Raw genomic sequence first — 72,089 nt, forward strand, 5'->3', positions numbered from 1 at the left:
CTCATACTGACTGGTCACTGGAAGTTCAACATGGCACCTCATGGCAAAGAACTCTGAAAAAAAGAATTGTTGCTCTACATCAGTGCTTCTCAATTATTTTCTGTTACGCCCCCCCCTAGGAAGAAGTAAACATTTCGCGCCCCCCAACTCTCCGCTGCGACTGTAAATAGTATAATTTGTCTATAAAATTGTTATAAGTACACCTCTGCATAACATTGTATCCATTGTATTTGATACTGAACAAAATGAAATAAAATATATTCAATAAATAATACAGTCAAATTGATCAGCAACATTAACTCAGGAGCACAATATATGAAACATTTTGACCTATAAAACAAAAATGAATAAAACCATTTTTGCTGATAAAAAAATAAAATCAAAATGAGGAAGTCAGGATTAATGGCTACAATTAGCACGTTTTGCAGAGCACAGCTTTTCGAAGCAGGGTTTGAAGCATGATACTGCAACTCTCAGCTCCTGCTCAATGTTTAGCTGGGACCTGTACTTGGTCTTCAGTGCAGCAACAGCAGAGAAGCCAGTCTCACAAAGGTAAGATGTTGCAAAAGGAAGAAGAATGCCCATGGCCCTCTGCCCTAAGAGTGGATACTGCCTCTCTACACTCAGCCAGAATTCACTCAGTGTCTGTGATGTGGAGTCAGACGTCATATCAATGAACTCGTCCTTCTCTGCAGAGCTGAAACTAGTTGGAGTTGGTGCATTGAAAGGATCTCTCACCCAGTCATATTGGGAACTGTTTTCAGGAAAGTACTTTTATTTTTGCAGCCCTTGCGTCATCCAGCATGACAGAGACCATGTCTAATGCTGCAGGCAGTATCAGCTCCTCTGCTATGGAGTGGGGTTGTTGCACTGAGCAATTTGGTACGCCACCTTATATGATGCTAACAGTGCTCGCTGGTTTACTGAAGTAGCATTCACACAGCGGGACGATTGTTGGCAATATTCTGCACTTTTCGCTGAAAAAACTCAAGCGGCTTATCAGCGTGATTGTGGTGTAATGTCTCTAAGTGACGCCTTCATTTATTTGGCTTGATGTTGTCCGCTGCCAAAATTTTTAGACAGAGTAAACATACCGGCCTTTCCTCGTCTCCCACCATAGTCACAGTGAAGCCAAGCGCTACATACGCTTCATCATATCTCCTCGTCTCCCACCGTAGTCACAGTGAAGCCAAGCGCTACATACGCTTCCTCATATCTCCTCGTCTCCCACCGTAGTCACAGTGAAGCCAAGCGCTACATACGCTTCGTCATATTTCCTCGTCTTAGCTTTCGGGAGACTTACGTTTGTCTCATTATCTCCGTATCTCTCCGCCTTTCTTTTCATCTCTGTAAAATATTTTCCATGGTGTCTCTTAAGGGTTTGTTATCTGCACTTCATATCTCCTGCTGTGTGCTCTTGTTCGGCGCAACAAAAAAAAACTACTCCCTGCGGCAAAAAAAAGCCTGTTCCCCGGGGTCACACGCGCCCCCCCCCCTGGCATCGCTCCGAGCCCCCCCAGTGGGGTGCGCCCCACTATTTGAGAAGGACTACTCTACATAAAGATGGTCTGGGCTATAAGAAGATTGCCAAGACCCTGAAACTGAGCTGCAGCACAGTGGCCAAGACCATACAGCGGTTTAACTGGACAGGTTCCACTCAGAACAGGCCTTGCCATGGTTGAGTGCACGTGCTCAGAGTCATATCCAGAGGTTGTCTTTGGGAAATAGACATATGAGTGCTGCCAGCATTGCTGCAGAGGTTGAAGGGTTGGGGGGTCAGCCTGTCAGTGCTCAGACCATACGCCGTACACTGCATCAAATTGGTCTGCATGGCTGTCGTCCCAGAAGGAAGCCTCTATTAAAAATTATGCACAAGAAAGCCCACAAACAGTTTGCTGAAGACAAGCAGACTAAGGACATGGATTACTGGAACCATGTCCTGTGGTCTGATGAGACCAAGATAAACTTATTTGGTTCAGATGGTGTCAAGCGTGTGTGGCGGCAACCAGGTGAGGAGTACAAAGACAAGTGTGTCTTGCCTACAGTCAAGCATGGTGGTGGGAGTGTCATGGTCTGGGGCTGCATGAGTGCTGCCAGCACTGGGCAGCTACAGTTCATTGAGGGAACCATGAATGCCAACATGTACTGTGACATACTGAAGCAGAGCATGATCCCCTCCCTTCGGAGACTTCAGTATTCCAACATGATAATGACCCCAAACACACCTCCAAGACGACCACTGCCTTGCTAAAGAAGCTGAGGGTAAAGGTGATGGACTGGCCAAGCATGTCTCCAGACCTAAACCCTATTGAGCATCTGTGGGGCATCCTCAAACGGAAGGTGGAGGAGTGCAAGGTCTCTAACATCCACCAGCTCCGTGATGTCGTCATGGAGGAGTGGAAGAGGACTCCAGTGGCAACCTGTGAAGCTCTGGTGAGCTCCATGCCCAAGAGGGTTAAGGCAGTGCTGGAAAATGATGGTGGCCACACAAAATATTTACACTTTGGGCCCAATTTGGACATTTTCACTTAGGGGTGTACTCACTTTTGTTGCCAGCGGTTTAGACATTAATGGCTGTGTGTTGAGTTATTTTGAGGGGACAGCAAATTTACACTGTTATACAAGCTGTACACTCACTACTTTACATTGTAGCAAAGTGTCATTTCTTCAGTGTTGTCACATGGAAAGATACTCAAATATTTCCAGAAATGTGAGGGGTGTACTCACTTTTGTGATATACTGTATATTCAGAACATTGTAAATACTTATTTTCTGGACGTCGAAGCAATGTCTTATGCAGACGTTGAAAATAAGTCTTATATGGACGTTGAAAATAAGTCATATGCGGACGTTGAAAATAAGTCATATGCGGACGTTGAAAATAAGTCTTATGCAGACGTTGAAAATAAGTCTTATGCGGACGTTGAAAATAAGTCTTAATTTGATGTTGAAAATAAGTCTCATGCGGACGTTGAAAATAAGTCTTATGCGGACGTTGAAAATAAGTCTTAATTTGATGTTGAAAATAAGTCTCATGCGGACGTTGAAAATAAGTATTATGCGGACGTTGAAAATAAGTCTTATGCGGACGTTGAAAATAAGTCTTATGCGGACGTTGAAAATAAGTCTTATGCGGACGTTGAAAATAAGTCTTATGCAGACGTTGAAAATAAGTCTTAATTTGATGTTGAAAATAAGTCTCATGCGGACGTTGAAAATAAGTATTATGCGGACGTTGAAAATAAGTATTATGCGGACGTTGAAAAGATCCATTTTTTGGGTCATCGACTCTATGGAGAAATTTCAACTGCACATACATTCTCAATGAAGTAAGCATTATATCACAATAATATAGGAAAGAGGAGACAACTGAAGATTGCAACAGATTATGTATTATTGCCCCTATCTGTCACATTCAAAAGCTTTAGAACTGGCAGTAAGCCGACAGACCACTTTGAACAACAAAAACATTTACAGTAAAAGACGGTTAAAGATTTGTTTATTAACTTGCTACGATTGTGATATGTTGTTGTTGACCGACCTTAGTTGAATGCACTGACTGTCAGTCGCTCTGGATAAGAGTGTCTGCTGAATGACCTAAATGAAAAAACAAACACTCGCAAAGCATGCTGTGTATTATTCTAATGAGGTCTGACCCCAAACTAGTACATATTTGGCCAGTGTGGACCAGGTCCTAATCTAAATGAATCAAAGGCTATGTTTCACAAGTTTGAACATCACAAACAATTATCACAGTACTGTACAGTGCGGTACAGGACAGTAGAGTTTAATTCAGTATAGTACAGTACATTGCACTGTACTCTAAACTTGTGAAACATAGACGTCTATGAGTAGTTCAGATTTAGTCTGATCCGGACGAAAATGAAACTTCTGTAGACATTGACATGAAGGCTGGTTTGGGCTCCACCCCCCAAAAACAGACAGCTAGTCTGGGGGATATCTTTTGATCCAGTTTTCCTCCATTACTTCAGTGTTTTGGGAAAACATGCATGTCCTTTTTTTCTTTTAAAAGGTGGAAGTTTGTGTGAAAATAAAATAAATGGAGATATTTTCATAGTGCCAATATACAGGTAACTGCCCACCCCAAAAAACACTTGAGTAAATGTATATTATATATAAAAGTATATTGAAAGCAGGTGCTTCCATAGGTGTGGTTCTTGAGATAATTAAACAATTAACATCCCATAATGCTTAGGGTCATACATAAAAATGCCCAGCTGCTCATTATTTAGGCTACCGTAGCTAGAAGAAAAGATTTCAGTGACTTTGAAAGAGGGGTCCCAAAGGATCATAGCGGTTTAAAGTGTGTGTGTCTCAGTCAACAGATCTCAATTGATTCTGGAGCGGAAGCTGAGACAGTTTTTCACCACAATCAACAAAACACAAAATGATGGAGTCCCAGACACGTGACACTTTATGTTGGTGTTTCCTTTATTTTTGGCACTTACCTGTATTTTGTCTGCAACCAATGGTGGCAGATGTGAGTGGTAGTGGCAGTCTTGTAGTGGTGTCTTGCATGCATTTACTCTCATCATCTGTAGATGGCAGCATTGGTACAAGAATTCAAAGCTCCAGCACCTTTCGGCACATAACTGCACACTGGTAAATCAGTGTAAAAACCTGCCAGCTCATTTATAACACAGTTCAACCACCTCCATAAAACCAATCTCAACCCTGGTATGATGCTCTGATGCTCAGCCCAGCATTGCTCTGATATCTGATCCTCTCCATAGTTGTACCACAGCCCACTGAGCCCACGGAAACAGGGCTCACCTCCACTGAAAGGGAAGCCCTTCCTTCCATTCAAGTCCAATGAACTTGGCCAAAGAAAACACTGTGTGATTCTTCACATGTTCTCATGTTACTCTGCTAGTCTTGCTAAGTGCTAAGGGTAAATTACAGGTTATCCATTGTGAGAGAAAACAAAGTCCAGAGATGGTGGATTGCTCTGACAGGTGCCAGTGGGTTACTCTGTTGATCTTGTGTGAACAGTAAGAGTAGTGGTACGGAAATGACAATTTTAATTGGCCAAATCATATTGTGTTGAAAACAGTTAACCACTATTCCTTCACACACACAGCCTGGTTTATTCCATCAGCTGTCATCTGCTAACACGTTTTGGCATAAAGATAATGCATTTTGGTGCGAGTCATGCTCCACTGCAAGGTCGCGGCAGTACCAGACACCTTTATTTCCTCATCCATCATCTGCATGATCCAAGTGTGTGTGATTTACGTCTTAAACCAGGTCGCCACTAACCCAGACGCACCCCGATGCTCTTCACGTGGTTCCCTCAGCTAAATATACCCTGCGTGTCTCAGCTGGCTGTGTTTCAGTTGAGGTCACGATGGTTTGCCCACTTCACACTTGGTACTTGCCATATTTTGCCACTGACTCTTCATTTAGAGATCTGGATAAACAAAGAAAAAGCCACCAATGCCAGAACATTTAGCTGAATCTAATAGACCTGGCATGACAAGAACAAACCATTGATTTCATTATTTACGTCTGCATGTCTGACACGGGAATCATATTAATGATGTAACCGAGTTAATGTCACAAGAATGAAGGTATTGTGGCAGAGGGTGAGGTGAAATCCTTTGTCCCCCTGCTAAGCTCACCGTCACCTGTGTGACAGAGAGGTTTGTACAGGTGCCCTCTGCACCCCCCTCCTTCTTCCTCATCCGTTCCCTCCAAACTGACACTACTGAGGGAGAAGGGCAGGTACAGGCAAAGCCCACATCACTCACTCCTGAGTCTGTGAGACGATGGTGTGTACAAGTGTTACTAGGTGAGTGTGGTGTGTGAGTGGGCTCTTTAGGTGTGACGAGAGGCACCACAAATACCCTTCTTGCAACCCTCAACCCAGCCCCCCCTCCACCACTTCTGTCCCAAATGGAAGTCTTAATTTCAGCCTTTTCCTGAGAGGGAGTTAGTTGGTTGGTGTGTGAGTCACTGTGTTGACCTTGTGACAGAACCTCAGACAACAGCACTGCATCGTTGGTACCAAGTAGTGTGGCCTGATGACACTTCAGTCTGTGGCATCCTCAGTGTGCGCGTGTGTGATTCCTTACACCTGCAAGGTCAGGCATTTCATACCAAGCCACACAGCAGGTGAAGAACGACGTTCTACACAATCAAATCATCATCAGTGCACAACCCGTATTTCAATCTACTGCGTTACAGATAACTAAATACTGGCCACACGACTGAACAGCTTCTGTGAGGCCCCTCCCTGGGTCCATATGATTAATTCAACTCTGCACAGTCCCTGGGGGCCACATCTCCTGCATGGTTGTGCAATGTCTTTACGCAGCGTGGCCATTCCTCTTATCTGCTACCGTAATATTAGCTAATGGGAATATGATCTAATATATGCCATTAATGGCAAGCAGGAAGGGTCTCCGGGAATTCACAATGGAACCAAATGCACACACACCACAACCCCCAAACCACCCTCCCTCCCTCACAACCCCAAGCACAACACAGAATAAACCCCCAACTATCTCTCCCCACTGACCAAATGAATCTGAGGAAAACGTCAAAATGAGACCCGTTTATATCTACAGTGTATGACGCACCGCCAGGGGTAAGTGGGGTTTGGATATGCGTCCAGAACTTTGATATGCCAGATGTGAGTATATTTTATCTTTGTCCGTCAAATGATCCTCGCATTATAACGTGGATTTTCAAAGGTTAAACACTTCACTGACTGACTGCAGGTGTTGAGGTCAAATGAATGGAAACCCCAAACACTGTTTTCCTATGTTACTGTCAGTGGCTAATATGGTTTTATCCCCTCAAAGCATCCGACAGAGCCCATAGTCACTCAAAGTGTGAGGTGGAAACACCTCCCTGTGTGTTCTTCAATGGAAGCGTTATCTAGGCTTTATCGTGTGTGTGTATATGTGTGTGTGTGTGTGTGAGAGAGAGAGAGAGAGCCCCCAGGCCACTGGATTAGTCCTGTAACAACATGTTCTTGCATGCCCTCTAGTCCAGGATCTGTGTTGCCCTGGCAGAGGTTTCCATGTTGGTTTCAGGGCATAGTATCCGCATATACAGTACCAGTCAAAAGTTTGGACACACCTACTTATTCCAGGGTTTTTTCCTTATTTTTACATTGTAGAATAATAGTGAAGACATCAAAACTATGAAACAACACATATGGAATTATGTGGGTAACCATAAAAGTGTTAAACAAATCAAAATATATTTCATATTTGAGATTCTTCAAAGTAGCCACCCGTTGCCTTGATGACAGCTTTGCCCACTCTTGGCATTCTCTCAAACAGCTCCATGAGGTAGTCACTTGGAATGCATTTCAATTAACAGGTGTGCCTTGTTAAAAGTTAATTTGTGGAATTTCTTTCCTTCTTAATGTGTTTGACCCAATCAGTTGTGTTGTGACAAGATATGACTATCTTCTGTATACCACACCTATCTGGAAAGAGACCAAGTCCATATTATGGCAAGAACAGCTCAAATAGGAGGTGTGATGGGCTCTCATGAAGACCCAGAGTTAGCTCTGCTGCAGAGGATAAGTTCATTAGAGTTACCAGCCTCAGAAATTGCAGCCCAAATAAATGCTTCACAGAGTTCAAATAACAGACACATCTCAACATCAACTGTTCAGAGGAGACTGTGTGAATCAGGCCTTCGTGGTCGAATTGCTGCAAAGAAACCACTACTAAAGGACACCAATAAGAAGAAGATACTTTCTTGGGCCAAGAAACCCGAGCAATGGACATTAGACCGGTGGAAATCTGTCCTTTGTTCTGATCAGTCCAAATTTGAGATTTTTGGTTTCAACCGCAGTGTCTTTGTGAGACGCAGAGTAGGTGAACAGATGATCTCTGCATGTGTGGTTCCCACCATGAAGCATAGAGGAGGTGTGATGGTGTGAGGGTGCTTTGCTTGTGACACTGTCTGTGATTTTTTTTAGGATTCAAGACACACTTAACCAGCATGGCTACCACAGAATTCGCAAGCGACACGCCATCCCATCTGGTTAGTGGAACTATCATTTGTTTTTCAACAGGACAATGACCCAACACACCTCCAGGCTGTGTAAGGGCTATTTGACCAAGAAGAAGAGTGCTGCATCAGGTGACCACACTGGGCTGCTCACAGTGGAGGATAACTGCAACATCTGTGGCAAGGAAAACAACAGTCATAAATGGCCGTCACCCACACACAAATTGATTTTACAAACACATACCTCTACGCAGCGGGTCTGACACTTATCCCACATCCGCATGACGCCGTCATGGAGCCACTGGCAATCATATTTATTCCCGTCCGTCTGGATGCAGTAGAGGGCACTGTCGTGAGGCTCCTCCCACTCCATGACACACTTCCTGTTGGACAGGAGGATGTTTGTGAAAAAGTAGACATGTAGACACTTGAAATACTATGAATTGCAGGAGGTGAAATAGTCCAAAACGAAAGCGTTACAGCATTCATTAGGTTCAACTTACTTTGATGACCTAGGCGAGGACCACTACTTCACAGTGCGGAATGTGACTGGATTTTGGAGAGTGTACTTTGAAGAATTTTAAGAAGGCAAATGTGTGTGTGCATGTTTTGAGTAAGTTAGATTGTGTATGTTGGTATGTGTTTTGAGTAGGGTGTATGTTGTGAGGTTTGTGTGCGAGTTGTCTGGGGATGCTGAAACTTCATCTGTTGTTTACGGAAAGGCGCTGGGGTGTTGGGAGTGCTGGCTGGGTTTGCGGTGGGGAAGGAGGTGGTGGTAGGGGAAATATTTTAGGAGTTCTGCCAATGGAGATCGATCATCCATTAGAGCCTCATCAATAAGTGATGCACAGGGACCGGGTGCAGACAGCAGGGCAACAGAGGCGTCTGGAGTCAGTCTCACACACACACACACACACACACACACAGGCGTGCACACACACACAGGCACACACCGTTTCTTCGTCCTAATTTTAGCAATCCAATGAGCACGAGGTCAATTCACTGTCATTGGGTCCTAAAGTGTTGAGAGACACCAGATATATCCACATATAGCCCTGATTCGACCAGACTCAAAGGAGTGTCCCTGTCACCAGACCACTTTACCTGTCTTGGCAACTGAGGTTAAAGTCAAGCAGTAACTTACTATTGTGTGTCTCTGAGAGAGTTTTGGCTGTGTCGGTTTCTTGGAGTGTGTTTTTCTGGGACAATGTGAGTCAAGAGTGCATGAGGTAGACAAGGCCCATTGGGCTGACTTCTCTTTCTCTCTCGTTTCCCCCCTCTCTGCCAAACCTATAGCCGACATGGTGAGAATGCAGCAGAGTTTGTCACAGCCACGACACAAAAACAGACATCTCTACATAAAACTAAATAAAACAATACCACATCACATGAGAAAACTATTTGCCTTTACCCAATTCCCCCAAAAACGTATTATAAATATAAAGAAATAACCCCAAAAATATGATGAAACAACGTGATACACAAAACTTACATATTCAACAAGACCATGAGATGATAGATCAATCTGATAAAATATACAACAACACTACACAACATTAACCCATAACAAGAGACAGGTGCTTCACAACACCAAGACAACAGTGTATATCAGACAGAGAATGAACTGTGTGTGTGTGTTGCTGTCCGCTGGTCGGATACCCTCCAGGCATCTGCAAAACTCAAAGTCCTGCTTTCAGCGGGAACCCAACGTCCAGACACCCCGCGCCTCCTCACTGTCCCAGGGAGCCTCCTGGGGGTGCTGTGTGTGGTGTGAATTATTGATGTCTAAAGAGGGACCCCCATCCCAGCCCAACCCTCCACTCAACTCCCCAGAGCTAGCTGACAATCAGCTTTTATTTGTGTTACTTGACTGGACCCCTCCCCACAAAAACACCTCACACACATACACACACACCACCCAAATCAAATGGCTCCGTCTCCTATGATAGCAGGACCAGGTTTGTTGTGGAAACGCTCCGCATCAATACGGGCACCGCCCAGTGCGGACTGGATAGTAACATACTGCGCTCTTTCTCTTTGGAAGATGGAGGGGAGGCAAAATGACTAGACTGTGTTGCTAGTGCTCTTATGTGTGCTGTGCTGACTCATAGCACGTGTATTGAAGTGTATGATGTAGCCGTGATGTTAATTCTCATTTTGGCACGGCACAGAATGCTTCTTTGCAAATCATAATGCTTGAACAGTTTTATAATGTATATTGATGCATGTGCTATATTGGTGGAGGTACATTTTGCCATACAATATGAGCCACAGTACATTGACAATTTATACATACGTGAATACGAAGAAAAAAAAAAGTATTGATTGACAGTTTGCTTGATGGACGGACGGTGTACCTGGGGCTGAGGCGGAGGTCCCAAGAGCGGATATAGGCTTCGTAGCCACAGGTGAGCTGCTGGAAGGGCGACTCATATACTATATCCACCACACCTGCTTCCCTCTGGGACTCTGAACCTAGACAACACAGCAACTCACACCTGAGACAGTGAAAGGGAGGAGGGAGAAATAGAGAGAAAGTAGGAAAAAGAAGAAAGATGAAGAGAGAGACAGTTCAGTTCCTGCACCTAAGATCACAGACATGTTACATGTACACTCTTCCCTCTGTATCAATAAATAACCGCTGGCTACTTTACGTCGAATACAGGAGGTCCATAGTGCTTCTGTACATGAGGATGTACAATGTTCACTTACACCCATAAGCAACCACGAATAATCAATGGAGTCCCTACTAGGTATAACTTATCTTATCTCAAAGTGAGAGGAAGACAACACACTTTTGTCACCGGTCTAGGTCTTTCTTGGAGTTGATCCTTGATTCACCCCTAAGCTCTCTGTGTATATCTTCATATTCCCACAGACAGCCCTCTCTCTCCATCTCTATATTCCCAATCCCACCGGCTCCAGACCACCCAGAGGAGATCAAAGTCAACACCTCTCTATCTGGGAGAGGGCTCTGAGGCCGATTACAGGGATCCTCCCACGCTACGACACTGTGCGGGATGGAGGTGTGTGTGTGTGAGAGAGAGAGAGAGAGAGAGAGAGAGAGAGAGAAAATGGCGTGGTGTGTAAAAAATATATATTTGTGTGTATGGGTACACAAAGGACGTGTATGGGTGGGTGTGTGTATGAGCAGTACCATGCTCTTGTGATCACAGTCCTCTGTTGGCTGGCCCCTCAGCGGCTCTGATTATTGGAGAATAACTTGCCCTCCACAGTGCGGATTATTGCAGAATAACTGTCTCTTTGTTGCTGTTTAATTCCTCCATGACCGTGACTGTGTGCGAATCACAGACCTTTGATACCTGCTCCCTAGCAACCATTTAAAGGTGCCCGCTGGCCCTGGTGACCGCACTCCCTCCCCCTCCTCGCTCGTGCCCCCACTGCCCCAAACACCAGGGGCAGACTGGTAATCCGCCAGCCTCACCCCAGGGGGCCATCTTATTGGACGAGGGCTTTCCTCACGGGGCGTCTTATTGGATGAGAGCTTTCTCAGCCCTGGGGTCTAAGCCTGGCCAATGGGGAGTCTGTGATGAGGCTCTCTCTCTGGGCTATGTGTCTGTGTGGGGTACCGACCTCTCATTTTCTTTTTACTGCTAAAACCCAGGGCTTAATGCATGCCAGACAAAGAACACCTATACCACTCAAGCCACACGTGAATAATTGACTCATAACTCAAACGTGTCTTATAGAGAGCCCCCTATATCCCTCAACCCACAAGGATATAGGCCATTCAATTCATAGCCTGAATACAACGTCTCACAGACACAATTGAGCTGATTGCACTTGAAGGTCTTCGTGGCCCTCTGAAACGTCCGACACCAAGGTGAGATGATAAAAACCCGGATCCATGAAAGCGCTCTTCACATCTGCGTCAATATATTAAAGCCCGTAATAGCACTGCGTGACGGATGGCGAGCAGCAAAAAGGGATTCTCAAATTGTTAGGTCACCACTTTTATGAGCCTAGGAAAAGATTACAGGATGGAGCATAACCATATGTCAGAAGGACTGTATCTGCATGTGGGGCTGCCACTTGCCTTTGAGCTGCGGCTTGATTGTGTGATCTGACCATCTCATGTCTGGGTCCACACCGTCACATACCTGAGTCTGGCCCAAAGCATGCCTGAGTGGAAAGTCACATGGTTGAGTCGATAAAATAATACTGACGAGTCATTACCGTCACATAACAGAGTCGGGCCCATGAAGTGAGTGAGTGCCTTTTGTGTCCCTTTGATATACAGTACCAGTCAAAGGTTTGGACACACCTTCTCATTCAAGGGTTTTTCTTTATTGTTTGTATTTTATACATTGTTTAATAATAGTGAAGACATTAAAACTATGGAGAAAAAAAACACATATGGAATCATGTACAGTAGTAACCAAAAATTATTTATATTTTTGATTCTTCAAAGTAGCCATCCTTTGCCTTGGGACTCCCGAGTGGCGCAGCGGTGTAAGGCACTGCATCTCAGTGCAAGACGTGTCACTACAGTCCCTGGTTTGAATCCAGGCTGTATCACATCGGCACAATCGGCGCAGCGTCGTCAGGGTTTGGCCGGAGTAACCCGTCATTGTAAATAATATTTTTTTCTTAACTGACTTGCATAGTTAAATAAAGGTTTTAAAAAATGAAATGACAGCTTTGCACACTCTTGGCATTCTCTCAACCAGCTTCATGAGAAATGCTTTTCCAACCGTCTTGAAGGAGTTCCCACATATGCTGAGCATTTGTTGGCTGCTTTTCCTTCACTCTGCGGTCCAACTCATCCCAAACCATCTCAATTGGGTTGAGGTCGGATGATTGTGGATGCCAGGTCATCTGATGCAGCACTCAATCACTCTCCTTGATTAAATATCACTTACACAGCCTAGAGGTGTGTTTTGGGTCCTTGTCCTGTTGAAAAACAAATGATAGTCCCACTAAGAGCAAAACAGATGGGATAGCGTATTGCTGCAGAATGCTGTGGTAGCCATGCTGGTTAAGTGTGCCTTGAATTTTAAATAAATCACCAACAGCGTCAACAGCAAAGCACCTCCACAGCATCACACCTCCTCCATGCTTCATGGTGGAAACCACACATGCGGACATCATGCGTTCACCTACTCTGCGCCTCACAATAACACAAATCTCAAATTTGGACTCATCAGACAAAAAGACAGATTTCCACCAGTCTAATGTCCATTGCTCATGTTTATTGACCCAGGCAAGTCTCTTCTTCCTATTGGTGTCCTTTAGTACTGGTTTCTTTGCAGCAATTTGAACACAGAGGCCTTTGTAGCAGGCCACTGTGTTCTTGGGGAACTTCAATGCTGCAGTAATTTTTTGGTACCCTTCCCCAGATCTGTGCCTCGACACAATCCTGTCTCGGAGCTCTACGGACAATTTCTTTGACCTCATGGCTTGGTTGTTGCTCTGACATGCACGGTCAACTATGGGACCTTATATAGACAGGTGTGTGTCTTTCCAAATCATGTCCAATCAATTGAATTTACCACAGGTGGACTGCAATCAAGTTGTAAAAACATCTCAAGGATGATCAATGAAAACAGGATGCACCTGAGCTCAATTTCAAGTCTAATAGCAAAGGGTCTGAATACTTATGTAAATAAGGTATTTCTGTTTTTATTTTGAATAAATTTGCACCCAAAAAAAATTTAATCGCTTTGTCATTATGGGGTATTGTGTGTAGATTGATGAGGGACACTTTTTTAAAATCAATTTTAGAATAAGGCTGTAACGCAACTAAATGTAGAAAAGGGGAAGGGGTCTGATTATTTGTAATTACACTCCGGCCCCCCAACCATCCGCTCATCTAGTTGATGATCCCTGCCCTAGACCCACTACAATTTGCATACTGCCCCCAATAGATCCACGGACGACGCAATAGTCATTGCACTGCACACTGCTCTATCACACCTGGACAAGAGTAACACCAATGTGAGAATGCTGTTCACCAATGTAAGAATGCTGACTACACTCAGCCTTCAACCCCATAGTTCCCTCCAGGCTCATCACTAAGCTCAGGGCCCTTGGTCTGAACCCCTCCATGCCTAACTGGGTCCTAGACTTCCTGACGGGCTGACCCCAGGTGTTGAAGGTATGCACAGGGATCCTCAACAGGGGGGACCCACAGGGGTGCATGCTCAGCTCAGCCCCTCATATGTACTCCCTTTTCACCCATGACTGTGTGGCTCCGTAAGTCTCCAACTCAATCATCAAGTTTGCTGACGACACAACAGTGGTAGGCCTGATTACCAACAACGACGAGACAGCCTACAGGGAGGAGGACAGAGGCCTGGCGGAGGGGAGCAAGGAAAATACATTCTCCCTCAACGACAACAAAACAAAGGAGCTGATCGTGGACTACAGGAGACCGTAGAGAGAGCACGCCCCCATCCACATCAATGGGGCCTAAGTGGAGAAGGTTAAAAGCTTCAAGTTCCTCTGCGTGCACATCACTGAGCATTTGAAATGGTCCCTCCACAACGACACTGTGGTGAAGAAGGCGCAACAGCATCTCTTCAACCGAGAGCATTCTGTCAGGCTGCATCACCACCTGCTACAGCAACTACACCGCTTGCAACCGCAAGGCTCTCCAGAGGGTGGTGCGGTCAGCCCAATACATCACCGGGGGCACAATGCCTGCCCTCCAAGACATCTACAGCACCCGGTGCCACAGGAAGGCCAAGAAGATCATCAAGGACATCAGCCATCCGAGCCACAGCCAGTTCACCCTTCTACCATCTAGCAGGCGAAGACAGTACAGGGGCATCAAAGCAGGGACAGAAAATTGAAGATGGCTTCTATCTCCAGGTCATCAGACTGTTAACCAGTCATCACTGGCCGGCCTCCGCTCTGTACCCTTTCCTGCACCTTAGATACTGTCACTAGCCAGCTACCACCTGGTAATCTACCCTGCACCTTAGAGACTGATGCCCTAGCTACAGTGCCTTCAGAAATTATTCACACCCCTTGACATTTGCCACATTGTGTTGTGTTACAGCCTGAATTTGAGGCAGTACATTTGCTGAGGATACACATTGCACTCTTTGAGAGAGGTAATTAGCAAACCAGGCCAAAGACCCCTCAGAGACACCAATACTCCTTAGCTGACCCACAAGAATTGAATGGTCTACCTCAACAAGTTATTAATTACACTTTGGGTGATGTATCAATACACCAAGTCACTACAAAGACACAGGCATCCTTCCTAACTCAGTTGCCAGAGAGGTAGGAAACCACTCAGGGATTTCACCATGAGGCCAATGGTGACTTTAAATCAGTTACAGAGTTTAATGGTTGTGATAGGAGAAAACTGAGGATGGATCAACAATATTGTAGTTACCCCACAATACTAACCTAACTGGCAGAGTGCAAAGAAGGAAGCCTGTATAGAATAAAAAATATTCCAAAACATGCATCATGTTTGCAACAAGGCAATAAAGTAAAATTGCAAAAATGGGCAAAGCAATTCACTTTTTGTCCTGAATACAACATATTACGTTTGGGGCAAATCTAATACAACACAGTTACTGAGTACCACTCTACACATTTTCAAGCATAGTGGTGGCTACATCATATTATGGGTTGGCTTGTAAACATTAAGGATTGGGGAGTTTTTTTAGGATTAAAAATAAAATGTAATGGAGCTAAGCACAGGCAAAATCCTAGAGAAAAACCTGGTTCAGTCTGCTTTCCACCAGACTCTGGATGAAGAATTCACCTTCCCGCATCGCACCGACAGAAACAAACATCTCTCTGGTAAGAAAAAGGGTGGGGGGGGGGGTATGCCTTATGATTAACAAGTCGTGGTGTGGTCATAACAACATACACAAACTCAAGTTCTTTTGTTCACCTCACCTAGAATTCCTTACAATAAAATGCAGACCGCATTATCTACCAAGAGAATTCTCTTCGATTATAATCACAGCCATGTATATCCCCCCAACCAGACACCTCGACGGCCCTGAAAGAACTCTATGTAAATTGGAAACCACATATCCTGAGGCTGCATTTATTGTAGCTGGGGATTTTAACAAGGCTCATCTGAAAACAAGACTCCCTAAATTGTATCAGCTCATTGACTGCGCAACCCGGGTTGGAAAAATTCTCGATCATCGCGACGCATACAAAGCCCTCCCTCGCCCTCCTTTCGGCAAATCTGACCACAACTCCATTTTGTTGCTCCCAGCCTATAGACAGAAACTAAAACAGGAAACACCGGTGCTCAGGTCTGTTCAACGCTGGTCCGACCAATCTGATTCCACGCTTAAATATTGCTTCGATCACGTGGACTGGGATATGTTTCGAATAGCATCGGACAACAACATTGATGTACACGCTGATTCGGTGAGTGAGTTTTTAGCAAGAGCATCGGTGATGTTGTACCCACGGTGACAATTAAAACCTTCCCCAACCAGAAACCATGGATTGATGGCAGCATTTGCGCAAAACTGAAAGCGCGAACCACTTCTTTTAATCATGGCAAGGAGACCGAAAACATGACCGAATACAAACAGTGTAGCTATTCCCTCCGTCTTGGCAATCAAACAAGCTAAGCGTCAGTATAGAGACGAAGTAGAGTCACAATTCAACGGCTCAGACATGAGACGTATGTGCCAGGGTCTACAGACAATCACGGATTACAAAAATAAAACCAGCCCGGTCGTGGACACCGATGTCTTGCTCACAGACAAACTAAACAACTTCTTTGCTCGCTTTGAGGACAATACAGTGCCACTGACACAGCCGCTACCAAAACCTGTGGGCTCTAATTCACCGCAGCCAACGTGAGTAATACATTTAAACGTGTTAACCCTCGCAAGGCTGCCGGCCCAGATGGCATCCCTCACCGCGTCCTCAGAGCATGTGCAGACCAGCTGGCTGCTGTGTTTATGGACATATTCAATCAAGCCCTATCCCAATCTGCTGTTCCCACATGCTTCAAGATGGCCACCATTTTTCCTGTTCCCAAGAAAGCTAAGGTAACTGAGCTAAATGACTATCGCCCCATAGCACTCATTTCTGTCATCATGAAGGATCATATCACCTTCACCCTACCTGACACCCTAGACCCACTCCAATTTGCTTACCGCCCCGACAGGTCCACAGACGACGCAATCGCAATCACACTAGCCTCTAGTCCTGCTCACTATACCTTATCCAACCTATTAGTTCCACCACCCACACATGCAATGACATCTCCTGGTTTCAACGATGTTTCTAGAGACAATATCTCTCTCTTCATCACTCAATACCTAGGTTTACCTCCACTGTATTCACATCCTACCATACATTTGTCTGTACATTATACCTTGATGCTATTTTATCGCCCCCAGAAACCTCCTTTTACTCTATGTTCCAGACGTTCTAGACGACCAATTCTCATAGCTTTTAGCCGTACCCTTATTCTACTCCTCCTATGTTCCTCTGGCGATGTAGAGGTGAATCCAGGCCCTGCAGTGCCTAGCTCCACTCCTATTCCCCAGGCGCTCTCTTTTGACGACTTCTGTAACCGTAATAGCCTTGGTTTCATGCATGTTAACATTAGAAGCCTCCTCCCTAAGTTTGTTCTATTCACTGCTTTAGCACACTCTGCCAACCCGGATGTTCTAGCTGTGTCTGAATCCTGGTTTAGGAAGACCACCAAAAACTCAGACATTTTAATTCCAAACTACAACATTTTCAGACAAGATAGAACTGCCAAAGGGGGCGGTGTTGCAATCTACTGCAAAGATAGCCTGCAGAGTTCTGTCCTACTATCCAGGTCTGTACCCAAACAATTTGAACTTCTACTTTTAAAAATCCACCTCTCTAAAAACAAGTCTCTCACCGTTGCCGCCTGCTATAGACCACCCTCTGCCCCCAGCTGTGCTCTGGACACCATATGTGAACTGATTGCCCCCCATCTATCTTCAGAGTTCGTGCTGCTAGGCGACCTAAACTGGAACATGCTTAACACCCCAGCCATCCTACAATCTAAACTTGATGCCCTCAATCTCACACAAATAATCAATGAACCTACCAGGTACCTCCCCAAAACCTTAAACACGGGCACCCTCATAGATATCATCCTAACCAACTTCCCCTCTAAATACACCTCTGCTGTCTTCAACCAAGATCTCAGCGATCACTGCCTCATTGCCTGCATCCGTAATGGGTCAGCGGTCAAACGACCTCCACTCATCACTGTAAAACGCTCCCTGAAACACTTCTGCGAGCAGGCCTTTCTAATCGACCTGGCCGGGGTATCCTGGAAGGATATTGATCTCATCCCGTCAGTAGAGGATGCCTGGATATTTAAAAAAAATGCCTTCCTAACCATCTTAAATAAACATGCCCCATTTAAGAAATTTAGAACCAGGAACAGATATAGCCCTTGGTTCTCCCCAGACCTGACTGCCCTTAACCAACACAAAAACATCCTATGGCGTTCTGCATTAGCATCGAACAGCCCCCGTGATATGCAGCTGTTCAGGGAAGCTAGAAATCATTATACACAGGCAGTTAGAAAAGCCAAGGCTAGCTTTTTCAAGCAGAAATTTGCTTCCTGCAACACTAACTCAAAAAAGTTCTGGGACACTGTAAAGTCCATGGAGAATAAGAACACCTCCTCCCAGCTGCCCACTGCACTGAAGATAGGAAACACTGTCACCACTGATAAATCCACCATAATTGAGAATTTCAATAAGCATTTTTCTACGGCTGGCCATGCTTTCCACCTGGCTACTCCTACCCCGGACAACAGCACTGCACCCCCAACAGCAACTCGCCCAAGCCTTCCCCATTTCTCCTTCTCCCAAATCCATTCAGCTGATGTTCTGAAAGAGCTGCAAAATCTGGACCCCTACAAATCAGCCGGGCTAGACAATCTGGACCCTTTCTTTCTAAAATTATCTGCCGAAATTGTTGCCACCCCTATTACTAGCCTGTTCAACCTCTCTTTCGTGTCGTCTGAGATTCCCAAAGATTGGAAAGCAGCTGCGGTCATCCCCCTCTTCAAAGGGGGGGACACTCTTGACCCAAACTGCTACAGACCTATATCTATCCTACCGTGCCTTTCTAAGGTCTTCGAAAGCCAAGTCTACAAACAGATTACCGACCATTTCGAATCTCACCATACCTTCTCTGCTATGCAATCTGGTTTCAGAGCTGGTCATGGGTGCACCTCAGCCACGCTCAAGGTCCTAAACGATATCTTAACCGCCATCGATAAGAAACATTACTGTGCAGCCGTATTCATTGATCTGGCCAAGGCTTTCGACTCTGTCAATCACCATATCCTCATCGGCAGACTCGACAGCCTTGGTTTCTCAAATGATTGCCTCGCCTGGTTCACCAACTACTTCTCTGATAGAGTTCAGTGTGTCAAATCGGAGGGTCTGCTGTCCGGACCTCTGGCAGTCTCTATGGGGGTGCCACAGGGTTCAATTCTTGGACCGACTCTCTTCTCTGTATACATCAATGAGGTCGCTCTTGCTGCTGGTGAGTCCCTGATCCACCTCTACGCAGACGACACCATTCTGTATACTTCCGGCCCTTCTTTGGACACTGTGTTAACAACCCTCCAGGCAAGCTTCAATGCCATACAACTCTCCTTCCGTGGCCTCCAATTGCTCTTAAATACAAGTAAAACTAAATGCATGCTCTTCAACCGATCGCTACCTGCACCTACCCGCCTGTCCAACATCACTACTCTGGACGGCTCTGACTTAGAATACGTGGACAACTACAAATACTTAGGTGTCTGGTTAGACTGTAAACTCTCCTTCCAGACCCATATCAAACATCTCCAATCCAAAGTTAAATCTAGAATTGGCTTCCTATTTCGCAACAAAGCATCCTTCACTCATGCTGCCAAACATACCCTTGTAAAACTGACCATCCTACCAATCCTCGACTTTGGCGATGTCATTTACAAAATAGCCTCCAATACCCTACTCAACAAATTGGATGCAGTCTATCACAGTGCAATCCGTTTTATCACCAAAGCCCCATATACTACCCACCATTGCGACCTGTACGCTCTCGTTGGCTGGCCCTCGCTTCATACTCGTCGCCAAACCCACTGGCTCCATGTCATCTACAAGACCCTGCTAGGTAAAGTCCCCCCTTATCTCAGCTCGCTGGTCACCATAGCATCTCCCACCTGTAGCACACGCTCCAGCAGGTATATCTCTCTAGTCACCCCCAAAACCAATTCTTTCTTTGGCCGCCTCTCCTTCCAGTTCTCTGCTGCCAATGACTGGAACGAACTACAAAAATCTCTGAAACTGGAAACACTTATCTCCCTCACTAGCTTTAAGCACCAACTGTCAGAGCAGCTCACAGATTACTGCACCTGTACATAGCCCACCTATAATTTAGCCCAAACAACTACCTCTTTCCCAACTGTATTTAATTTTAATTTATTTATTTATTTTGCTCCTTTGCACCCCATTATTTTTTATTTCTACTTTGCACATTCTTCCATTGCAAAACTACCATTCCAGTATTTTACTTGCTATATTGTACTTACTTTGCCATCATGGCCTTTTTTGCCTCTACCTCCCTTCTCACCTCATTTGCTCACATTGTATATAGACTTGTTTATACTGCATTATTGACTGTATGTTTGTTTTTACTCCATGTGTAACTCTGTGTCGTTTTATCTGTCGAACTGCTTTGCTTTATCTTGGCCAGGTCGCAATTGTAAATGAGAACTTGTTCTCAACTTGCCTACCTGGTTAAATAAAGGTAAAATAAATAAATAAATAAAACACTGCACACTGCCCTTACCCATCTGGACAAGAGGAATACCTATGTAAGAATGCTGTTCATCGATTACAGCTCAGCATTTAACACCATAGTACCCTCCAACCTCGTCATTAAGCTTGAGACCCTGGGTCTCGACCTCGCCCTGTGCAACTGGGTCCTGGACTTTCTGACGGGGCGCCCCCAGGTGGTGAGGGTAGGAAACAACATCTCCACCCCGCTGATCATCAACACTGGGGCCCCACAAGGGTGCGTTCTCAGCCCTCTCCTGTACTCCTTGTTCACCCATGACTGCGTGGCCATGCACGCCTCCAACTCAATCATCAAGTTTGCAGATGACACTACAGTGCTAGGCTTGATTACCAACAACGACGAGACGGCCTACAGGGATGAGGTGAGGGCCCTCAGAGTGTGGTGTCAGGAAAACAACCTCACACTCAACAAAACAAAACAAAGGAGATGATCGTGGACTTCAGGAAACAGCAGAGGGAGCACCCCCCTGTCCACATCGACGGGACAGTAGTGGAGAAGGTGGAAAGTTTTAAGTTCCTCAGCGTACACATCACGGACAAACTAAAATGGTCCACCCACACAGACAGCGTGGTGAAGAAGGCGCAACAGCGCCTCTTTAACCTCAGGAGGCTGAAGAAATTTGGCTTGTCACCAAAAGCACTCACAACTTTTACAGATGCACAATCGAAAGCATCCTGTCGTGCTGTATCACCGCCTGGTACGGCAACTGCTCCACCCACAACCATAACGCTCTCCAGAGGGTAGTGAGGTCTGCTCAACGTATCACCGGGGGCAAACTACCTACCCTCCAGGACACCTACACTACCCGATGTCACAGGAAAGCAAAAAAGATCATCAAGGACAACAACCACCCGAGCCATTCCCTGTTCACCACGCTATCATCCAGAAGGCGAGGTCAGTACAGGTGCATCAAAGCTGGGACCGAGAGACTGAAAAACAGCTTCTATCTCAAGGTCATCAGACTGTTAAATAGCCATCACTAACATTGAGTGTCTGCTGCCAACATACCGACTCAAATCTCTAGCCACTTTAATAATTACAAATGGGATGTAATAAATGTATCACTAGTCACTTTAAAAACAATGCCACTTTATATCATGTTTACATACCCTACATTACTCATCTCATATGTATATATTGTACTCTATACCATCTACTGCATCTTGCCTATGCTGTTCGGCCATCGCTCATCCATATATTCATATTCATTCCTTTACACTTGTGTGTATAAGGTAGTTGTTGTGAAGTTGTTAGATTACTTGTTAAATATTACTGCATGGTCAGAACTAGAAGCACAAGCATTTCGCTACACTCACATTAAGATCTGCTAACAATATGTATGTGACCAATAAAATGTGATTTGATTTGACCTTTCAGCAGGACAATAACCTAAAACACAAGGTCAAATCTAAACTGGAGTTGCTTACCAAGAAGACAGTGAATGTTCCCGAGTGGCGAGTTACAGTTTTGACTTAAATCTATGGCAAGATCGGAAAATGGTTGTTTAGCAATGATCAACAACATATTTTGACAGAGCTTGAAGAATGTTGAAAAGAATAATGGGCAAATGTTGCACAATCCTGGTGTGGAAAGCTCTGAGACTTACCCAGAAAGACTCACAGCTGCCAAAGGTGCTTCTACAAGTATTGACTCAGGGGTGTGAATACTTATGTAAATTAGACATTTCTGTATTTAAATTTCAATACATTTGCTAAAATTGTGTCATTATGGGGTATTGTATGTAGATGGGTGACATTTGAATTTAGGCTGTAACTAAATTTGAAATAAGTCAAGGGGTATGAATACTTTCTGAAGTCATTGAGCACTGGTAACATTAATGTTTGCATAATGTTTATTGTTGTGAAATAGTTTATTTAGTTAGAAACGGATAAGGTTAGCATTCCTGCAACATTATTCCTGCAACTACACTGAACAAAAATATACACGCAATATGCAATCATTTCTACGATATTACTGAGTTACAGTTCATATAAGGAAATCAGTCAACGGAAATAAATGTATTAGGCCCTAATCTATGGATTTGACATGAGTGGGAATACAGATATGCATTTGTTTGTCACAGATACCTTAAAAAAGGAGGCGTGGCTCAGAAAACCATCTGGTGAGACCACCATTTGCCACATGCAGCGTGACTTATAGAGTTGATCAGGCTGTTGATCAAGCTGTGTTCAATGGATGTGCGAAGTTGCTGGTTATCGGCGGGATCTGGAACACGCTGTTGTACACATAGATCCAGAGCATCCCAAACATGCTCAATGGGTGAAATGTCTGGTGAGTATGTAGGCCATTGAAGAACTGGGACATTATCAGCTTCCAGGAATTGTGTACAGATCATGCTGAAACATGATGTGATGGCAACGGATGAATGGCACGACAATGGGACTCAGGATCTCGTCACGGTATCTCTATGCATTCAAATTGCCATCGATAAAATGCAATTGTGTTCATTGTCTGTAGCTTATACCTGCCCATACCATGACCCCAACGCCACCATGGGGCACAACGCCATACACGCTGTCTGCCATCTGCCCGGTACAGTTGAAACCGGGATTCATCCGTGAAGAGCACACTTCTCCAGCATGCCAGTGGCCATTGAAGGTGAGCATTTGCCCACTGAAGTCGATTATATATTCATTTAAGGAGATGCGTCGTGCTGCATGACGCAAATGGTGATCACACCAGATACTGACTGGTTTTCTGATCCACGCCCAACCTTTTTTTTAAGGTATCTGTGACCAACAGATGCATAGCTGTATTCCCAGTCATGTGAAATTCATAGGATAGGGCCTAATGACTTATTTCATTATATGAACTATAACGCAGTAAGATCTTTTGAATTGTTGCATGTTGAGTTTATATTTTTGTTCAGCGTAACTACTGCTGTACATACACTTCACATATTTATATCCTGCACTCTGACATTGCTGGTTCTGATATTTCTTAATATCTTGTTTTTTCTTATTTTTTTCTTTATTTTTTTGTTGAGATGATTTGTGTATTATTATTATAGTGTTAGCCATTTACTGCACTGCTGGAGGTAGGAACAAAAGCAGTTCGCTGCACCTGCTTTAAATTCTGCTCATCTGTGTGTATTGCGACAATTAAACTTTGATTTGATACCTATTAGATAGACAGGTTACAAATGTTTTAACAATTTGCATTCAATTGCCCTTCCCTGTTACACACAACAAGCTTCCATTTCCTCTGTCACAAAGAGATTTAGGGCTGATTTAAGATGAAATTGTCAACCATGTTACAGTCAACCCTGTTATTTGGCACGTAATAGGCACTTAGTAAAGTTTTACAAAAATGATTGAACCTCGAGATGGGAAATGTGTTTTTTTTAAGTTTGAATTTTTTCATGACAGAATGTTTAAATTAGGTGAAATCCTAAAAGGCATCGAATTGGTGTAACAACACATCTGAGTTTGTCCGAATGTAGCCTGTCACATTATTGAGTCTGTGAAATCACAAGGTGAGTCATTATAGCACGCCGCCACGGATGATGTCTAACATTTGGACTGGGTTTGGACACATGGGAGTTCAGAGATCAGTAAGGGACACTTGGGAGGCATGTAACCTGCAAAAGAGATCGCATGGGCAGTATACCCCAGAAAGACAGAGGGACGTGCTGCTCTCACACCAATGTTCTGTGACTATGACCCTACTCAAAACCTACAGAGCAGCTTGTGCTACTGACCTTGTTTTTTGAGTCAATCCAAAAAATGAAGCCCAACAGTGCAGTTATTTTGAGAGGTGAGTTGACTGTCCACCATAGGGGGGACTGACTGATTGTTATGAGACGGTAGTGACTGTCTGTAGTAGAGGGTCTCACACTTACTAGACTTTTCACAAAAATACCCTCGGCTACACATATTACTAGCTAGCGGGAGTTATCTGTGTATTGTCAGCTAATTTAATGTGTATGGACAACAAAATAAACCCTTTAATTGTCTGCACATACTTGTGAATTCTTCCATTATTAAAGAGTGTAATATGGTTTGGTTGCATTATTCAATAGTGTAATATGGTTTAGAAGAAAAGTTGGTTGGATTGTTAAATAGTTTGTGCATAATGGCTTGTGCTCACTTTGATATTTATGGACAATTTGAGCTACGGACCAAGAATGTAGCATTGCCAGACACAACGAAAGGTAAGGCAAAGATGTAATATGAATTGAAAAGTAGAAATCTCTTTTGCCACTCCTCAGACTCTCCTTCATTTTTCTTAGTGGGAATAGGGCCTGTATGGTCTCACTGCAGGAGTCAGGTTGGCTTTAGGGCCACACACACTCACACACATACACACACCCAGTGTGTGAAAGGAACCATTAATGAATTGACAGACTTTTAAAAGGGAGAAGCTAAGGGCATTCTCTCTTGGTGTCGGGGGACTATTGAAAAGCAGTATGGGTGGGGGGGGCTCTTGTAAGGTTAAGTCTGGAGTCTAAACTGGGCCTGGGGACGTCCGCGCTGGGAAACAGCCACTCCTCTGAAAGGACGTCAGACAGGTAGAGAAAGAGTCCTGCTGGGGTTTTCAAGCCCTAAAACAAACAGAGGGGACTCAGGGAGCCACGCAACCCGCTGCACGTCCACCTAATTTAGCCCCGGAGCTGGGAGAACCGTGGGGCACAGAACTGGGCAGGAATGTACGGGTGGAACAATAGCCACCTTTAAATGTCACACGCGTTCTCTCCAAAAACAATGCCCGTGCAATTTGTATGACAGACCGACCTCCCAACGCAGACATTTAACCCCCTCTTTTCAGAGCGGAATGCCAGGAATCAGCCAGGCGATTGTGGGGCTCCTTTGACGGGAATCTCGGAGGGATGGTTGGGATCCTTTGATGCTTTTTCCCTGTTTATCCATGAGAGAAGGCACCATGAAAAGTTGGGGTGCGCTCGGAAGCGCCACTTGTGTGGGATCCATCTGTATGGCTGATCATAGGCTTTGTGCCATTGAGATGAAAAAGACACAGAATTAATTGCAATGGGTGATAAAAGAAACGTGTTAAATTAAATTAAAATCAAAGCCACAATGGGTGACCGGTCAAGGTTCCTTTGCCCCAGGTTCCTTTGTTCCTTTGCCCCACTTCTAGTGGCAACACTAGACATATCAAGAAAGAGGAACTGATTCAAGAAAGAGGAACTGATTTTAATGAGACTGTTCTAGAATAAAGGCATGTATCTGTCATAAAAAGGTCCTGATTTCTTGAAAAACAAAGGGTACAATTCTTGATTTGTGAAACTAGAACAAATCAAACCTACCATTGTAATAGACAGAACAAATTGCTCCCTCTCTTCCTCCCCCGTTCTCACTCTCTCCTCTGTCCCCTTTCCTCTCACCTTTTTTCTCCCTCCTATCTTTCACCCTTTCCCTGCATCTATATTTCTTCACCCCTTTCCCTCTCTTAAAAAACTGTGGCAGCCCATGACTTGAGCATCAGTATATTTGAACTCAGTCACATCCTGTGCCACTATTTACCACCATCGGAAGACAAGTCATTCCTGGAATCAGCAGTATATTTTGGTTCCTTTCTTGTTCAGATCCTGATGCACCAGCTGCTTTACTGGCTATGTTTGGTGCTGCAGGTGTAACATTGTCTTAGTTATGATGTTTTCTCTCTGATGTGTCTACTGTCAAAGGGAGTGTGGTCACGCTAATGCACAGGGTTGGGGTGGGCTGATGCTGGTAGTCTTAGTTTGGGGTGGAGGAGGGGGGTGGATAGTTATGGTTGTGTGTCTGGAGAGGTTGAAGGTGTTTTGTATGTGTGGGAGGGGATTATCACGGTCTGGGGGGGGGGGGGGTTGCTGTGTGTGTGTGTGTGTGTGTGTGTGTGTGTGTGTGTGTGTGTGTGTGTGTGTGTGTGTGTGTGTGTGTGTGTGTGTGTGTGTGTGTGTGTGTGAAAGCATCTGAGATATGGGAAATAAAAGACAGTTGCAGATACACAAAGTGCCACCATAACCCTCACCCTGCCCTCTCCCAGACTGCTTTGTGTACCTCAGCTGATTACCAGACAGGAAGTAACAATGGGGGACACAGATCAGCCAGGCCACAGCCTGGTGCCAGTCATCACACTACAGTAAAAACATCATATTTTTCAGGACTGGGATCTTTACTCCTCCGCTGAGAGAAAAACACAAACCACAAAACAAAAGACCTGAATACTATACTACATGTATGTACTACACAAGGGCATGTTGTTCATGTTGTCTAGCAAGAACGAGCTCAGGTACACCTTGTAACCGTGTCAATATACAGTACCAATCAAGTTTGGACACACCTACTCATTCCAGAGTTTTTCTATAGTTTTACTATTTTCTACATTGTAGAATAATAGTGAATACATCAAATCCACAAAATAACACATACGGAATCATGTAGTAACCAAAAAAGTGTTAAAACCAATCCAAATATATTTGAGATTCTTCAAAGTAGCCACCCTTTACCGTGATGACAGCTTTGCACACTCTTGGCACACTCTCTTTGCACACTCTCTCAACCAGCTTCATGAGTTAGTCACCTGGAATGCATTTCATTATTTAAATTTGATTTAACCTTTATTTAACTTGGCAAGTCAGTTAAGAACAAATTCTTATTTACAATGGCGGCCTACAACGGCCAAAGGGACTGCAGTGACGCCTCTTGCACTGAGATGCTGCGCCACTCGGGAGCCCACAATTAACAGGTGTGCCTTGTTAAAAAATTAATTTGTGGAATTTCTTTCCTTCTTAATGCATTTGAGCCAATCAGTTGTGTTGTACAAGGTAGGGCTGGTATACAGAAGATAGCCCTGTTTGGTAAAAGACCAAGTCCATATTATGGCAAGACCAACTCAAATAAGCAAAAAGAAACGACAGTCCATCATTACTTTGAAAGTTTCTTCAAGTGCAGTTGCAAAAACCATCAAGCACTATGATGAAACTGGCTCTTCAGGAAGACCCAGAGTTACCTCTGCTGCAGAAGATATTGGAGTTAACTGCACCTCAGATTGCAGCCCAAATAAATGCTTCACTGAGTTCAACAGACACATCTCAACATCAATCGTTCAGAGGAGACTACGTGAATCAGGCCTTCATGGTGGAATTGCTGCAAAGAAACCACTACTAAAGGACACCAATAAGAAGAGACTTGCTTGGGCCAAGAAACACGCGCAATGGACCTTAGACTGGTGGAAATCTGTCCTTTGGTCTGATGAGTCCAAATTGGAGATTTTTGGTTCTAACTGCCGTGTCTTTGTGAGACGCCGAGTAGGTGAACGGATGATCTCCGTGCGTGTAGTTCCCACCGTGAAGCATGGAGGAGGAGGTCTGATGGTTTATTGTTTCAGTGGGGAAGAAAAAAATAGGAAAAACTAAAATACATGTGCTCCTTTGATTGGATTGACAGGTCGGAATTAGTGGCCTAGGTATGCATGGTGATGCATGGGAGGGACAGGGGTGAAAGGAGAGGAGAGGGGGGTGGAGGGGTGTAGTAGGGTCTGTGTAGAGGGTGGGGTGGATCCAAGGGGAGAGGGCCGGTAGGGGGGCTTCTGTTGGGCTCTGCCCAGGTCTCAGGCTTAGGGCCTCCTGCAGATTTGACTGACAGGGGGAGGTCCAACACCCTGGGGCACAACTACCATTTGATTATCTTTTTTCTTTCTTTTGTACAACTAATTAATTTACTATTTTTCCATTTTACTTCACAGTTTCAGAATCAACTGCTTTGGCATACAATGTCAAACTAAACGCGGCAGATCTCAAATTAAAAACAATGAGACAGAATAACCAGAGAGTAGGAGAGATGGACAGAGAAGTTGACAGATAACTGTGCTGATGCAATGTTAGGTGGTTTGGTTGGCGTTTCTTCCTCTTGACGGCTGGGTGGGTTGGCAACAAGCCCCCAGTGTCCGGTCTGGGGCGTGAAGTCACTAGCTCTGCTGGTCAGCTACTACGTACCTAGCGGTGGCAAAAGCCCTTGTCTGCCCTAGAAAGCCTATGTAAATTAAGATTGCCAGAACGGCCCCCCCTAAAACATGTAGATGACCGTTTTGGGCTCAAATGTTGTTTTTTATAATCGCTACTGTGAATTATTTTAAAGTTCACTACAAATAGTGATATTGAATTAAATAGTGATCCATTTCCGACTACTACATTTGTCGTCACACAGGACCACGTACTGACACAGACCAATCATGGGCCGGCAGGCTACAAGGAGGTTCGCGCCCTCATGCACAGATCTTTGCACGTGCACTTAAGGGGGTGTGGTGTGCTATCCAGATGACAGCGCAGAGTCAACGAGCCTGTCAAGTGGAGATGGAGGGGCTTGACCAATGTCTACGGGACTGACAGAGAATGACAGAGCAGAGAACAGAAGATGGACATGGAGATGGAGGATTGTCCTCACACTATGTTCGAAATATCAAATTGGTATGCAATTATAATTGAATAAGTAAATGATGTATCAATTCCAAAACTACATCGTATGTCCAAGATGATTTTTTATGATGACAAAATGGTGCAGTTGCACAAATGATAAAGATAGTCTATAATCATATAAAAATAGAGATAAAATAATATAGTCCACTTTTTTCTCATGGGGTAATCCAATCTAGCCTAGTTGTGATCGGTTGTTGTGTTTTCAGGTGGAACAATCATGGTCATATGATATCCAGACTAGATAAGGTACTCGCGCGCACTTCACTTTAGTTAATTTGAGTCTGATTTTACAAAGAGAGTGACCATGCCGGCATGTTCTGTATTTAACTGTACTAATCGTCACTCGAAAGAGTCTAATCTTCATTGACTCTCTCCGGCAGGATGAAAATGACTACATCGACCATGATCCTTTGCTAGTTAAGGCCACTTTCATCATGAACCTTAGCAATTTTTTGGTGCCGCTTAGCTCCATTCAGCAATATGGCGCGTTTCAAATTCAAATACTTCCGGCTTCATATGCCATCGGGAGTTTTCTTTAGGATGACGCCAGCGCTATCACTATCTGCTGGTTTTAATGTCTAATGGTTTGGCGTTGAGACAGGGGTGTAGCATGGGGGGGTACTGAGGCACAGGGGCAGCTGTCAGGCCCGTTAAGTGGAGAGGTCCGTTAGCGAAGCCCCTGTTAATTAGTGTTGGGTAAACTAATTTGGTCCAATCAGGTTGGCGGGCCCTCAGCGAGTATGACCTCTGACCCCTGGTGACACAGGATACAATAGGGTTAAGGTCACACTCGCTGGCTGGCCCTTATTACTCTCCATTACTCAGATTACTCACCACTCACTGGGCTCTGCTCTGCTGGGGCAGGAAGGGGGGGACAAACAGCACAGACTTACAATGAACCGGTTCTGTCCCTCCGAGCACTGCCCTGATGTAGGGTCAGACCACTCACTGATATTATAGCTGCTAAGGTCAAAGCCTCTCTCACCTGATGTGAGACAGGAGCCCCCTCCTTAAAACCCCTCAATCCCCAATCACCTCCCTGAGCTGCTACTACCACTCCATCCTGAAATCATCACATAGCCCGCCCCCATCTCTGTGGCCCCCAACCCTTCTCCCTTTCCTTCCCAGTCCACTCCTCATCATTAGGACATGCTGGGTCTCCGCTGCCGTTTGGGTAGACTCATCAGCTGGCTGCATTATCTAAGGACCTGTGTGGAGGGGTCACACAAACTAACTCAGCTCCTGCTGGGAACTCAGCCAAACTAATATACACACACACAATCACACGGTCAAGCATACACGCACATAATTACAAAAAAAATACACAGAGGCATGCACATGTGCACATTGCCACAAGCATGCATGCACTCGCACAGGCACACGCGTGTTCTCCTGCTGGGAGACGATCCCAACAGTACCAACAATGTTAGCTCCAAATCAACAAGCTGACTGCACAGGGCGCTCCACCCCTTCCTAAGACCACCGCAAAAGCTCCACTTGTGGTAACCCATCCCCATTCTTAGCCACAACATCACTTTCATTTTCCCTAGGAATCTATTCAAACAAATTAAACGTTATGAGAATTATTTCTCAGTTAATAGGGGATTCTCCGACCCCCCTCCCCGGAAATAAAAAAAAGTTGCCTATTTGAACCCACTTGGAGTCAAAATACAGGAAATCTAAATTAATTCTGAAAGTCAAACACATCAAAATGTAAACTTTGTGTCAAACACCATAAAGTCAATGTATGGACTTAGGGAGCAGCATTTCATCTATTCGCCCTCTGGTCTCTGGCTCAGTGACTCAGTGTTCTAATGACATGTCCATTCTACATCGCTGTGGGTTAGTGGTGTTCTTTGGTGTCAGGCTGCACATTCTAAGCCACCAGCGTGGCTTTAGCATTTGGCTTGCATCACAAGTCACTACAAAAGTATACCGTTTCCATGTGTATGACTTTCAGCTTACTACCTAAACCTTCTGAGAGATGGGCTACAAGGGAAACAGATGGACACAATTTATCCTTCGCAGTATTGTAGCTTATGGGCAAAATAAAAAAGTGAAGCTTCATGCAAAATAAATAAAGTTAAACGTATAGTTTAAAATGGTATGTGGCTATCTGACAGCAAAATAAAAGGTTACATTTGACCTGACTCCAATCCTTATTGCCAAAGATGTAAAGGACTGGCACCACTTCTGTGAAATTCCAAGAATCCCACACAAACCTATCACATGAAAAGGAATACTCCAAACAAAACTAGTAAGTCACCATTTATTTAAACTAAGCCCTAGCCAATTACAGAAGAATAGGCTAAATAGTAGAGACGAACACAGACCCATGCAGGCGCTGGGAATGTAGAGGCATGGCGATGGACTCCAGGGGCAATTTAGCTATGCCCCCTGCCCCCCTCCTCCTCCCTCCTCTAGCCAAAAGAGGTTGTTAATTTGTTGCGCTTGACCCCCGGCATTGTGCCCACTGTGTATCTAGTTTGTAAAAAAGTGCTTTTATCTGCTCTCTAAATATGTCTGAGCTCAAAGGGTTATGATGCTTTTATATCAGCCGGGAGGGGGACAATGGCAGGGGCTCGCCCTGATCCACCCCACACCCCCCTCTGCTCTCATACACACACACACACACTGTCCCCAAGCCCACCCCCCATACCCCCCTCTTGGCCCTTTTGGCTTCTGTTTGTGTCCCCTCTGTCTGAGGTCACCAGGACAGCACCAGGACATTCCACACCCAGCCCCTCTGCTCTGCTCAGCCAGCTGGAACGGAACAGAACAGCCCGCCACCATGTATTGAAAACACAAAACACCATCCAGTCTCGCTATAGTAACGGCTATCCTCTAACTAACAACAGCTCAACATTACATTTCAGATTATGCCGATTATGAGCAAAGTGGATTTCTATAATGGATTACAACAATAGACTATGCCATTTAGCAGAATCTTTTATCCAAAGTGACTTACAGTCATCGTACATATATTTTACACATGGGTGGTCCCGGGAATAGAACCCACTATCAAATAGAACAACACCTCACAGCAAAACTCCCCTATCTGACCTAAATAACTCGTATGCATATGTATCTGTACTGGTGTATGTATGTTTTTAACTGAAAGATGCTACTGAATGTAAATTAAATATATGAACATGGAAATGTAGTTATATGAACGTATTTGGATGGAGGCCTAAAGTAATGGGTCTCTCTTGTTTTTCTCAGTGTTGTGTCAGTAGAACCTGTTTAGTTTATGTTGTTCTTATTAAAAATGTGTGTAGTTCAGTCCTTGAGCTATTCTTGTCTATTGACATTCTGTTTTATGTCATGCTGCATGTTTTGTGTGGACCCCAGGAAGAGTAGCTGCTGCTTTGGGAACAGCTAATGGGGATCCTTATAAAATACGAAATGCTATCCGGGCGCTGCAGGTGCCAAGCTTTTTCCACATTTTGTTAGGTTACAGCCTTATTCTAAAATTGATTAAATTGTTGTTGTTTTCCTCATCAATCTACACACAATACCCCATAATGACAAAGCAAAAAAACGTTTGCACATTTATTTAAAAAATGAAAAATGGAAATATACATTTACATAAGTATTCAGACCCTCTACTCAGTACTTTGTTAAAGCACCTTTGGCAGTGATTACAGCCTTGAGTCTTCTATGGTATGATGCTACAAACTTGGCACACCAATATTTGGGGAGTATATCTCATTCTTCTCTGCAGATTCTCTCAAGCTCTGTCAGGTTGGATGGGGAGCGTCGCTGCACAGCTATTTTCAGGTCTCTCCCGAGATGTTCGATCGGGCTCTGGCTGGGCCACTCAAGGACATTCAGAGACTTGTCTCGAAGCCACTCCTGCGTTGTCTTGGCTGTGTGCTTAGGGTCGTTGTCCTGTTGGAAGGTGAACCTTCACCCCAGTCTGAGGTCTTGTGTGCTCTGGAGCAGGTTTTCATCAACGATCTCTCTATAGTTTGCTTCATTTATCTTTCCCTTGATCCTGACTAGTCTCCCAGTCCCTGTAGCTGAAAAACACCATGCTTCACCTTAGGGATGGTGCCAGGTTCCCTCCAGAAGTGATGCTTGGCATTCAGGCCAAAGAGCTCAATCTTGGTTTCATCAGACCAGAGAATCTTGTTTCTCATGGTTTGAGAGTCCTTTAGGTGCCTTTTGGGAAACTCCAAGCGGGCTGTCATATGACTTTTATTGAGGAGTGGCTTTCGTCTAGCCACTCTACCATAAAGGCCTGATTGGTGGAGTGCTGCAGAGATGGTTGTCCTTCTGGTAGGTTCTCCCATCTCCACATCGGGTCCATGGTCACCTCCCTGACCAGGGGCCTTCTCCCCCGATTGCTCATTCGGCCAGGCGGCCAGCTCTAGGAAGAGTCTTGGTGGTTCCAAACCATTTAAGAATGATGGAGGCCACTGTGTTCTTGGGGACCGTCAATGCTGCAGAAATGTTTTGGTACCCTTCCCCAGATCTGTGCCTCGACACAATCCTGTCTCGGAGCTCTACGGATAATTCCTTTGACCTCAAGGCTTGGTTTATGCTCTGACAAACCATTTCTGTGCACGGGGCATTGTCATGCTGAAACAGGAAAGGTCCTTCCCTAAACTGTTGCCACGAAGTTGGAAGCACAGAACCATCTAGAATGTCACTGTATGCTGTAGCGTTAAGATTTCCCTTCACTGGAACTAAGGGCCCTAGCCCGAACCATGAAAAACAGCCCCAGACCATTATTCCTCATCCACCAAACTTTACAGTTGGCACTATGGATTAGGACAGGTAGCATTCTCCTGGCATCCGCCAAACCCAGATTCGTCCGTTAGACTGCCAGATGGTGAAGCGTGATTCACATATATACAGTGTACCATCCCATGTTCACTGGGCAGTTGTATAAATGACCCAATGTATGCTATGATGTAGACCACAAGTAGTGTTGTATCCATTCTGTACATTGAACAGCAGGCCTTGTCTCTCAGGTAGAGCAAGTGAACACCAGGAACACCTGTATGAGGTGTTGTGTAATGAGAGGCCTGTGAGATGTGTGTTTGTGAGGTACGTATGAGTTGTGCGCATGGGTGTGTGTTTGAAGTAGCTTAGGAGTGTGTAAATTTGAGGTACCATATGTCTGTGGGTGTTAGGTGTGTATGTGAAATGTGAGTATGTGAGTTATGTACGTAAATGTGTGTGTGTGTGTGTGTGTGTGTGTGTGTGTGTGTGTGTGTGTGTGTGTGTGTGTGTGTGTGTGTGTGTGTGTGTGTGTGTGTAATGAGTGGTTCAGAGGAGCTGTGATTATTCTCGCCTCCTGCAGTGCGGGTCCTCCGGCTCTGTGGGCCCTAGAGAAAGCGCCCTGTATTTAGCGTGTGGGAACGCACATTCTGCCCCTTATCGCTGCATTGTTGCAGTCTCTCTCTTTTCTTCTCTTTTTTTAACTAATTGAATTCTTGACTCCTGAGCCACAGGCCCAGCCTGAGAGAGACAGAAGAGAAAGACATGAATTTCAGGCTTTTTCTTGCGGTTGAGTGGGGCAGAGCAGTGGGGGTGAAATTGGAGTGGGGGGGCTGGAGGGGGCGTCTCCCTGTACTTTGATACTAGAGGTCAGAGGTCAGCCTCCCTCCGTGGTGAGAAAGTGGCGAATCGGGGCGGTTTATCCAACAATCATTTTCTTTGGAAACTTTCAAAGGCATTGCCCCTGCAACATCTTTGTAGTTGTGCTTGAGGAATTCTAGACAAAACAAACCCCAAAAAAGCGCCCCTTTCTCACCTCTCCTCAGGGTAGCTTCTCCCTCCAGTGGCTTCCAGCCCCCTCTCCTTTACGAGTGGTCAGTGTAACCCCCCCTCCCTCCCCCACCCCCTAGTCTTCCCGACATACATTGTGTGCCTGCATTTTGGCGCTGAGAAATGGATTGATCTCATTGGCTCTTTGACACTGAGCATCAAACCCTAATTGGTCCTTTGAAGTAGTCTGTTATTGGCTATCCCTTGCTGCTCACCCTGTAACACATGCACACAGGTGATTCTCTGGGTGTGTGAGTGACAGCTTTTGTGGTGACTCTCTCATGAACACACAGTTATCTGATTAACTGATTAACACCAGAGTTCCAATCAATCAATTTATCAAATTGTATTTGTATGGCTGAAGTTTTTCAAATAAGCCTATATTTGTGACAAAGTGTCAGACTTAAACCCACAATGAAAGAGCCAAGGTGACAATGGCAAGAATTCCCTAGGAGGGACAAACCTAGCTTTCATTACATTGGTCCTAGACCATTTCCTTACTCTTCCTACAGAGCAACACAGCAGCAGTAAACAGCACCACAACTCAACGCAACAACCTATGGTAGGAAATCCAATCAGCTGTGACGCCATGCTCTCTCCCGTTGAATAGTGACCTGCCTCGGCAGCTCCAGCGCCCAAGACTCAACCTGTTCGTTCTTGTTGGCCCAAGCCTGTCTGCAGGAAACACCTCAGTCAACTATTAACCACCTGCCCCGCTTCCTTATAATTCAAAAGCACATCACCAAGAGTGGAAAGTGAGGGTGAGAAGGGGAAAGAGAGAGGAAAAGAGAGAGACAGAGAGCGAGAAGACCAGTAACTGAACCCATTTTCACCCTCAACCTCTATCACTAATACAGCAAGTCCTCATATCTAATGTGTAGTACGGGGTTGGGGAGTAGGTCTGTCCCTGATCATGTCAGAGTCAAAAAACCTCTTGGACATGGACCCAACAGAGCCCAGGCCTATTCCAGTAACCACGTGCCATATGAGGTGGGCCTCTGGACACATACAGTATCCCACAGCGTGGTGTGGAAAGATACACTTGATTGAGAAAAGCAATCTGAGAGAAAAGGCCAGGGCCAGATTTACTGCTGGGATCAATCTCGTCCAGCGCAGGCAGGGACAACACGGAGCCGCATCAGCCTTGGCATTTCACTGCGGCCACAATACACCTCTCTGTAATCCTCTAACAGACCTTGAGGTGATTTTCACTGTAAAACGAGAGAGAGGGAGATGGAAAACAAGGGACACCGAGAGAGGAAGATTACACAGAGAAAGGGGGAGCGGGGAGGACGAAGAGAGGGAGAGGGAAACATTTCAAAGCCCCCAGCCTGAACACTATGGTCAATATAAAAAAGAGCAGTGGCAGTGTAGCAGAGCGAAGGGATGACCATTGGGTAATAGCAGTATAGAAGTGGTACTATTGACAACAGAATATGGATATGACCATTGTTGGTTAGCATACACTCAATGACATGACAGCATAACAGATACTGTGGGAAAGCATCTCTAGAGGAGTAGTGAAGCTACAGTACGGTAGCATCGCTACAGCAAGGCATAGCCACGTTAGCAATAGTATGGCAACCCCCTGTCTCCTGCTGCCCCCCCTCTCTCTACTCATTAGATTTCTTCATTTTAGAAATGTATGTAACCTTTATTTAACTAGGCAAGTCAGTTAAGAACAAATAGTTATTTACAATGACGGCCTACCCCAGCCAACCCAAACCCAGGCGATGTTGGGCCAATTGTGCGCCGCTCTATGGGACTCCCAATCACGGCCGGTTGTGATACAGCCTGGAATCAAACCAGGGTCTGTAGTGACGTCTCTAGCACTGAGATGCAGTGCCTTAGACCGCTGCGTCACTCGGGAGCAGGGACAATTACATTGACAACACAAGGGGCTCCATCTCTCTCTCCCTACAACACCAAATCAAAAACATGGCACCACCACCCCGTCGCTTTCGACTGTCCTTTAAAACAACATTAAACCAACTTTAAATTCCATGGTTAAACCATGTCATGCAACACAGTTGGAAGAGTGGAAAGCTGTACAAAAAAATAGTTGTTTATCAGATTTATTTTGAGCCATGTCCTTAGTGACAAGACCTGTGTCATGCAATCACTTAAAATGTATTGGCGGTACCATCACATCACTGACTCTGGCTATGACATCTCTCTCCTTGTATCCCCCTAGCTCTAGGAGTGATCAGTTTGAAGGGGTAGGTGAGTTTATAGGTTTATCAGTGAGTTGACACCTTGATTCCAAGGGGCCTTTTAATTAACCAGGTCATTGGCCAGTGTGTGGAAGGAGCAGATCCATTATCAGGGGGCAGCAGGCTGAGGCACGGCTGCTATTTCAGCCAGCAAATTGGAGAATTAATGAAGTGGATAATCGCCCCGTACTCTCAGAGCTGACGTCCTGGCTGAGCAGACAAGGCCACCGGGGCTCAGCGTGAGTGTGTGTCAGTGTGAGAGTAATATATACTGAAGGAGTGTGTATGACAGAGCGAGCGAGTGAGTTCATATTGTCCATGACCCTGTCTGTGTGTCTCTAAAATAAAAGTGTGTTTGTGAAGTTGAGTTTCTGTACTGAATGAATGTATGGCTGAGGGGACAGGGGTCAATGAGCAGACACAGCCAGTCTCACTACAGTATCACAGTCTTCCAGGTCTACCCCATTTCTATTCCAGTCAATGAATGGAAATGGAATGCATGAATCTGAACAATCTACCCAGAAGATGATGGGTGTCTCTGATCGCCTGAATTGAACGGAGTTGACCCAGGGCCTGTTATCCGAGGGGAGCTGCTCTCTGTGATCGTGACTCATGGTGTTTCCACTCTGCTGCGGCTTTAAGGCCAGTTTGACGGATCAGCTGCCTGCCGGTCTGGGGCAAGTGGTGAAGCAGGGATACTGTTACAACCTTGTGCGTCTGTGTGTCATTAAGGGTGTCTGTTTCTCTCTCTCTCTCTGTGTGTGTGTGTGTGTGTGTGTGTGTGTGTGTGTGTGTGTGTGTGTGTGTGTGTGTGTGTGTGTGTGTGTGTGTGTGTGTGTGTGTGTGTGTGTGTGTGTGTGTGTGTGTGTGTGTGTGTGTGTGTGTGTGTGTGTGTGTGTGTGTGTGTGTGCGTGTGTGTGTGCGTGCGTATGTGTGTGCGCGAGCAACATTAAGTGTGTGGGTGTGTACATGGCTGAGCAATCAAAGGGCCTATGAAGGCAACCCCGCTTTGCCTTGATATCCTGTTTTTTCACCTTTCTCGATCCCTCTTTCACTGTTCCCCAGACCACCTGAGGGAAAGAAATATCGTCCTATGCAGTAAAAGAGGACAATGAACCCACTGCTAGGGTTCATCTAGCCCCAACCTCGACCATCACCTAAACCCAAATTGGTGGCTGACAATTGTTTACATAATAATGGCATTACCGAAGCCAGTGTTGTACTGGACCATGGGGCTTGTCCTGAGAGGGCAGGACTCTCATATATGATGTTAATGTAGCTGTCCGACTATGTTGGAACATTCTAGGCATGTACGTACCTCTATGTGGGACTAATAGCCACAGACCACACCTTGTCATTCATGGGGATAGTGCCTCTGGGGCAGTTGGAAGACAATGTCCAAATCTAAAAGAAAACGTTAGGAAAATACTAACATTAAAACCATTGTAAATGTGATAAAACCATAGTTGTCTGTGGTTGACAGTTAATATGCTAATATGCCACAGGGTGGAACACACAGAGTTTCTGATGGAAATTTATTCGCCCAGCTTGCATTTGACACACACTCTTGGGTTGCCACCCAATGGGACACTGCAGTAGAGCTCTGTCAGCCAGTATGGTTTTAAAGAAACTGACACATTATGTGCTAGCACACTAGTGTGTGTCTTACCCGGGCTGTTCTGTCTCTGGAGCCGCAGACCATCAGTCCTCCTATGCAGCCCGGGCAGTTCACCTCCTGCTTGTGACCTGAGTACTCTACAGAGAATCCATTCCTCCTGTGGTGCACCAGGATCTTACCATCTCTGTAAGAGACAGATAATAGTTCACCATAACAGACGTGAGTGTGCTTCTATGGCCGTGGGTCTGCAGTAGTGATGATGCTTCTATTTTCGTTAGTCTAAATATGTTCACAGCAGGAATGGCATATGAGTACTGAAGCAATATGCTGGACTGAACTTCAACCACTGATAATATTCCTTCCAGGAATTTGGGTCAAGGCGATTATTGCTTGTTTACCTTCCTCCACTAACGAGGTGCACACTCCGATGTCTGCAGCCTGAGACAGATACAGCACATCCCCATCGAGGCTGTATCCATGGCAACAAGCTGTGGGGGGGGGGGAACACACAATCGAAACATTTGTTTTTCTACACCTCACTTCAGACTTCACGGATTGAGGTGACACGATGACTAAAAGGAGATAATGATCCTCCCTTTAGTTGAAACCTTGTCAATTGCACAACCAGAAGGGAACACTTTTTAAAGTCATCTAAGGATGGACCGTAAGCCAACCATTGACTCTCTGGATAGGGCATAGCTGTACTCCTAATGAGCTTCTCAGCCCCAACATCGAGAACTATAAGCTATTCAGCAACCATTTTTCAATTACATTAACACCTAAATATCTAATACCATTTACTTGTACACAGCTTTATGAAAACAAACTAACAATAGCGCTACAGGAACTCATTGTAAATTATTTCTCCCTAACCCTTCACCTTGCCAATCCCTGTCGTGTGTTCATTGGGGCTAGAGATGAGATGGATTAGGATAACTACACTATGTCACCATGAGGCCAAAACTCACAAACAAACTCACTTAATCCTCCATTTGAGCGTGACTTCCTTTCTGCAGATCCCATGGCACCAGTTCTGAGATACCTTCACTATGTCCTTCAGCGGGATGTGGAGATACCTGTAACACGGACAGTGATGTGATAACACAATTATAACCCCCGAAGAATAACAAATAAACATAACCGCCGAACAGACGATGCTCACAAACAATTCCAACATTGCATGACATGAATATCACACGGCATAGTGGGACACCTCAAACAGAACCATATTGTTTATATGCATGTTGCAATTAGGATCTAGAGGGGATAAGAGCAGTTAGAAAGATAAAAGACTGGTCAGACCTCAACTCAACAACGTCATCCAGGTCTGGGTTCCCAAAAGCATCGTAGCAATAAGATCATCTTAATTCCATTTACACTAAATGGACGAAAGATTATCTTAGTGCCACAACGTTTTGGGGAAAACCCAGTCCAGAAAAGTAGCATATGTATTCACATGTGTTCAGGAGGCTGTGCCAGAGGGGGTGGATACGGGCTGGAGGAAACAGCCTGCTCCTCTCACAGAGCTGAGGGATGTGGTATCCTGTAGCTCTCAGCAGGAATGCCAAGTTCATTTACACTGGCGTTAGGCTGCATCTCAAAGGAGACCCATGGTTCGATTAGAGTGGCTGTCACTGTGGCACATGGAGCTGTGCTGGGGGGAAGAGGCAGTGATGCCAGGATGGCTCAGGTCCAATTCACAATGTTAGGTTCTCTAGACCAGTCAGTCAGACTCCACAGCAGCAAGTGGGAAGAAATAGGCTATTTCTTACAATGAATGTGTCATGAAATACAGTGTCGCCGTGTCAACGTAACTACAGTCATTGACCGAGTATTTTATTCTCAGCATTTTGTAGCAGCATGACTGTGCGCAATAAGGAATGTGTTATTATGCAGCTATAACTGATTTATAAACGCTGTAAGACATATCTATAGCATGTAACCACCAGGCTATCTGCATACATTTTTACAAAGAAACAGAAACGTATTCCTGGGGCACCATACTGAAGCATTGTAGCCCATGCACTACATGCTACAGTGTTGCATAATGTTGCATCAAGGAGGACAAGTGGTGTGACAGACTGTAGCAAGCCGGGAAAAGATGTAAACAACGCTTGGGAATTCATGATGCTTACTTATCATGAAACGACCACTGTAGCCTACTGTACGAATAACAAATGTATTTCTTACACATGCGCTTCTTGTCATGACATTCCAGTGTTTATGAACTCTTTCTCTATCTTCCTCCTTACTGCGTCCCGATTAGCAAAATGGTAAACAGTTTTGCAAACTTGAGAAAGGCGACTCAAAGACTTGTATTCCAAATTTGACATGATGTGGTAGAGCACATCATCTGGTAACTGGAATAAGAACATTTTAAGTTCTTATTGAAGAAGGTTTCACTTTTCCGTTTATGTGTTGCCCTGTATATTTCTCTATGAGGTGTATTGCCTCTTCTGTGGTAGTAAAAAAAATAGTTATAATAATAGCGGTAAACGGTATTCCGTGTTTTCAGAGCGCGTTCAATAGAGAAGACACAAGAAGCCATTCCAAAACAGTAACAGCAGAGCACGCGATGACGTCGTGCAACGTAGTGGCGTCATACACCTATAACCTGTTGCTCTGACAGGGTACATGTATAACGTAGCAGGCGTGAAAGAAACGCATGAAACTAGATCGCCTACCTACTGGTTTTGACGAGAAGGGGGGGAAATACTGTCGGGGAAGTTCTGTTCTGCATGTTCAACCAATCCAGTAAATGTTAATAAGGATGGAGTGTTGCCTTGTTAACGTCCAAAGGAAGTCCTGTCAAAGGCTCTTTCCATTTATCCTGAAAACAGGAACATCCGGCTGTTGGTGACATAGCAAAGGCTAGGGTATATGAAATTAAATGTCTCACTCGCCAATTATTATATTGCTTGTATTTGCAACAGTATAAGCAACAGTGACATGTATTGCTTTGCTATACTGTGGCATTTTGAGGTGTTGAAAACCTACACACACATTCCACAGTGCTCTATAGCTAACTGCTGTAACGTTTTGTTTTATTCTGCAGCTCTATTTACTAACTCTGAGTTTAATCTCGTCATTGCTTTGCCAGGTGGCCTCTTTGGCTGTTTCTCCTTGTCTTCACTGTTTTCTATTGGCTATTCTGGCATGGGCATGAGTTCCCCGGCAGCAGACATGCTCCGTGGCTTGTGGAATGCCCCTCAGTCCTTCTGAGGGGCTGAGGCATATTGACTGACCCAGTCTCTCTGATGTTTTTGTTGTGGGTTTTTTTTTTGTATGGAGAGCTTCTTGTCATTGCTGGCGGACCCCCATCTTGTCAGTATTTAAAGCTGTCATTGTCTGACATGTTTTTCTATTACAGCCACAATGGGCCCGTTTGATCAAGGGTTATATGGTATGTGATTGGCTGTTTGATCAGAGGTCATGGTGTGTGATTGGCAGAAATGCAGCTTCTAGGTGGCGCTTTCTATTTAGACCAAAGTGGCAGCGTAGCCTTATCTCATTCCGCGTTGTGACTGTGTTGCTCATAGAGAGGTGATGGAACTGAAACCAAGTTCCCTGCAACAACTGGATGGCGACCAGGTCAGACACAGGTGACCAGGTCAAACCACTATAGGACCATAGGAACCACATCCCACATCAACATTATGATTTAGAAAACATTGTGATTTAAAAAACAATATCATTGACTCTCTGTATGTATCTGACGAATACTGTTTCTAAGCTAAAAGCACCTGCGGTTCTTGGGATGATGCCAACTGTGAAATACTAGAATACTGTGAAAAAGAGTACTGTGGAAAAGGCTTTATAATGCAAGGACAATGGTTTCAAAAACGTTTTATTTTCTCTGGACAAGTTTGTATGCATTGTAAATCACGTGAGAACCACATATGTTAAATCTCTCTGCATGCAAAATATTGCTCCTTGTCACCTGCAGTTCTAATCTATGTCCAGAATTGAAGGTTATTCACCAAAAGCAATAAAGTACCAAAAGTTGTACAGTGGTGAAATTACTACTAATATCGACCATTCAACTGTCGCAAACCTCAACAGTTTCGTGTCACTAGCATCAATTTGTGCACATTCACATCACGAGGGTGCTCTAGCCTTCAGTTACAACAGGCAGCCCCAAAAGTCCTTGATCAGCTATGCATAACGGCACATCACTGAAATATGCAGATCGTTTCTTAGAGACGTGTCCTCGGTTGAAAGCTGCACACACTGAAAGGCCATGTCCCAAACACTGGGACATCTAAAAAAAAAACATTTATGGGTCGGGTCTCCAGCTGAACTGACATGGGTAAAAGGAAATGAAGAGGTTGGGAGGAGAGAGCTGGGGAGCAGAGGGGTACGCGGGGGGGGGGGGGGGGGTATTCCCTTTTGATCTTTTTAAGGCAGAGAGGGGGGACTCTCCCTGAGCAGGCAAACACATTTAACTGGTAATTGTTCAGATCATTCTGACAATCAGTCTTGGAAATGCATGGACAAACAAAAGTTTACAGCTCCAATTGGAAAAGTCAACAGGTCTCCCGGTAAGGCCCGTATAAACAAATGAAACGTATGAGTTGGAGCTCCTCTTTGATCAGTGTTTGCGTTTCAATTATTCAGCTTGGTTTGGCTGCTGGCTCTTCCCTAACATTGAAGGAAGAATAAGGACATGGATTTAAGGGGATCTCTGTCACATGGAAGGAAAATCAATACAAATAGTATTCTGGGTTCCAAGAATGAAATGAAGAAAATGGGAGTTAACTGTGCACTATTTCTGGACAGTGTCAAACACACAGAAAGCTCAAACCCACTTGGTTATTGATTGCTGCTTATTGTGGTTTTCCTGTTGTTGTTTTTTTGTAATATTCTCTATATTTAGAAAAGTAGATGGCAAACATACCTGAGACCTCAGTATGAGTCTCCTGATCAGGAAGATAATAAAGGAAAGTTTGTGGTATTTGATCTCACACAAAAGTTTTACTTTTTTAAAATTAAGATATATTTAGATGTTATGAGTTTTTTTTATCAGGGCAGTTTGCAGCAGTTCTGCATAGGGAGGCAGGGTCGTGCTCCTTGCTCACCCCTGCTATTCTCCTGTCTCAGCGGGGGGGTGGGGCTAAATTGCTCCCTAAGCAAATGAAGAAGGTAGTTCTTGTTTATCTGGGGTTAAGGACGATGGTTGTGGCTCAATAAAAAACGAAAGAAAGCAATTTTACCCCCTGTTTCTGCAGCAGAATTGCTCTGCATTTGCAAGGCTTCACAGGCTACACAGAAGGTGCGACTTTTCCCACAACGTACTCCTTCCCCAGTGTCTTTTGGGACTTTAGAGTCATAGGACCAACACAGAGCTGTAACAGAGTGGGCAGACTAGGGAGTCACTACAGAGAGCCCAGGGGGACAGAAACCCTGTTAATCCATCATGGAAGGACTCAATCAGATTAATGTCAAGTTTTGTGAATAGACCTTTTAATTCAGTCTTCAAGTATGGAAGAGCATTTCAACTCCTAAGCACTGACTTAACAATTAAGATGTGAGGTTAGATACGGTAAGATATAGTAAGGCGTAAGAAAGAAAGGGTGGGGGGGGGGGGGTAAAATCATGACCATAGAATAAAAAAGGCATTTGGGATAATGATCCTCCCCAAGACAACAGAATTCAGTCAACATTGAAAAATAGTTGTATGTTTTTTATTTTATAAAATGACAGCCTAGGAACAGTGGGTTAACTGCCTGTTCAGGGGCAGGACAACAGATTTGTACCTTGTCAGCTTGGGGATTCGAAATTGCAACCTTTCGGTTACTAGTCCAATGCTCTAACCACTAGGCTACCCTGACGCCCCAGAATCAGATACAGTAAATCTTAGACATAAATGCTCTGGACTTTCAAATAAGGGACATTACCAATTTGAATCTACAATGAACAGACTCCTTGAAGTATAAGTTGCCAGTGAAGCCTGCCATGCTGCTCTTCACTGAGTTCCATAATTAGACTTTGCTCTGGCATACAGAGCTCAACCAGAAGGCCTTACTATGCCTTAAGTAGAACACACACCAGAACGATGGACGGCCGAGTGCAACCGAGTGCCTCTAACCAGAATATCGGACGTCATTTTCTGTTCATTTTTCGAAGATTCTACACACTCGGTAGGTGGTCCTTGTAACACACAGTGGCCATATCAAGATACTGAATAGCTGCCTGCTGCGCTTGGCTGCCCCTCATTCTGATAGGTGTGGGTTTTTTACAGAGATGCATCACCAGGTCTTGTTCTGCCATGCAGAGCTGCATCAAGAGACCCTTCTGTAGCAAGATATTTCTGCTTAGTCTGATATGGGGGAGCAAGAGAAGCAGAAGGGTTCAGAAGACATCTTGGAAAGAAATGAATCCCTGGAGACACTGTGGCCAAGAAGTTGTCAGAACCCAACCTCCCTCACTCAGCACAGCTCTCCACCCATGAGGACACCGTCCACAAACAAACACAAACACACACCGGGGCTGTCCAATCAGATTATAAACACACACAACGGGGCTGTCCAATCAGATTAAGCCCTGAGGTGTTAAAGGAGTGAGATGAAAGAAAAACAGCCGTCTGCACACAAAGAGACACAGACAGTTACTGAACCTGGAGAAACCAAAGCCTTAAACAAACACATTGCTATCATCTCTGAGACAGTTACTGAACCTGGAGAAACCAAAGCCTTAAACAAACAGATTGATATCATCTCAGGAGGACCAAGCAGAAGAAGACCAACACACTTCTATATGCTAAAGGGCTCCAACATCAGTGACCTGCTGTAGTCTTACACTGCTTGCTATAGAGTGCTGCTTGGCCTTCTAGGGGGATAAGAGTAGCATTTCAAACAGAGCAAAGCAGGAGGGAATCTCTTCCCAACTCTTTATCAAACTTTACAGATAGATATTTTTCTACTGCATGGTTGGAGGACAAAAACATTTCCCACTGTAAAGTTGACATTTCTAAGATCAACTCAGAGAAACGGCAAATAGAAAGACATCTCTCTTAACAACAGAGTTCAAGGGTTTTAGATGTCTGCATAAAGGGCTTGAAGGCTGGGAAGGGATGACCTTCTGTGTTACGTATCATCAGAATGCTTTTGTGATCCAAGTGACCTGTGCGTGTGCGCGTGGAGTGACTTAAGCCATCTCCAGTGTGTGCTTAATGACACTTCCACTTTCCAAGGCGGTTCAATGAGTGTACAACAACCACTTAACCAACAAGAGTTTAATATCCGTATTCTAATGTACATTTATTACACATTTTAAATAAATATCCCGTCATTAAAATTATTTGCACACATCCTCAAATAAAAATAGATTTATATATGTATAAAAACAGACAAACCAAAGGGCAACAAAATCAAAGGGAGTTTCCTACATGTCGATGCATTTTTACACCTCTAATTTAGTTAGAACTATAGCAAGAAACCTGTGATTATCAATGTAGCTGCCACATGTTCCATTGTGTGTCCTTAAAGCTCTGTTTGCTTAAACTGTGTTTGTCTGTATAGAATTCCAGAAGTAGCAGGGGCACACCACAGTGTTCAAAGCAGAGGTGCCGTGGCTGTGTGTAAGACTGAACGCGACATTACCCAATACTGAGCTCCTGAACGCAGCATTTATGCTTTGTGTGTGTGTGTGTGTGTGTGTGTGTGTGTGTGTGTGTGTGTGTGTGTGTGTGTGTGTGTGTGTGTGTGTGTGTGTGTGTGTGTGTGTGTGTGTGTGTGTGTGTGTGTGTGTGTGTGTGTGCGCGTGTGCGTGGGGTGTGTACTGTATGTGTCGCTGAACACAGCGTATTCTGGCAGTGCGGTCGATCAGGGCCCTTCAAGTCTCTTGGAGCAGCAAGTGTGAGTCCAAACAACTCTGAACCGTCAAACAAAAGTAAAAACACAACCTAAAATACAGAGATGATAAAAAGTCCACTCTCTACGAAGAGAGGTCAGCACCCCAAATGTCCGATGAGTTATGTGCATCTAGAAACAACTTAACACAGGTCAGTACTAAAAGTCTCAAGTACAAAAATAGACTTCTTATTTGTTTCTGTTTTCTTTACTTTCTGAAAAAAATTGTAAAAACTACATGTTAGGTATAGTAATGTTCAGTACAAAAACAAATGTCTCTAGAGGTTTTGGACAGAGGAGTTCATTTCAGCTTCAGTCAGTGTTTTTTCCTCCTCCTCTTTTCCTCCCTCTCTGACCCCCCTCAGCGTTCGGCTGAGAAGCGTGTGCGTTTAGTCCTGGGGCTGAAGGGGTAGTGGACGAAGTCAAAGGGCTTGTGCTGGGCCGGATGGGTGGGATGGGATCCCAGAGGCAATCGTTTCATAAAATGGACCTCGCGTTGGTGCTGCCGCGTTCGCGAGCCTTTCCGGGGGCGTCCACGTCTGGTGAAACCCATGTACCAGCCCTCGTAGCGTGCGTTCCTCAGCGCCGTGTAGTTATTCTCCAGGACAATCTCTGAGAAGATGCAGTCGTGGCCTTGCCCATTTCTCTGTGAAAGACAAACACGCACACACACACATACATACCAGGTCAGTCTGAGGTTCTGAAGGAGCTTTCGATGAAGATTTACAGATGGAAAATATCAGATGTATGAAGGCTATCCCGAACAGTATGTCCCTGCACACACACACACAAATACACATGCGTGCAGCCCTCCCCACACACATGAAGCATATGCTACAACCATTACAGGCCCAGATCAGAGAGGGGGGATGACAGTAAGCGATGAGTCTCCCCCCTCAGTAAACACAGAGACGCAGGCAGTGCACCAAGGACCACTCACGGGTCAGCAGCCTAAGACACCATCATAGGAGAAATACCTCAGGAGTTCAAATTCTTTATCAGCTTCATGTGTGGATAAACTAGACTAGTCTCCCTTCGGTACAATCAAATACATGGTTGACTAGCATCCATTCTATCTATCTCTACGTATTGAGAAATGGTCCGACAGGGTGGATTTTTTATTTTCCTGCTGGCTTCTACAGTGAGAGCGAAGGGAGTTTGTGCTCTTGTATTGTGAGCAGTAGCTAGGCCCTGCGTCCTCCCACAACCCCTCCAGCCCAAAATCCACTGGACTGTGACACGTCACACACCGGCAACAGTAACTTAGCTCAACGAGCTCAACCTAGATGGACAAAATGGGCTGTTAAAAATAAATCTAGCATTCATGCAGCCAGCTAGCAAGTGCAACATACACAAATATACACATAGCCATTTAAACACACACACACACAGGCTGTTGCTGGGCCGGTATGGCAGAGAGAGGCAGCTCAGGGCAGATGGTGCACCTGGCAGGGTTCTGTGGGGGGGGGGCGGAGATGGCAGCCCTGTTTATTAGCCAGCACAGCGAGAGAGGAGCAGAGACACCCTCGGACCCACAACACGTTACACAGAGGAGGAGACTTCCAACAACATACAACGACCCCTCTCACATGCAGAACCTACCAGAGGTGGACGGTTCTGGAGCCTAGCTCTAGAGAACCAACAAACAGAACCACGGCCACACTGAACTATGGTAAGAACTGTTGCAGACTGGCCATACAAAATCCACTGGTCTTAGTGAACTACAAACAGAACTACAATATAATCAAACAGTGGAACCACCGACGAAGAACCTCGAAAGCCCGAGCCAATGGAAAATGATGATAACCCTCAGTGGAGTGCTCAGAGGAACTGTTCGCTCTACCTTTCCGACCAGCTTCCCCCTCTTGTTCATGCAGATGTAGAGTCCTGTCTCTGCTCCTTTGATCCGCACGCGACTTCCAAACGTGTCCGTCTCTACGACGAGTTTGGCTGAGGAAACAAAGGAGTTTTGTTATCAACCAGGCGTTGCCACTATTAGTAATGGCACGTTGCTCGAAGACATCGTTTGGTTGATTCAGTTTATACTTTTATACGAGCAAACTCTATATATCATCAGACACACACACACACACACACACACAAAACCTGTGGGGACCATTCCTGAGGATTTACGCAAGCTTAAATTCTTGCAGAATGACAAAAACATGTGTACCTCAACTCTTTGAAAACTGAAGAGGCCATCCTGGAAGGACTATCAACTTTTTAAAAAAATTAAAAATCTTTACCTTTCTACTCACTTCACACATAAGCGCCACATTCATAGATCACGCTTGGAATCAGAAGAAAGAAAGCACATAAACAGAAGTGCGTTCAATGGTTTATCTATGTGTCTATGTGTACTGTAAGTCTCACAACTGCTTCTATGGTTGTAAAATAAGGAGGTGTGGGTTTATCAAACTCAAATGTGTTTATCTATGTTGTTGTGGCCTTCCACGGAGGCACGCCATGTCGACAAAGCCATTATAAATCAACTTTTCATAGGCTTACAAACCGTTATTATTCCCACCCTCCGTACCTACATGACGATGACACACACATTCATAGACCAACATTGGGAAGAATAAATAACCCATGGTGCATCTGGTAGTTTTACTACTCAGCCTCTATTCTTGTTAAAACAGATCAGAATTCAACAAATAGGACTACGGACATTTCAAAATGTTAGCCACTTGTACATCCCTTATTAGAGATTCTAACCCCTGTTTGATTCATGCACACTGTGGTCATTGAGTTACAGTTATAATCAGATGGTTGAACTAAACAATAAAAGCCACAGCTACAGACCCACACATACAAGCTGCTACCAGGGTAAAGGTGGCACTGGCACAGGTGACCGGAGCACCTCCACACCCCCTGGTGCAAACCACAAACACACACACTCAATAAACCACATTAGACAGGATACACACAGAGCCAAAGGTCCAGTTTGCGGCCAAATTATATTTAATTCTAAAACCATTTAATGGCAATAAAAAAATAAAACGTTTTATTTTAAAATAGAAATTCCAAGTCTGAACAAAATATCCATCTTTGTGAATATGCAAAGATGATTAGATAAATGTAGCCTGGCTGTCCAGGGGAAACTGTGCGTAAAATGCAAGCGGGCTAGTTGGAAATTCAGCGCGGTCTATTTTTCTTAGTGAGCTGGTCAGAGTAAAGAGAGAGAGAGAGCTATGCAGGAAATGTTCAGAATGTTAAGGTAAAATTATTTATAATGGTTCTTCCAGACATGCGTTTCTCTGGAGAATCACCTACAGCACAATATTCAATCCAATTTAAATTTGAGGTCCGCGGCCTCTTCTCAACAATACCTGATAGATACCGTGGCGTGTTATTTACCGTAAAAAAATAGAGAAAAACAACTTATGTTTAATGTAGTCGCTGTATTAGTTTACTAACCTCCCACTGTGCATAGATGTCAGTTCAATGACTAGTTTGTATTTAGGCCTACATTTGGTTGAGTTGTCAACGTGAAATCAACTAAAATGTCACCATGTCATTGGATTTATGTTAAAAGTTGGGTGAATAAATATATGAAATGCCCTTACTTTGATTCGTTTTTCACGTTAATTCAACGTCATCACATAGATTTTTGGGGTTGAAATGATGATCCAACCAGTTTTTACCCAGTGGGTTCTTGCACATGATTGTAATACAAAGACAATGGGCCTTTAGACCCTATATGCCTATATGCAAAGCCCAACACTGTTATATCCATAGGGCCTACGTTCATTTTAGTAAGTTAGTTTAGAGTTTTAAACTTAATGCATTTTGGTTAGTTAAAACTGAGAAAAAGTGTGAGGAACTTGAAACAAGTACACAAAGTTTGTATATTGGGCTTACCGTATACGTCTCCATCGTCTGCCATGGCGTTGATCTTCTTGTTGGGCAGAACCTGTACGTGCTTCCCGCTGGTTCGGCTGTAAAGCTGGTAGGTCCGAATTAACCTGCGGCTCACACGGTCCGTCACCTTGCTCTGTTCGCTTACATGCTGCGTGAAATTAGGCGAGGACTGATTGGTTACCTGTCAGAAATTAAATGTCATCACAATCAGTATTTTGAAAAAAATGGCCTCAATGTAGGCTAATTACAGTTGCCTATGTTTTAAGCAATAATTTCCTAATTTTGCTCTAAAACCAAAATAAGCCAATTTGGAAATATGTTTCCATTTTTCTTTAGGCCTAATAACGCACCACTTTATAAAATGCAATAGACCATAATGATTTAATCATAATGCCAAGGCCAACCGTTCCTTAAATGATGTATGCATAATTTGTAATGTAGGAAAACCTTGAACTGAAAAAGTGGGCGCAAGGTGCAACAGCGTGTGCGTAAAAGTGAGTGTAGGCAGATAGCGTGGTGTTAGATAGATACTAAACATGTCTAAAATATCAAATAGGCTATGCATAATACATGTTTAATATTTAACTCACAATAAAATGGAGCAAGTGGGCATATTAATGACTATCTTAAACGTTTCCCTATTTGACACTTAGCCATACGCCCTCGTGTCTGTTTCAAGAAACGACAGCTAAGGAACATTGATGGAAACTTATGGCCCTAATATTTGAACCCCAATAGATTTTTCAGACTTGCCTTTCCCCACGCGATGCCCCTTCTGTGCCCACGCATCCTGCGCGAGTGAAGTATGTTGGCAGATACCTGCCAAGCTGTGACGCGGGCGGCATGCAGCGCGCCCGCTGCCCCTTGCGCCTTGGGGCCCAGCTGATATGTTATATCACAAATGATATGACGATCCATCACCTCTCTCTCCCTCACTGCTCGCTATTATTACCCCGTGCTTTCAGTCCCAGAAACCATATGTTTTAACAATTTACATTTGATGTTCTACGAATTTTCAAGATGCTAAAATAACGACATGTCGTCCAATGAGATTTACAGTTTTGTCCAATAATGAATAAATCCACTGAGACTGAACCGTTTGTAAATTATTGGTAAATGAATCGAAAACGCGTGAGATATTTAAAATCATAATCAATCATTAAAATAAATGTTACATTTCAAATCACATGCATATGGACATACCTGAGCATAGTAGCAGAATGCAAAGAAGTGTAGGAACCTGAAAAAGAGAAACATAAATGAGTTATTATACATTAGGGCACGTAAATCACACATTAATCAACAGAAGGAGAATTGAGGGTTGCAGGAAATACTCACAGATAACTCAACTGGGATGGGAGGCGTCGCATGTTGATTGTGTTGATTGTTCCTTCGATAAATGCAGCTGACAGGGCTTGTAGTGTTTCAAAATCGAGGTTATTTGGTAAAGATAGGCTTTGTGAAACACTGGTTTCGGTTGCAATCCTCGCTCTTCAAAGACTTCATTAAAATCCCAAACGACCAAGGTTGGAGGACGTGGTTATATTTTTGTCGTTGTAAAAAAATGGGCTACATTTCACGTCAAATAAATGTCCATAGCCTGTTTTGAAAAGACGGACGCTCACGAATTATCGTCAACCTTGACAGTGAAATGCTAAACTGAAAATGGTTATTGATAACAATGATGAATGATTATTGATAAGTGTCTGTCTGTCGGTCAGGCGGCCCTCTAGTTTACCAACGTTTAAGTGCACTTAGAAAAGGTGCATTCAAGTTTTGTCAAAAGCGCTGGTGAGTTTTCTAATAATAAGAATACAAATGCAAAAGCAAACAAGGTCATCCTATGCCAATGAAGATGACAGTTCATTCGCTGTAATATTTATCTCTTTGTAATTCCTTCAGAGAATCCTCAGTAGCTATCTTCCAGTTTAGCCGGTTGTAGAGAGTTTATATATCGGGCTTCTCGGTGGTGGATAACGTGCGCGTCCCTTGCGTTCAGAACGGGTGATGTTGCCTCATTGATCGGTAGTGCAGGACTGGCGACTCTCCAGTCTCCCCTCCTCTCCTCCCATCGCAGGCTCCAATGTCAACCCCTTGTTCGCACTCACACCCCTGGTTAAAATGGAAGGACGATCTGCGAGGAACAAGCCCCCTTTTTCTGCAGAACAAAAGCCACCCCCCTCCCCCTGCATTTAAAACATATATTCACCTGAGGAAAAGTCAACACTTACGAGGAGAAACAGGAGGAGTCTTACATCCCCAGTGCGCAATGACGCTTCTGCGCCGAATTACCGAAGGAATTCATTAAATAACAAGAGTTAACGGAACGTTCCTGGTCATTTAACATATATTAAAATCTATTCCAAATGAAAGAGAAAAATTCAAACACAAATGTGCAATCTCTTTTAGTACAATGACCGCATATCATCAATGCAAATGATTTTGCTATAGTTTACAGCTAGATTATGGCTATAGATTTGGCCGGTTTTTCGTTTTAAGGATGAAACAGATGTGTCACTGGGATGAGTGCAGACTTGTAAAATGCGTATCTTGTGTATTGCCTGAGAAAAGTGAGAGACTGACATAATAACAGGATTACAGGCGATTAGCGTTTTTAAAACACCCCCTCCCTGCATTTGATAAAGGGAGCTGCATTCATCTCCAGTAGCCTACTTTAAGATAGAATCCATAATTGAAACAATAACAAAGAGCGTACTCCCCACCCCTGTTTCACCAAAAAGCTAAGGGATGGGGCTGGAGAAATCGAACTACTCTCACATTCATAGTCAGAGCTATGGATGCAAGGACTGTATAATTGACAAATGTATCCTTTTAACCATGTTTTGAGGCTATACAGTGTTTGTTTACATTTACGCTGTTTACAAAAATTGGAGTAAAACAAGTTTATATTTTGGGTTCTGATGGGGTACGACAGCTGAACAAAGCTCATGGGCCATTTATGAATTATATTCTTTAAGAAGCAATGGGTATATATCATTAATAGAAACACAAATATCACCCCCCCCCCCCCCCCCATGCTAAACCCCCTGGTATTGTAATGGTGAGTGGTAAGCATGCCCTGGGGGTATGATATTTGTTCTGTAACTTTCACACTCATCATTATTCACGACTCATTCAGGACTATCCGTAAACATTGTAGCATCCACATGAATGAGGAAGTGTTTATAACATATTCAATACTTATTTACAATAAAAAGTGACTCCAAAATGTCACAATACATTATTTACCATTCATTTATATCGGGCACAAAATAATCTAAAACACAACCAAAACAAAAAGCAAATGCATCCAACACGTTTGTAGAGTCACAAGCTTGATATGATCATTGCTTGCTAGGGAAATTGGACCAAATACTAAACTTTTCACTACTTTAATACACCCCTAACATGGTGGGACTATGTACAAAAAGTGCCTTTCTGAATGGTTCACCCGATATGGAGGAGAATACCCTTAAATTGCACTTTAACCTCATAGTCACTGTATTATTTCGGATCCCAAGTCCTGGAGTACAGAGCTTAAACAAAAACAAATGTGTCACTACTGTATATAGCCTACAGTATAAGTCCAAAAATGGATGTGGCGACTAAGGATTCTAGCTTTAAACGGCCTCTCTCACCCAATGTTTCTCATGGGCTCTTGGACATTGAGGCTTTAAATGAAGAGAACTAGGGTAGATAAACAAACATAAGGGCACATGTATATATTTGCAAAATGGGACATTACATTAAACTGAAACAATAGCCTATTGATTAGCCTATCCAATGGATCATTCACTGTCCCGAATGCAACAGACTTCTTAAACGAAAACTCACTTAATTATGAGAGAGACCAGACAGAACAATTTATTAATGAGTTGTGTGAGAGGACATTCTCACCTCGAATGGGTGAAGGGGCCATTAGAGGGGACATGTCTTCAAATGAATCAGTACATTATTTTATTTTGGTTAAGAGACTTATCAAAGCCCCCTTAAATGCAGACTCCACCCACCCTTTATTATATGGAACCCAGAACATGCCCATCACCAAGAAGACCATCTGGTTTATTGATTGCCTGCAATTAATTAGGCTGTGGTCCAGCAAGCGCAGACTTTCTGGTGGTCGGATCCAGAGTTTAGTTACAGCGACGTGAAGGTCAGACAGACACGCAAAGGCATGCCACTCATTTGAATATTTGATTGACATCATTTGAAGTTTATATTTTAAATTAATGTGTAGGACCTACACTAACTTTACTGACTGGCTTACCACACACCCCCGCAGTGCGGGTTGTGGGCCCCCTGGAGCTCGCCCCCCTCCTCAGATATCATATGAACATGATATGACGCACAAAAGAAAAATAGAATTACGGGAAATTAGCTTTAAAACTGCAAATGCAAACTGGCTATACCCCCGGCTATAGTCCCATTTTTTAAATGTATATTATGAAAAAAAACTTTAGAGCCCATCGTAAAATCATTCATTGAAACATGCCTTTATGTATTCGATATTTAATTGTCTAATATTGTTATTTAGCCTATGCGTTGTCTGTTCTGATGAGTTATTTGTCAAACCAATAAACAGACTGAATAGGCCAGAAATGATTTGGACTACATAGATACTACAAATGCATCAATCCATCTCTCAATCATGCGTCTCATCTCATGCAAGTGAGTGCCTACTAACCTTTTTAAGCACACTATAATGGACGGACGCAGTACTCTGTCACTGACAAATCACACGATCAATTGTCCTTGTCACCCTGCCCGCAGTTACTCCTCTGAACCACTAGAGGGGACCCTGTCTGTCTAATACTCTGTTACATTGGTACAAGAAAGAATGATTATGTTAGTAAACGCCAGACATTTACACTATATTGAACTAAAGCCATCTTTAGTTCCTAAAATATCCCTAACAAATGGTCAGCAAGATTATACAGAGATGTAATGACTATTAAAATGAAAGGGTGTATGTATTTGATAATCTCTCATTGATGGCAATTTCACGATGCTTAACTTTAGTCATCTGTGAGTAGTAGGCCTAGCTCTTGAACTGTCGAGCTTCTCATTGCTAGCTGGTTTGTATTTATGTTTCCTTCCCACTCTCCCATTAGCATTGTCTACTTGTTCTTTCTATCTGTGTGTGTGTGATGAGCGGCAGGTAGCTGCCACTCTGCAGCCCGGCACAAGGCCTGCCTGCCCTCCCCTTAACCCCAGGAGCCCCACATCTATCAGCAGCTCTGTGGGGGTCCCCCACCACCCTCCTTCCCCCACCACTCCTCTCTCTCTAACTCTTCCCATCTCTCTCCCCGTTCATTCTCTCTCCCACTACACCTCTTTATTCCTCCATTGCTATCCCTATTCACTCTCCTCCCACTACCTCTCTCTCCCTCACCTTCGCCCTCACTCTCCCCACAGTCTATTTTTTCCCTCCCTCTCTCTCCTCCCTGCCTGTCGCTGCTCCCTCAAGCCCTCTCCTCCCTCCTTCTCCCACTACCTCTACTTTCCTTTCCATATCTTCCCTCACTTAAAGTTGACGTGTTACGGGGGCCTATAAGATCAGAAATATGTCAAACACACCTTCCCTCAGTTTCTCTTACAGAGATAAACACCACGTTCACCCAAGAGAAACTAGACACTTGCTAATTGTCATGTCAGCTCTCTTCTCGTAAGAGATTGAGACAAAACATAAACTCCATTAATAAAACGTAAATATTGATTAGGCTATTTATAAAATGACAGATGAAAAAGATATTCCGGGCTGGTAGACTTGGGTAACAGATCATATATCCATGTTTTATCATTGTGGACAATCAGGGGTACTAAATGTCCCTCCAAAGTCATAATATGCGTTGCAGCCTTTTTGTCAGTCATACCTGCCTTCTGGCATTCTGCAGTGTCCCAAACCTTAGTGTCATAGTTAAAAACCTAATAAGCTATAGTGATAGAGGACCAGTTCTAGGATGACAGTGTCACAGGACAGGTCTACAACACACAAAGCTGAACCAGAAATGTGAAAAAGGGTTCAACATTAACATTAAAGTAACTGTTTCACGACATCTACTCGGACGTTGCCTAAATGCCTGCGGTCACCCAGCCCCAGTGACTTTCTCAGGCATCTATGCTCCTGAGGTGTGCTTTTCAACTGTTCATCCATCTGGAGAGAGAGGGGAGCGAGAGGGTCTCTCCCTGGCATGTACTTATTGAGAGCCCCCTGACAGCTGATCCATTCCCAGTCTCAAAGCCAGGGGTGCTATCATAGCCCCGTTGGGTTCACCCAGATATGTGTTTTCACTGAACACATGTTAGTAATACCTATTCCATATGAGCTCCCAACAACACCATGGTTTTAGCATCTAGCCTGCCCTTTGTTTCAAGACTCCCTCGTCATGCCAATAGAAATGGGGTACGAACCAGGCAAACAGACCATAATAATACAAGCGGTGCTCCGTCTCAGCTCGCCAAACTGTGCCCTAGATTAGTCTATTCCTAGACTATTCTTATATTATATGCTCTATTCCACTCAATTTCAATGCCATTTCATTGTTTACTCAGTTTTTGTGGGGTCTGTGGTCTCTGAGAAGGTAAAGAATTTGCAGTGTTAAGGTGTGCTGTAGCTGAACAGTAGGAGGTACCAGACAGAAGGTGACCTCTGACCCCTGATTACACGCCACTCTATCACACACACTTCTAATTACACGCACAGACCCACACACACTCTCAAGTCAGGTGGCCTAGGTTACAGCCTTGGGGCAGCAACTGAAAGGTCGCTGGTTCGAATACCCGAACCGACAAGGTGAAAAATCTGTCGATGTGCCTTTAAGCAAGGTACGTAACCCTAATTTGCTCCAGGTGTGCCGTACTACTATGGCGAACTCTGTAAAACAACACATTTCACTGCACCCATCCAGTGTATATGACCATAAAAACACATTTTACACTTCCCTCTGACACACACTCCCCAGGCCCCCCCTTTATATTGCCTGCTACCCTCACCGTAACCTCACTTCTTCTGACCCAGCCATGCAAGGTCACAGTCAGCGAGGCAAAAGGACACGCTCTCTACAGTTCTTGCCCCTCTGTCATACATGTAGTATTTGGTTCATTAATGTATCACACCTTTCGCTCGTGTGGCCTTGAGTTCTATGATGTTTCATATGAATAATGTTTGGTTCACATGTTTTACACACCTTCAGCACTCAGGTCAAGCATGTTTCACAGGTGGTGGCTAAGAAGCCTAGCATGTTTCACAACATGAGTATTCAGGGCCACTCCATGGCTTCGCATTGTTCACCCGGTCAGCTCGGCATTTGGTGGTGGGACGTGGGAGTGATGAGTCTGGATGCCCTCCAAGCATTGCCATGTTCTCAGCGTGTCCACACAGGTCCCTGTGCGTCTTTAGGCTGTTTTTCACATCTTTCCTTTGCTAACAACATCCATGCTGCTTCGAGCGCGACACAGACACATGGTTCTGAGGCAGTAAAATACTGGGCAACTTGCCGCTGCTGAGAATTCGAGGGGCTGAGTGAGTGAAAGTCTGAGAGCCGCTGCAAGGACCAGACTCAGCTTTACAAGCACACAGACACAGACACAGAGAGACACAGAGAGACTGACAGGCAGACACACAGACACAGACACGGAGAGACACAAACACAGAGACACAGAGAGACACAAACACAGAGAGACTGACAGACAGACACAAACACAGAGACACAGAGAGACACAAACACAGAGAGACTGACAGACAGACACACAGACACAGACACGGAGAGACACAAACACAGAGACACAGAAAGACACACAAACATAGAGACACAGAGAGACACAAACACAGAGAGACTGACAGACAGACACAGAGACACACACACACACACACAGTTCTTATCCCCTGGGCTGAGCCGGGACATAAAACCATATGCCATAGGAAGGAGAGAGAGCGAAGGAGTGAGGTAGACGGGGCAAGGAAGGAGAGTCCAGCCTTTATGTGGAACGGACAAAAGCACGGGAAATTGTTTCCACCAGTTGGCGAATTGCGTCACACGGGACTGCGTGGGTTTAAGGCCTGGAGCGGCGGAACCCTGATGGGTTCTAGAGGTGCTCATAGTGTGAGGTGGGGGAAGAGGTACTCCAGTGATTCAAATCACAAATGTGTCTTAAGTTCCTCATTCAGAATACTGACCCTCCATTCTAGTGGCCTGGCTGTGTATGTGAGAGAGTGGGAATACATCTCTATGGATAGGTCACTTTGGATGCCTAACCAGAGGTTGCTCTGTGAGGGTTGTATGTGGGGGGTTAACAAAGAGTCTATGGCGTTTCTCTCTGCCTTGCTTGTCTGTGTTTTTCAATTATGCACAAGCAAACACTCGCGCGCACACACAAACCACACACACAAACCACACACACAAACCACACACACAAACCACACACACAAACCACACACACAAACCACACACACAAACCACACACAAGATATAGAGCATAAAGTGATGATGCTTCAGAAGTCCCAAGCAAACATGTGAGAATCTTGCACAAGGCTACCATCTCAAACCACTGTGAATTATATATTCCACAAGACACAAAGATGTATGGCGATATCCTCTGCTATTAATGCAATTTAATATTCATATTTTCAAATGGAATAAGAATTGACGGTAACCCTGTCTGCCCTGTCGATGGACAATGTGTGACAAATTCAATTAAGCCAGATGAGTAAAGTGTCCAGTAGAGAGAGCAACACTCCCTTAGCTCACTTTTCTGTTAATAGGTAGTGTCAGTTATCCTCCGAAGGAGATTATTTTGATAAAGAGACTCATTCACTACTCAATGTGTTTTCTGAGCGATAACTTCTCAGATACCTCACTGAAGGTAATAGATATACATTATTTCTCTCTCATGTATTTATAAAGCCCTTTTTGATTTATTTCACCTTTATTTAACCAGGTAGGCAAGTTGAGAACAAGTTCTCATTTACAATTGCGACCTGACCAAGATAAAGCAAAGCAGTTCGACACATACAATGACACAGAGTTACACATGGAGTAAAACAAACATACAGTCAATAATACAGTATAAACAAGTCTATATACGATGTGAGCAAATGAGGTTAGATAAGGGAGGTAAAGGCAAAAAAAGGCCATGGTGGCAAAGTAAATACAATATAGCAAGTAAAACACTGGAATGGTAGATTTGCAGTGGAAGAATGTGCAAAGTAGAAATACAAATAATGGGGTGCAAAGGAGCAAAATTAATTAATTAATTAATTAAATACAGTAGCGGAAGAGGTACTTGTTTGGGCTAAATTATAGGTGGGCTATGTACAGGTGCAGTAATCTGTGAGCTGCTCTGACTGTTGGTACTTAAAGCTAGTGAGGGAGATAAGTGTTTCCAGTTTCAGAGATTTTTGTAGTTTGTTCCAGTCATTGGCAGCAGAGAACTGGAAGGAGAGGTGGCCAAAGAAAGAATTGGTTTTGGGGGTGACTAGAGAGATATACCTGCTGGAGCGTGTGCTACAGGTGGGAGATGCTATGGTGACCAGTGAGCTGAGATAAGGGGGGACTTTACCTAGCAGGGTCTTGTAGATGACATGGAGCCAGTGGGTTTGGCGACGAGTATGAAGCGAGGGCCATTTTTACATCAGCCGATGTCACAAAGTGCAATACAAGAAACCCAGCCTGAAACCACAAACAGCAAGCAATGCAGATGTAGAAGCATGGTGGCTAGGAAAAACTCCCTGGAAAGGCAGGAACCTATGAGGAAACCTAGAGAGGAACCAGGCTCTGAGGGGTGGCCAGTCCTCTTCTGGCTGTGCCGGGTGGAGATTATAACAGGACATGGCCATTAAGGCCCGATTGTTCTTCAAGATGCTCAAACATTCATAGATGACCAGCAGGGTCAAATAATAATCACAGTGGTTGTAGCGGGTGCGCCAGGTCCCTACCTTAGGAGTAAATGTCAGTTGGCTTTTCATAGCAGAGCATTCAGAGGTCGAGATAGCAGATGCAGTCGAGAGAGAGAGAGAGAGAGAGAGAGAGAGAGAGAGATAGACAGAGAGACAGAGAGAGAGAGACAAAAACAGCATGTCCTGTGAACAGGTCAGGGTTCCATAGCTGCAGGCAGAACAGTTGAAACTGGAGCAGCAGCACGACCAGGTGAACTGGGGACAGCCAGGAGTCATCAGGCCAGGTAGTCCTGTGGCATGGTCCTGGGGCTCAGGTCCTCCGGGAGGGGAGGGAGAGAGAAAATAATTCGAGGGAGCAAACTTAAAATCTCTCCCTCATAACGTGATCTCATAAAAATACCCAAAGTAACATTGTTAACTGTTTAACAAAGCCAATAAACATGAAGGGATGAAAGAGAGGAGGAAGGGAGTAGAGGGGATGCCACGTCCTTTAGGGACTCTGACTGTTGTCTGTTGTCTCAGCCTACTCCTAGCCAATCCCCTACTCCACCCAATATCATATAATATCCTCTCCTTCCCATCCCTCCTGGACCTCTTATCACTTCTCCTTTCCTCTCTTATATGTTGTTTGGTAATGCCTGGCACTTCTCAAATGTATCTAATTGAGATGGAATTGACCCCAACCCCGAACTCTGGAATAGAGCCACAGTTAACACCCTGGATTCCCTCCCCCAGAGACGAATTAACAGTCCCACCACGACAATGACATTATAGGTTTCCCTAACTGGTCTGAGGTCAGCGCAGTGACAGTGTTCACGTTCCTGGAGAGGCCGGGGCAGCACCATATGGCCGGAGGGGAGCTGAGTGGAGGAGCATGTGTGACGTCTCTGACAGATGCCGGACACGCTGCATTCCTCTACGGCAGGGGACACGTACCCAAAATGTCACAGAGGGACAATGTGGACAGTCATCGATGTACAACTAATAGAATGTATAGATCACAGGAGGTTGGTGCCCCCTTAATTGGGAAGGATGGGCTTGTGGTAACGGCTGGAGTGGAATAGTATCGAACACATGGTTTGATGCCATTCCATTTGCGCAGTTCCACCGCTTTATTATGATCCGTCCTCCCCTCAGCAACCTCCACTGATAAAGATAGTTATTTTCACTCTCTCTGCTACAGAGAGACCGCAATTTATATCAGCCCGGTACAGCACGCAATGGCACACGCAAGAGTTAATATGGGCAGTCATCATGGAAATAAAGACTGGAATTGGTTGTGTCTAGTCATAAAGTAGGCTCTAATTGGTCAACGACCAATGCTTCCTGTGCTTTACCAATATTCTCTCCCTATGCTTAACAGTATCACTATTTCCAGACTACTGCTTGACACCTATCACTACATTTTCTAGGAGCACTCAGAGAATACTGTACCTCATGACCTGTCTGTGCACTCACGGAAACAGCCAGAGAAGGAGTGAAAGAAGGAGTGTGAGGGCGGGAGAGCAATAAGTAAAGTGAGGAAGGGAGGGGGGTTAAGTAGAGTGAGTGAGTGACAGAGCAGGGAAGGAGGTAGAAAGGGAGGGAAAGAGGGATCTGTGAGCAAGCGAGGGAATAAATGGAAAAAGCAGAGGGGAGCAGGGTCTAGCAGGAATTTGGAGGGAGAGGGTTAGTTGAAAAGAGAGACACAGCGTGTTGAGAGCTGTTGTGTTTGAGTGGTCCCCTTCAAAGGGAAAGGCCTGATGTCTTTACCATGCGCTGCAGGACTGCAGGTTAGGGCCAGTGGGGCTGGGGTTTAGGCAGTCTGAAACCCCACACAGCCTGCAGCCTACACAGACACACTCTACATGAACCTGCACAGAGCAGGCATAAGGATGAAATTATTTTTCGTGGAGATTGCTGTGGTGCTACGCTGAACTGAGCTGCGCTACTCTAGACCTTATGGAGGTCTGCATGGCAGACATGCATGCACTCTCACAAACACATACATGCACGCACACGCACTCAGACACACACCCATGAACTGCTGTCCCTTGGAGGTCTACTGTCAGGCCTACACCCACTTCCTGTAAAAGCCAGTAATGTAGTGTTTTCCATGGCAACGCAACGTTACAGACAAGCTGGGGAACGAATCATGGATTCCACCCGGCAGGCTACACGCCTGTACGCCCACAGGGGCTGACCTATGACTTAAGAGGGCTGTAGTGACCCTGTGGGCAGGGGGCCAAAGGGGAGGAGGGTTCAAGGTCCCAAAAGTGGTTGGGTTGTGGGTCGGGTATACAACTGTAACCTCTGCATTAGATCAGACTTGATTTACCCAGTAGGCTACTAGAGAAATAACAGATATGCACACTGCACACGTCGCTGATATTCTATTGGATCTGGGGTTAAACTACAAAATGTAGTTTCTGATTTGCACAATGCTTTCAGAAAGTATTCATACCCCTTGACTTATTCCACATTTTGTTGTGTTGCAGCCTGAATGGATTCAATTCATATTTTTTTCTCACCCATCTACCCACAATACCCCATAATGACAAACTGAAAACGTGTTTTTAGAATTTTTTGCACATTTATTGAAAATTATTGCATTGACATAAGTATTCACACCACTGAGTCAATTATAGCTTTGAATCGTCTTGGTTATGTCTGTATCAGCTTTGCACATCTGGATTTGTGGATTTTCGCCCATTCTTCCGTGCAGAGTTTCTCAAGCTCTGACAAGTTAGATGGGGAGCAGCGGTGAACAGCAATCTTCAAGTCTTTCCAAAGATTTTCAATGGGATTCAAGTCTGGGCTTTGGCTGGGCCACTCAAGGACTTTCACATTCCTGCTCTGAAGCCTTTCCAACGTTGCTTTGGCTGTAGGCCAAAGTCATTGTCCTGTTGGAATATAAATCTTCACCCCAGTCTAAAGTTGTTTTCACTCTGAAGATGTTTCTAATCAAGGATTTGCCTGTTTTTGTCTCAATTCATTGTTCCCCTCTATCCTTACCAGTCTCCCAGTCCCAGCCGCTGAAAAGCATCTCCATAGCATGACGCTGCCACCAACATGCTTCATGGTAGAGATGGTGTTAGACGGGTGATGAGCTGTGCCTGGTTTATAGCACTTTGCATTCAGGCCAAAGAGTTAAATTTTTGTCACATCAGACCACAGAATATTTTGCCTTATGATCTCAGAGACTTTCTGCAAACTCTAGGCATGCTGTCATGTGTCTTTTACTCAGGAGTGGCTTCTGTCTGACCACTCTCCCAAAAAGCCCAGATTGGTGAAGTGCTGTAGAGACTGTTGTCCTTCTGGCAGGTTCTCCCATCTCAGTAGTTCTGTCAGAGTGGTCATTGGGTTCTTGGTCAGTTTGATTGGACTGCCTGCTCTAGGCATTCTGGGTAGTTCCATATTTGTTCCATTTCCCTGTGCTCAGACCACTGTGCTCTTTGAAACTTTCAACACTCTAGAAATGGTTTTATACCCTTCCCCAGATATATGCCTCACCCCAATTCTCTCTCGGAGATCTAGGGACAGTTCCTCAGACTTCATGCTATTGTTTCTGCTCTGATGTGCACTGTCAACTGTGGGACCTTGCAGTATATAGACGGGTGTGTTTTTTCTAAGTCAATTAAGTTGTAGTGACATCTCATTGATGATCAAAGGAAATTGGATTAACCTGAGCTCAATTTGGAGTGTTTTAGCAAAGGGGTGTGAACAGTTATGTAAATTAGATGTCTGTATTTAATTTTCACTTTGTCATTATGGGGTATTGTATGTATATTTGTATATTTAGTCCATTTTGAATTCAGGCTGTAACACAACAAAATGTGGAATAGGTCAAAGGGTATGAATACTTTCTGAAGGCACTGCATATCATGAATAGAATTTCAGGTAATTTGAAATCCAGAACTGAGCCCAACCTTATAACACCCTGGCTGTTGCTAACACACAAAGCTATGGAACTCTTACCAGATCATTTATTCTGGGCTAACTGTCATTTCATCAGTGTCATCCTTAACCAAGCTCTTTGATCTTTCAATTGATACTGCCATTTTTAGCAGACACCAATTCTGACCACCTTTTACAGTATGTGGTGTTCATGACCTAAGAGATATTGTGAATGATTTGCGTTGCATTTCCTACCCATCACTGTTGTGTATACCTAATTAGGTAAACAGTCTGTATTTAGAGCTGTGGTGGAACCTTGAGGAATGTTCTACGGCTGGGGTGGGGATGGAGGGTGAAAGAGAGACGACAGAGCGCACATTCCGCCAGCAGCGTTCTCCGTTTTCTCCCTCAGGCGTCAATCAGGTGTGTTATCTCTGTGCTCCCGCGGGGCCTGTCGGTGTGGCTGTCACCCCTCTGCGCTGACAGAGGGACCCTCATATCTGGGGCCCTGATAACCTTCGGACCCACAGAGCAAGACCCTCACTGTCCAGCGAGACACACCGACCAATCTCCCCTCATCTCCCCCAACACACAAGCAATCAGGCCCCTTCCCATATACCCTCCCCCCCAACTCTAATACAGCCTCGGACTAAGTCCACACACTATTGAAATTCAGCCACAAACTCCAACCCCCAAAAATCTATAGTAACCAAATACAGTATCTGTAATTGTTTCTGAATGGTTAGTTCCCCATGGAGTAAAAAATACTTTTGGTGGTTCAAAGCAAAAAGGTTTGGGAACCAATGGCCCACCCTACTTACTCTGCCACCAGTTCCCGTCCCTCTTCCCCCGACCTCATTTCCCTCCAAAAAACACTATGTCCTGTTATCAGAGAACTGAAATAGCCACCAGGGTCAATTAGAAGCTTTGTCTGACACTTGCCCTGCTGCAACCTCACATGAAATCCAGCACTTCATGCCAATAAGGTCATAATGGACAATAAACATATTGTAAACTGTCACACTGCTGTATTTTCAGGACATTTTGTGTACTGTCACATGTTTGTCTCTCACTATGGGCTAGAAATGTTCCTACGAATCCATGCAGTATAAAGACTTAAATCTACTCAAAAACAGTAAAGTTATCAGGAAAATGTATATTTTTGTATCCCTCTCTAAGTCATCAGAAACATGTCTGTGAGTTGTGACTCTAGGAGTCTCTGTGATGGAGTAGGGGTGGGGCTCTGGGAGTAGGGTGGGGGATGTTGACGGGACCAGTTGATACATTTCATGTGGGGTGTGCTTGACTCTCTGACAGGAGCTGTCGCTGGAATAGCAGGGGGGTCCTTATCAATCAACCCCCCCATCTGCCAATCAAACAGTTTCACCATGACAACCACAGCCCTGCTATCTGTCCAGCTGTCTCTCCCTCTCTCTCCCAGCCTGAGATGGGCTTGTTAGGAGGGAACGAGCCATAGAGCCACAACCATAATGGTTTGCCCTAGACAGCCATTTTAGAAGGGACAAGATAGGGTCGGAGCGGAGTTATGGGGAGAACAGAGGAGCTACTTGGTTAGGGTGCGGCAAGAATTAAGGATGTACACATCCACATGCTCCCCAGTACACTCTCTGTGGCTTTCTGAGTGCTTCAGAGGGGAGAAGGTGACCTGTGGCCTTTATTTAACAGTAGCAGAAAGAATATGTAAAGCAGAGCTCATAAATAGAGGGCTGAAAAGCCCCCCTGTCGGGAGCAGAGCCCTGCTCTGAGGCTGCATCTAACCAGGCCACGGCAGGGACCACACTCACACACTGTCCTGTCCACACACACAAAGGCAGCCTGCGACTCTGTCACTGTCCACACACACACAAGCACAGGCATCACTCAATCAGGGAGAGATTGAGGGGCCCTAAGGGAAATCGTTTGAAAGAGACACAGCACAGTGTGAGAGAGTGTCATGATTTCCCCAACATAACTGAGTGATTAAGGTCTTTCGGTGGTAGGGGTCAGGTATTAGGGGTCAGGTATTTCATCTGTTTGTGTGTGTAGAAGAATGATTATGATGTTTGTGTGTCGCACGTGTTGCTTGCGTGCGTATGCGTCAAGGTAAATCTCTGTTTGTCTCAGGGTTGAGGAGCAAAGCCAGCCCCTGTGGGCAGCCTTTATTCTGGGGTTAGCTCTGCTGTCTGTCTTCTCCCGTCCACCCATCCCTCCTGCCAAGGCTCAGTAACCATTATGGTTATGTGACAGTCACTGTCACTCCTGTAATCATCATAGTTTGGGGTTGTTTTCAAGCGACAGAAAACAACAGATTGTCCTACAGGTTGATTTGGACAAATTGCAATGGGATGTCTTCGCCTCTCCGCGACTGAAAAACATTGGTTAGGACACAAGAGTTGAACGACAATGCTACTTGAGGTGGAGGGAAGAGAAACTCAAATCTTTGTCCTCTATAGTGTGTCTTTCTGTTCTTCTGTCTTATAGAGTGTCTGTCACGGAATTAAAGAAACTAGAAGTCGTGCGCAATGGATGAATATCTAGCATAGTTTGATGCCAGACGTTTGTTGATTGAAAGAGAGAAAATAACCCCTTCTTCTGAAAGTTACAGACAGACATTAAAAGAAGAAAAACAAGTTTGAAAACATTTCATAGCAAGGCTGTGGTCGCCATTTGCACCAGTTTGAAGTCGCGCCTGCTGCATACAGTGTATTCTGTGTTGTATACCATGATGGGGAAAGAAAAGTGATTTATTCGGGCCTATCAGCAACAGGAACAGAGAATACCACACAGACTTACAAAGAGCATGGTTACTCTGACGGTCAGCTGTGGCTCATGACCTGACCATACAAGTGAAAGTGTTGAACACACCTCATCAACCGCAGGTCAATCCTGCATGGTCTGAACTCTGACCACCACACCATACTCCCATAGCTCAACCCATGGCTGTTGAAACCCTGATAACACAGGACACCCTCAGAGGTTAACCCAGGTCAACATACCTGATCGAAACCCTGATAACACAGGACACCCTCAGAGGTTAACCCAGGTCAACATACCTGATCGAAACCCTGATAACACAGGACACCCTCAGAGGTTAACCCAGGTCAACATACCTGATCGAAACCCTGATAACACAGGACACCCTCAGAGGTTAACCCAGGTCAACATACCTGATCGAAACCCTGATAACACAGGACACCCTCAGAGGTTAACCCAGGTCAACATACCTGATCGAAACCCTGATAACACAGGACACCCTCAGAGGTTAACCCAGGTCAACATACCTGATCGAAACCCTGATAACACAGGACACCCTCAGAGGTTAACCCAGGTCAACATACCTGCTCGAAACCCTGATAACACAGGACACCCTCAGAGGTTAACCCAGGTCAACATACTTGATCGAAACCCTGATAACACAGGACACCCTCAGAGGTTAACCCAGGTCAACATACCTGATCGAAACCCTGATAACACAGGACACCCTCAGAGGTTAACCCAGGTCAACATACCTGATCGAAACCCTGACCGCACTTAACGCTCACCGTCCTACACAGGAAACTCCGCGCAGTCAAAACTCTGACCGTGTTTTATCATGATAGTTGAAACACTACAGTACACGGTTAACCCTGCACGGTTAAACATCTGACCACACTTTATAGGTTCTAGGTTCACCCTACACAGTTAATGCTGGATGGTCAAACCCGTCCACGGTTTACACCCCGCTCCAGTCACAGGTTAACCCAGCTCGACCGCAGCCTCTTTTGTGTCTCTTTCTTTAGAGCCGTAAAAGAGCCTTCCAGAGGGCAGCTCCCACTGCGGGATCACACTGTCACAATGCAAACTGGGAAACGGCGTGTATTGTTATTCGTAGGGGCAGACACTCAGGTCCCTTTGACTGGGGGACTCCGCCATTACAGGTAGTTGTGAACTGTCACCACTCGTTGAGATTAGGCTCAGTACACAAAGAGAAAACGGAGGCACAATGACTTCAAATAGGTTTCAAGGTTAACTCCCTTTCGAGTGGAAGAATAGGCAAGTCACAGACATGGGCACCTTGCGTATTGCGACTGGCTGTGTATTGGCGCATTGTTTTTTCTCCTCATAAATGAACAAAGTAACATGTCCCCCTGCATTTGTGATTGAATGGGCTGGTTTTGTCATGGCCCCACAGAGTAATAATGTTGTGATCACACGACGTGAAGCAGCAAAGCAAGGCCGGGGTAACGATACATGATATGCATGCTGAAAACCTTTGTCTTATACATCAATGGTATTCTCTCAATGGCCCCCCCAAAAAAACTGTAGTTATCGGCTATGAAAAGCCAACTGACATTTAAACCTGAGGTGCTGACCTGTTGCACCCTCGACAACCACTGTCAATATTATTATTTGACCTTGTTGGTCATCTATGAACATTTGAACATCTTGGCCATGTTCTGTTATAATTTCCACCCGGCACAGCCAGAAGAGGACTGGCCACCCCTCATTGCCTGGTTCCTCTCTAGGTTTCTTCCTAGGTTCTGGCCTTTCTAGGGAGTTTTTCCTAGCTACCATGCGTCAACACCTGCATTGCTTGCTGTTTGGGGTTTTAGGCTGGGTTTCTGTACAGCACTTTGTGACATCAGCTGATGTAAGAAGGGCTTTATAAATACATTTGATTGATTGATTGATTGGTTTATTCAAGGAGAGCAATTGACAAGGAGAGTGGGCTGACCAAAGTATTACATTTGATCTTGGTTGTTTCTCTGTAAAAAGGTCCAGAAGCTGTCATATTTGACGTAAGAGTGGAAAGCATTACATGAGTCTGTCTGTGGCGCCCTCTAGTGTCCGGCTGTGCCTGGTGCCTCTGTGGCAGGGAGGCAGACTGACTTACTGAAGGAGCACTTGGGCTAGAGTAAAGACAGCAGACAGCACTGAATATTAATAGCGAGGTCAATAAACCATCAAATAAACACACAAAAACATCCATAGATTAACCAACATTTAAGAAAAGGAAGCAGGGATTGAGATTGCTACATTTACCCAATCACTAGGCTTGTGCGGACTTCATAGCTACGGCACAACTCCAGGAAAATAAACTCAACTGATAGGTGAAGTTGTGTGAAGTCCAAGCTCATAGCATAAGCAATATTTACTAATAAGTGCTATTCATTTCATTCTCAACAATACTCTCTATAATAGCATTATTTCAGGCAGTAGTAACTGACACAAAGCAGGACCTCTAACTTACGCTACAGACTCACTTTACAACCAGCAGTCATGAGATGGGGCAGACAACAGACACTTAACAATACAGCTCACTGACATCAAAGCCAACTGGTGGAAACGCCCTGACTAATACACATCCCAAAATGAAAGGGGCCAATCAACATCTTAGGGCTTTAATGATCTCTAGGAATAAACATGTCAGAATGTCAGAACACCAGAGAAACCCACTCTGCTCCCTAAAAGCCTGAAACCAGCCCTGGATGCTTATTGGGGCCCACATTAGCATCAGCAGTGTTGTCTGTGGCCCTCGGGCAGGGCTGGATGATTAGCAAGTAAAACAATCTCACTGTGGCCCCGGAGAACACACCTCTGACTCTGGCCCCCGCCCTAGTATGTGTGTGTCTGTGCATGTCTGTGTGAGTGAGTGTGTGATGTATGAGAGAGTGTATGCATGTATGTGTGTCACAAGTCGTGGTAAACAGGAGACTCAGGTTGTAACACAGACTAAGTAGCAAATAAGTGCCACATTCAGCAGCTATCCGCTACCATGTTTACAAAAGGAACAGTAACAGAGCTGACACAATGAGAAGAGAGAGAGAGGGAGAAACAGAAATAACAAAGGGGGGGAGAGAGAGAGAGAGAGAGAGAGAGAGAGAGAGAGAGAGAGAGAGAGAGAGAGAGAGAGAGAGAGAGAGAGGGAGAGAGAGAGAGAGAGAGAGAGAGAGGGAGAAACAGAAATAACAAAGGGGGGGAGAGAGAGAGAGAGAGAGAGAGAGAGAGAGGGAGAGAGAGAGAGAGAGAGAGAGAGAGAGGGAGAGAGAAGAGAGAGAGAGAGAGAGGGAGAGAGAGAGAGAGAGAGAGGGTGAGAGAGAGAGAGAGAGAGAGAGAGAGAGAGAGAGAGAGAGAGAGAGAGAGAGAGAGAGAGAGAGAGAGAGAGAGAGGGAGAAACAGAATAACAAAGGGGGGGGAGAGAGAGAGAGAGAGAGAGAGAGAGAGAGAGAGAGAGAGAGAGAGAGAGAGAGAGAGAGAGAGAGAGAGAGAGGGAGAGAGAGAGAGAGAGAGAGAGAGGGAGAGAGAGAGAGAGAGAGAGAGAGAGAGAGAGAGAGAGAGAGAGAGGGAGAGAGAGAGAGAGAGAGAGAGAGAGAGAGAGAGAGAGAGAGAGAGAGAGGGAGAGAGAGAGAGAGGGAGAAACAGAAATACAAAGGGGGGAGAGAGAGAGAGAGAGAGAGAGAGAGAGAGAGAGAGAGAGAGAGAGAGAGAGAGAGAGAGAGAGAGAGAGAGAGAGAGGGAGAGAGGGAGATAGAGAGAGAGAGGGAGAGAGAGAGAGAGAGAGAGAGAGAGGAGGGAGAAAACACAGAAATAACAAAAGGGGGGAGAGAGAGAGAGAGAGGGAGAGAGAGGAGAGAGAGAGAGGAGAGAGAGAGAAGAGAGAGAGAGAGAGAGAGGGAGAGGGAGAACAGAAATAACAAAAGGGGGGGGAGAGAGAGAGAGAGAGAGAGAGAGAGAGAGAGAGAGAGAGAGAGAGAGAGAGAGAGAGAGAGAGAGAGAGAGAGAGGGAAGAAACAGAAATAACAAAAGGGGGGGAGAGAGAGAGAGAGGGAGAGAGAGAGAGAGAGAGAGAGAGAGAGAGGGGGAGAGAGAGAGAGAGAGAGAGAGAGAGAGAGAGCGAGAGAGGGACATATTTCCCTATGATTACACAGATCCAGAAAGAATTTAAAAACAAACCAAATTTTGATAAACTCCCATATCAACTGGGTGAAATACCACAGTGTGCCATCACAGCAGCAAGATGTGTGACCTGTTGGCACAAGAAAAGGGAAACCAGTGAAGGACAAACACCATTGTAAATACAGCGCATACCTCTGTTTATTTATTTTGCCTTTTGTATTTGAACTATTTGCACATAATGTGACATTTGAAATGTCTTTATTCTTTTGAAACTTTTGTGAGTGTAATATTTACTGTTCATTTTTATTGTTTATTTCACTTTTGTTTATTATCTACTTCACTTGCTTTGGCAATGTGAACATGTTTCCCATGCCAATAAAGTCCTTAAATTGACATTTAATTGAGAGTGCAAGAGAGAGAGAGAGAGAGATGGAGAGAGAGCAGCAGACAGAGAGAAACAGAGAGATGTAATGTATGTTTTATGGCTCCCTGGGTTCCTATTTTGTATTTATATTTATTATGCCAAGGCAGCAGCTACTCTTCCCAGGGTCCAGAAAAATTAAGGAAGTTAATACAATTTTAAAAACATTACGATACATTCACAGAATGTACTACCACATATCTACAGTACAAAATCCATGTGTATGTGTCTGTATAGTGCCTATGTTATCGTGTGTGGGTATGCATGTGTCTGTGCCCATGTTTGTGTTGCTTCACAATTTCACACTGTTCCATAAGGTGTTTTGTTTCTGCTTTTTAAATCACATTTTACTGCTCGCATCAGTTCCTTGATGTGGAATAGATATACATGTAGTCATGGCTCTATGTAGTACTGTGCACCTCCCATCATAGTCTGTTCTGGACTTGGGGCTTGTGAAGA

General features: G+C 44.6%; 1 protein-coding gene and 1 pseudogene across 1 annotated transcript; both read right to left on the minus strand.

The window, feature by feature from the left end:
- Window positions 1–8,036: 8,036 nt before the first annotated feature.
- On the minus strand, window positions 8,037–41,052 carry LOC109899091 (F-box/WD repeat-containing protein 4-like; annotated as a pseudogene).
- A 5,020-nt stretch (window positions 41,053–46,072) lies between these two features.
- On the minus strand, window positions 46,073–52,842 carry LOC109899089 (fibroblast growth factor 8-like). Its single transcript, XM_020494143.2, has 5 exons — window positions 51,901–52,842; window positions 51,766–51,802; window positions 50,563–50,743; window positions 48,542–48,648; window positions 46,073–47,344 (listed from the first exon to the last, which is right to left on the minus strand). Exons 1-5 carry the CDS (start codon window positions 51,930–51,932, stop codon window positions 47,060–47,062), a joined length of 642 nt encoding a protein of 213 aa, XP_020349732.1. The 5' UTR covers window positions 51,933–52,842; the 3' UTR covers window positions 46,073–47,059.
- Between the last annotated feature and the right edge of the window lie 19,247 nt (window positions 52,843–72,089).

Source organism: Oncorhynchus kisutch, linkage group LG11 (genome assembly GCF_002021735.2).
Source record: "Oncorhynchus kisutch isolate 150728-3 linkage group LG11, Okis_V2, whole genome shotgun sequence".
NCBI lineage: Eukaryota > Metazoa > Chordata > Actinopteri > Salmoniformes > Salmonidae > Oncorhynchus > Oncorhynchus kisutch.

Bases quoted from the DNA above. Each gene is read 5' to 3' on its own strand.
- LOC109899089 (XM_020494143.2), bottom strand. From the start codon at position 51,932: ATGCGACGCCTCCCATCCCAGTTGAGTTATCT. The intron at 48,649-50,562 runs GTAAGCCCAATA...TTGTTTCCTCAG, and splicing joins AGACGATGGAGACGTATACG to CCAAACTCGTCGTAGAGACG. The intron at 47,345-48,541 runs GTAGAGCGAACA...TGTCTTTCACAG, and splicing joins GGGGGAAGCTGGTCGGAAAG to AGAAATGGGCAAGGCCACGA.